Below are 72,089 nucleotides of genomic sequence, written 5' to 3' on the forward strand. Positions count from 1 at the left end.
CCCCATCTTCTCTGTCCATTTTCTCCTGTCGCCACACATGTCGCCGCCATTTTTGGGAAAATTCGATTCGTGCATCCGAAGTTTGCTAATCTTCGGATTCGTCGCGAATAGAATTTTTCCAAATCTTCGGAATGAATTCCACTTCGTCATGTTCGATTCGCTCATCTCTAATGATTATATATGTCACTTTTGCACGTAATATTCCCTATAAGGATATACACGTATGACAGTATTAATTACTTATTGATCACTTTGGTTTTATACCTGTAGGGGTATATTGTGTTTGATTTATTGCACCACGCATTTATTGATTATATATACTTATTTTGCATTTAGCGCTGCACTGTTTATTTTATACCCTCCCACCTCCACGTCCCGCCGCAACCCCCGCAACTTAGTATCTGTCCCCCTGCTCCCTAAAATCTTCCCCCCGTTTTCATGTGCACTCCTTAACGCCCGATCGGTGTGCAACAAGCTTACCGCCATCCACGACCTCTTTGTTTCTCGTTCCCTCAACCTCCTGGCGATTACGGAAACCTGGATCAAGGCCACTGACTCTACCTCCCCTGCTGCACTCTCCTACGGAGGTCTTACCTGGACCCATTCACCCAGGCCTAACGGTCGTAAAGGTGGTGGGGTTGGTCTGCTCCTGTCACCGCAGAGCACCTTCCGAGTCCTCCCAAACCCCCCCTCCCTATCCTTCTCCTCCTTCGAGGCCCACTGCGTCCGACTATTCTCCCCAACCCCCCTGAAGATTGCTGTGATATACCGGCCTCCTGGATCCATACCCTGCTTCCTGGATGACTTTTCCTCCTGGCTACCCTTCTTCCTCTCCTCTGAGCTACCCACCATCATCCTTGGGGATTTCAACATCCCTGTCAACCTCGACAACCCGGACACATCCCATCTCCTCCACTTAACCTCCTCCTTTGCACTTGCACAGTGCATACAATCCACCACCCACTCCGACTGTAATATCCTTGATCTTGTCTTCTCCAACCGCTGCGCTCCCCACAACCTCACTAACACCCCCTTCCCTCTCTCTGACCACAACCTGATTACCTTCTCTATCTCCTCGTCCTCCAACGCCTACCCCTCCAAATGTCACACTACTACCAGCCGTAACCTCCGCAACCTTAACCCTGCCCCCCTCCACTCTGCAGCTGATCAACTCCATGACAGCATCCTCCCCCTGTCCTGCCCTGACTTGGCTATGACTGCCTACAACAACGCGCTGTCAACAGCCCTTGACTCACTAGCGCCTTTAACCACACGCAACATCAGACCCCGACCGCTCCAGCCCTGGCAGACTGATCACACCAAATCCCTCAAACGACACAGTCGTGCCCTGGAGCGACTATGGCGCAAAACAAAATCCCAACAAGCCTTCACCCGCTACAAATCTGCCTTCCACACCTACACCTCCTCCCTCCACGCAGCCAAACAAGCCTACTTCCTGACCCTCATCAAGACCCTCTCCTCCAATCCTCGCTGACACTTCTCCACCTTCAACTCTCTACTCTCTCCACCCCCACCTCCACCCAGCACCTCACTCACCGCCCTTGAGATTGCCAATCACTTCAAAAACAAGATTGACACAATTCGCAAGGACATCGCCACAACTCAAACGCCCGCCCAACACGTCCCCTCTCACACAGCTACCCCGTCGTCCCCCTTCCCCCTCGACATAACCTGCAGGGACTTTGTCGCTGCTCAAACGCCCTCCAACCCCGTTCCCCCTCACTCAACTACCCCCTTATCACCCCTCTCCCACGGCCCCCCCACTGCTCTGACTTCCACTTCCACCCCACCCTACATTCCTCATACTGAAGCTCCCCCAACACTCCACACCTTTGACCTTACTACCATCGAGGAAGTCTCCAAGATCCTCTGTGATGCCCGCCTCACCACCTGCCCCCTCGACCCTATCCCCTCACAACTCCTACGACCTCCCTCCCCCTCCATCCTATGCTCCCTCACCCACATCTTCAATCTCTCCCTCTCCTCAGGCACTTTCCCCTCCCCTCTGAAACATGCACAGATCACCCCCATACTTAAAAAGCCCTCCCTGGACCCCAATGACCCGAACAACCTCAGACCCATCTCCCTGCTCCCATTTACATCTAAACTCCTCGAGCGCCTCGTCTACCCCCGCCTATGCTCTCACCTCAACGACAACCACCTCCTCGATTCCCTACAGTCCGGCTTCCGTCCCCTACACTCCACCGAAACCGCCTTACTCAAACTCTCCAACGACCTGCTAACCGCCAAAGCTAATGGCCACTATTCAGTGCTCCTACTCCTCGACCTCTCTGCGGCCTTCGACACAGTCAACCACCCCCTCCTCTTCAAAAAACTACACTCCCTCGGCCTCAGAGATTCTGCTCTCTCCTGGCTCTCATCCTACCTGTCACAACGCTTCTTCAGCGTTACCTATAATGCTACCACCTCCCCCTCTCTCCCCCTCTCTGTTGGGGTCCCTCAAGGCTCTGTCCTCGGGCCCCTTCTCTTCTCCATCAAAACCTCCTCCCTTGGCCAACTCATACACTCTCACGGCTTCAACTACCACCTCTATGCCGACGACACACAAATCTATCTCTCAACCCCCCACCTCACCCCCTCGGTCTCTGCCCGAATCACACATCTACTGAGCGACATATCAGACTGGATGTCGCTCCACTTCCTTAAACTGAACCTCTCCAAAACCGAGTTTCTTGTCTTCCCCCGAGCCCGGACACCACCCCTTATTGACTTCGCCATCACATCCAACAACGCCGCCATCAAACCCGCCCTGCAGGCCAGAGTACTTGGTGTCATTCTGGACTCCAACCTATCCTTCCAGCCCCAAGTCCAATCTTTAACAAACATGTGCAGACTCCACCTCCACAACATCGCCAAAATATGCGCGTTCCTAACCCCAGAAAACACTAAACAGCTCATCCACTCCCTCATCATATCACGACTCGACTGCTGCAACTCCCTCACTGGCCTGCCTCACCACTGGCTATCCCCGCTTCAGTCGATCCTGAATACGGCTGCCAAACTCATTCACCTTTCCAACCGCTCCGTTTTCGCCACCCCCCTCTGTCAATCCCTCCACTGGCTCCCGATTGCGCAACGGATCAAATTCAAAATTCTAACACTGATGTACAAAGCTGTCCACCATACTGCCCCGAACTACATCACTGACCTAATATCCAAGTACCGCCCAACACGCACACTCCGCTCCTCACAAGACCTCCTTCTCTCTAGTTCGCTGGTCTCCTCTTCCCATGCCCGCCTCCAGGACTTCTCCAGGGTGTCACCCATCCTCTGGAACTCCCTGCCCCAATCCATCAGATTATCACCTACTCTCCTCTCCTTTAGGCGCACCCTGAAAACCCATCTCTTCAGGGAAGCCTACCCCACCCCCTGCTAACTTGCCGACCTCCTCCACTCTTCCTACCACTCCATCCCCCACAGCTATCTCCTCATGTACCACTATCCCCTCCCTCCTAGATTGTAATGTACCGCGCTGAGCGAACTATTGGCGCTTTATAAATACTGTATAATAATAATTTGTGGTTATAATAGTTTCTCTGAAATATCTCTGGTGGTGGTTGTCACACAGGATGGACTTTGTTCATTTACAGTACATAGGGGATTGATGAGACTAGTAGTTTACACAAGAAATATAAAGATGTTTGTACTGTCCTTTCAGCTCACAGAAAGTTACACACAATGAGATTAATAAGTATATGCTGTGCTTGCTAAATATGTTCAGAAAAAAAAAAACTAATTACATCACTGGTAAGCTGCAATATAGTAAATATTTTTGGTTTAGATATGATGGCTTAAACTTAGGTTATTGCAGTCAGATCAATAGGAAAAAGTAATTCTAAAGGTTCATTTTTTTTTAAATAACAAACATGTTATACTTACCTGCTGTTTGCAGTGGTTTTGCACAGATCCTCCTCTTCTCAGGTCCCACGCAGGCTTTCCTGCCCCTCCCTCCTGTCGGCTGCCCCCACAGCAAGCAGCTTGCTATTGGGGCACCCGCTGCTCCGTGTGTCCATTCCCAAACAGGGCCGTGGCTTGGCCCTCTCTCTCCTCAATGGCTCCCACTTGCTGTTTCAGCCAATGAGGAGGCAGAGACCCGGTACAGCCAAGGCTGTTGTGCACATCGCTGGATCTCGATAGGGCTCAGGGAAGTATTGAAGGGGCTGGGGGCACTCTGCACACAGAAGGTTTTTTACTGTCATGCATTCTTCATGCAAAACCTTGAGCCTTTACAACCACTTTAAATAAGCCTTCTAGTGTTATAAGCAGCTAAATATGATTAAAAAAATGTAATATATGTATTCATAAGACTTGGTAAAAATATAGAACATTTCCAGAGAAGCACAATGTTATAAAACATGTGGGTTATGTTAGCAGTGTAACCTGGGGCTAAGGTAGTTCTCTCCTTGACGTGTGAACAGTGACACTAGGTCTGATCAGTAACATTCTTATGTTATAAATTGCATGCCTTGTACATTCCCATGCACTGAAGAGTGTTGGGAAATTTACACCTGACTGACATGAAGTTGCTACCAAACAAGTTAAAAATGTAAGTCAGTCCTGGCCAATTAGAACAGCCCTGGAGTTTTTGCATCATATTACTGTTTGCAATCGCTGATAATTTGGCCTACTTTGTCATTTGCTCCCACCCCTCATCTATAAAGCCAGCTGTAAGTGAAGATTTCTGCATTTTTGGGTTTTGGTCTGATAAGGTATTCATCTCATATTCAGGAGCACACCCGATACTTGCACAAATGAAGATATACTTTATCATTGCGTTGGCTGTTCTTATCGAGTATGCAGGTAAGTTGCTGCAAATTGCAATTAATAGGTCAGTACTAAACAATTCCTACACTAGTACTGTATTTTTGAATATTACAGCTTGACTTTCTGTATCTGTACAGATAATTTAGTTTCAGTATATCCCTCACCCATACAGAATCATTTTAATATTTAATATAAACTTGTGTATTTCCAGCTTTGCTGAAACTGTGCAGAATGTATTGAATTTCTCCCTATTAAAGCACCACTACAGCTATAGAATCTTGAACTAATTGGCACTCTTTTGTTCCCATGATCCAATTCAGTAGTTACAGCAGTGGGTCTCTTCTTTATGTAAATTGGGTGCAAGAGGTGGATGCAATGGGCACACTAGGCCTGTGCTATAGGTGGCAAAGTAAAGAGGGGCCTTTCCCTGTGTAATTATCAAGCAGAATGTTTCCATTATCAGAGGAAAATGCAGTCCTCTACCTAAAGGTAATTTTACATGGATTTATACTATTACACATCGTCACAATATTCTAAGACAGGGATCAGTCATTTGCTAAAAAATATTCTGTGTAAAAGAGGTGATATTAGCAGAGGGATGTTGCTTTGGCCACATAAGGTTGTGTGCCTACAGACTGTAATGTAATGGTTATGTAGTGATGCAAATGACCAGCGATACTCTCACTCATTATTTGTATTGCCAACATTTCCTCAGTTCCTTTATGTTTGAACTCCAGCCGATGGGATGTTTTACTAAAAGAGCACCTGGCAAAGTAAATGTTCCCTTATCATAGCGAATAAATGGAAACTGCATTCACCCCAACCATCCTTCTCTGTGTAAGGAAAACCTGGTATTTTCCTTCCTTTACACATGATTGGGTATTCAGTTTGCTTTATTCACTAAGCTACATGAACATCACTTCTCTAAGTAGACATTCTCTATAAATGGCCACAAAAGAACTGTTTTTGAAATAAGGGGTGGGGGGGGGGTAGTCCTCCAGTGGGCAAGCACTAGTCTGGATCTTTCAGGTTTATTAAGGTTTTCTTATTATTCTGTTAACTTTTACCTTTCAGAATAAGGCCAGCACTGAATACTTTAGGCATTTTTGAGCTCTATTACTTAACTCATGAAGAAATGCTTAAAGTGGAAGTTCAGTCAAAATCTAACTATACTTAAATCTACTCCCACCTCGATTGTAAGCCTATTCTATTCTATTCTATTCTATTCTAAGGAAAGATGTGCATTTATTTATTTATTTATTTATTACAGGTATTTATACAGCGCTGTCAATTTACACAGCACTTTACATATCTATTGTACATTCACATTGGTCTCTGACCTCAAGGAGCTTACAAACTAAGGTCCCTAACTCACATTCATACACATACTAGGGGCAATTTTAGACAGGAGCCAATTAAACTACCAGCATGCCTTTGGCGTGTGGGAGGAAACTGGAATACCCAGAGAAAAATCATGCAGGCACAAGGAGAACATGCAAACTCCAGGCAGGTACTTACCTATTCTGAGGGTCCAGTCACATGATCGGGTCCTAGCACCAGCTTCGATGTAGAGGAGAGGCAGCTGAGAACAAATGCCTCATAGAAAGCCTATGGGTGACGTTAACACCCAGGCTCGGCAGCTGTTTTGTGACCTTCTTCACTGAGGTCGATACTGAGACTCGATCATGTTAGGGGCCCGGAGTAACTTCAGCATAAGTAGTATACAGATCTATCCTTTACAGGGTACATAGAATAGGCTTAGAATGAGAGTGGGAGTAGATTTAAGTATAGCTAGTGTGTGACTGAGCTTCCACTTTAAGCTGACCATACACTGATTTCAGCTGGTTCCTGATGAAGCATCAAAATTCAATCAGTGGATGGCCCTTTCAGCCTCCTCCTGCCTGACATCCCTCGATTGAAAAATTGAAGGAGCTGGGCAAAAAATTGACAGCTGAACAGCAACTGCATCCACCCAGATGCAGCTGCTGCCCAAATATTTTGACAGCTGGTGGAACTGGCTGTCAAAGTACTACAGCGACAGCAGGGGCTTCATTCATGTGTGGATGGAGAGATCTGTCAGATGTTTTTTGTTCAGCCTGCAGGTCGGCTTTAGAGTATGGAAGAAAGTGTGGGAGATATTTTGTGCACACAAAAGTCCTGAAAGGCAGATTGTACACAGATCACATTCCAATTTTAAATAAACTGCGATTGACTATAGTTTTGACATAAATACAAGATAACATGAAAAAATACAATGCCAGTTGTTTCTTTGTGTTATTTGCATATACAGCCACAAATATACAAAGTGTGTGTGTATCAGTGTATATATGTACTTATATATGTATAGTTTATTGTATACATCACTTTACAATACAGCCTTTGACTCTTCCTTCTTTTTTTCCCTTTTCTAGGTGCTCAGTGCATAAATCTTACAGACCGTAAGTGTACTACATGTTTTACAAAGACAGGAGAACTGCATGATAAGCCTTAACATTAAATGAATCAATATTACATACAGTATTACACAGCTTTATAGATGATGAAATCTGACTGCTGTTCATAGCCAGACTGTGAAGAATCAGCATCATCACTTATTCATCAACTCAGTCACTTAAGGGTTAAAGTACAAATACTCAACACAAACACAATAATATTTCTGCTGAAAAATCACATCTCCTCCACTCTGGAGATCACTAGATTGCTACACCTTCTCTCCAGATGTCTCAAATATACATATGAAAAAAACAGCATTTTCACATCAGCATTCATTGTTTATCACAATTCATATTTCAGTTCCAACGATTAGCGATCCCGAAGGTCTGGATCACACCTATACTTTTATTGGTGCTTTTTGCAGGAACACACTACAGTCCATTCAACATGGTTTCCTATAGGACACGTTCACATCCATGAGTTTTTCAGTTACTGCATTTTTGGAAAGGGTCAGGTTCAATAGACTCCAATGGAGACACTGCTGAAAAGTATGTAGTGCATTGTTTTTTATTCCAAAAACAATTTTATTTAGAAAAGAGGCACAATGATAACACATACAGGTTACATTTGGATCATGGAAAAACTCAGTAAATGTCAGTATCTTCTGACGGGATATACATCTGAAGTACACATAGTTTCATCACATAACAATGCTGAAAGCAAGAATACACAAAAAACATAATCCAAACAAAAACTGACATGAAGAGAACATAACAATTGGGTACATAAATCAGCCAATCATATAGTCCCTCTAATTACAGAATGCAATGCAATACACAGTGAGAGGATGGTGATAGCAGTGGATAGTTGTATGTACACCCCTGGAGGTGGAGGCTGAAGAACTGTAGTTGTACCTGTGGGTCTGCTGGTAATCGAAGTTCACCAAAACTCAGAGAAATGGGAAGGTAATGGAGTGTAGGATTGAAAGAGTGAGGAAAAAGAGGGGGAGAGGAAAAAAAAGGGGGGGGGGGTGGTAGGGAGAAAAAGGGATTCAGCTGCAACTGCTCCGGGTCAAATTGTTCATGATAATCAGAGTAACAGTCAGAGGTCATGTATATCAATCTAGGTTAGCATGTGTAGTAGTCCAAGATATAGGTCAGTCCCAGCAATGTCTGGGCCGTATTATTCGTTCTCAGTTAAGTGGGGTGTAAATTATATGCATGACAATGTAGTGTATTGTTGATGCATTTTTTATTTATTTTGTGTTCTTTAATCTGCCCAACAACAAATTGGCAAAAAAAGCACAAAAAATTTATAAAAACGCATCAAAATGCGTGTGCAAAACCGCAAAACACACCCCAAAAAGTACTGCGGAAACAGATCAAAAGCAAACTGCATAGGTGTGAACCAAGCCTTACACAACCAAATCAAGCAGTGTCATAACCCAGAAAAGGAACAACCATAAATCAATGCTAAAGCCTAAGTCACCGGTCACACCGCTGTGATTTAAAATCGCGTGATTTGTGTGTAATTTCATTGGGATTTCAGGTGCAATTTCTGAAGACTTTATTGATACTTGTGCATATTTTCAACGACTTCTTGCAATTTGCAGTGTGATTTCCATTATGTTCTATGTATGTGCAATTGCAACAAACTGCAGAAAAAGTAATGCAAGAACTACTTTAGAAATCGAACTGCAGCAAATCGCACATGTTAAGACATTGTTAAGACACTCACATTCACATTCATAAGATGCAGTTTCAGGTGTGATTTAATGTCGCAAATCGCACCGGTGTGACCGAGCACTTAAGCTAGATCTACACTGATCAAAATTTGGACTGTTCAGCAGAACTGGCCAAGTATTGATCAGTGTGTGGCTGTTTCTACTCAACAAAATTCCAAGGAACATGTTGAAAAATGTTTTATTGATCAACAGCTACAACCAATCAGCTGCAGATCTGTGTATTCGGACAGTGGTGGGTGCTGCTATCTCAACACAATGTCCGAGCAGGGAGGATTGCTCCGTCCATCCATTTGTGTACATGGAAGAATATGTTTTTTTTTGTTTTTGTTTTTTTCATTCAGTCCATTAGCTGACTGAAAAAAAAATAAAAAAATGCATGGCCAGCTTTTAAAACATTTGACACAACGTCTCCTTTGCATTACAAATATGTACACATAAATTTATTTTGCTTCTTTTTGTCCAAAGGGATACAGTGTATAATTTCTTTAACATATGCACCAATCCTGCATGTCACAAGTGCACTGTCTATAAGAGTACATTCAGACAGCTGAAGAGCAGTGGTCAGGGTCAGCCGCCAACAAGAATCAGTAGATTTTCCAGCGGTTGTAAACACTGCCTGCACACACTGGATGTGAACAGCTGCAGCTGTCAGATTTTGACTTTGTACAAATCAATGTCTGTTGCCTCTGCTGTTCACATGTTACCTCTCATCTGAGGGGGTGGGAAGGGGTTAAAGCACAAATAGGATTAGGATCAGTGTCCAGGGGCTTAAAGTGATGCTGTCAGAACACGATCCCGGGTAAAGAATTACATGCCTGTAATAAAATTGGCTCTGCCTTTCTGGCAGCCCAATTTTTAAAGAAAGAATTAAAACTTCTGTAAGTTAATTTTAGGGTATAGGTTATGTATTAAGTTGAGGGTGAGGGTCAGGTATAGGTGTCCGTTTATGACACAGAGAATAGCTGCGATTCAGAGGATCGCAGCTATTCTCTGGTCATTCACAGTTTATGACACCCAGGAGAACATGTTCAGCCCTTCACTGGAGATCTGTGTTCTCCCTCCAGATTCTCCAGCCCAGAGCTGGAGAATCGGAGGGACCGCAAACTAAGCAGAGATAATTTACCTCTGTTTAGTAAACTGATCTTTTACTGTAATCTCACGAGATTATAGTAAAATCAGCTGTTTTCCAGTGTTTGTAGACCGTTCTCCCTTTGTTTGGAGAACTGATCTACATATGCTTCATAAACAGCATTCACAGGAGAACTGTGTTCTCTGAGAATGCCTGAGAACTGAGCAGCGATCATTTACCGCTGGTTCATAAACGGACACCTAAGTGTGAATCCAAGTGCTAGGGATATGTGAAAGGCGATATCAGTGAAATGAAAGTGTATGTACATCCAAAAAAATAAAAATGTGGTCTATGTAAAATAGACAGTGTTATAAATTTAAAGAGGTTCTTCAGTCTGAAAAAAATGAAAAGTCAGCAGCTACAAATTGTGTTGCTGCTGACTTTTCATAAAAGGACACTTACCTGTCCATGGATCCAGCTGGTTCTTTGATGGTCTTTGGGTCCTCAGTGCCGGCTTGTTTACTGTGGGAAGACAGCTGTAACTCCTTGCAGCTTCACAGCCAGCTCCCCACTGTGTGTGTGCAAATCGTGCTTTGCTTTGTGAATGGTCCCGCAGTCTCCTTGGACCTGTGATGTGTCCCAGGAGGTTGCGGACGGTGGGGGGAGGTGAATTTCTGTTGGGATTGCCTAGGCAATTCCAGCAGAAGTGGGAGCGTGTACCTGACAAAACTTGGTACCGCTCCCAAAAAAACCCAAAAACTCTGAAATAGGTAGGAGGACATAAAGTGGAACTTCCCTTTTTAGGTCAAGTTCTGCTTTGAAGTTCATTCTCAGCTCTCTGATCTCCACACCAAAGTGTCTGCACAAAGTTTTGGGTGCCTAAAAGTGATGGAATATACTGTATATATATATAGTGTGGTTACTTTTTTGACACCCAGACCAAGTCTGGCATCATTGTTGTTGTCAGTTTCCTGGACAATAACTCTAGGACTCATTTTTCTTATTGACAGCGGGTCTGACAGCCAGGAACACACATAATTACACATTCCTAGTTCTCAGTTGGGAGCGTTCTCATGGTAAAGGGACATTTTACATTAGGACTTATAAAGTCATTGCAATCACCAAAGGAATTAATACGATTGTTGAACAAAAGATTTTTCTACTGTTTACAAAAGTTTATGGGCAGTTTTATAAATACTGTTGCCGGTTGTAGTGATATTGCAGATGTTTTTGTGCCATGTGATCTGATCTGTAAATTGTCTAATTATAAAAGCTCCTGGTTTCTAACATCTTTCTGTTCTCTTCTCAGCCAAGTACCAGAATATGACTTATTGTGACTCTGCTCCATGTTATGGGGACTGTTATCCTGATAATGGATGTTCATGTAATGATGGCATTATGTCCTGTGTTCCAAATAAAAATACAGTCTGCCCTGATCATACCTCCTGCTGTCCAGCAGGCCTATACTACAGCACTAATCGATCCTGTTGCACACGTAAGTATTTTCATATCAGTTTAAAGTGTACTTTCTGAGTCTGATCATTGTAGGATGTCATTTTATACAGATTTTTTTCCTGCTGTGTCTTCTGCAGCTACTCCTCTCTGTGTGGATGGATGTGCCACAGATGAAGAATGCAACTCAGGAGTGTGTCAATGTAATAACGCCACATACCATAATCTGAGTAAGACTTTGTTCATTTTCTTTCCTTTGCAATGTCATCCCAGTCATTTCCCCATACAGAGAATGCACAGTATGTGTTTGGTGGGCATATTAGGAGTTTGTTCTTGCAGTGTATACATTGGGAGTCACATTCCCTAAGACATTGACAATATTACATGCTTTGCTCTGTCATGTGTTTGTTATTTTATTATATATGGAAGACGTGTAGATTAGTCATTAGATGGAGCACTTAGTGGCTTCGTACTATTATGGGATTGTAGCCGGCATGTCTGAAATGAATGAAATCAACACAAACAGCATTGGAGGTTAATTGGCCGCGGCCTCTTTATTACTGCTATAAATATGTGACCCCTTACATCATGTTATCAATAACCATTTATACTTACTATCAATAACATCAACCATTGACAACAACCCAGACACTACGACTCGGGGTGAAAATATATCCAAAGACAATGAAATCAACTGTCCTCCTTTGTAGAAAGGTGACCAAACCACGTAATAATATGTCCGCAAGGGGGGAGGGGAGCTGTCACACAGGGGTCTAAGGACTGGCTCAGAGCCCCTCACGGAGACTCCTTTTTATAGGGGGTTAAACCCCATCTGAAAGGTTCCAAAAGGTCAGCTGACCCTAGGTTAAAGGTCATGTGACCTTCCAGAATGTTCTCTATGGTCAGCTGACCTCTCCTATCTCCGGGCAGATCGCACCTGTGCCACCTGACAGGGAATGTTGCTGGGCAGATTTCCCACAGCTGGACCAGGTGTAATCTGACCCCCCCCCCCCGGTGCCTGAGGAGAAAGAAGGGGAAGGGGGGCCTTGAAACTGCCCCACCTCAGCTGTCACAATCCCATGAGTGCAGGGGGGGGGGCTTGAAACCGGCTCCCCCTTACTTCCATTTTCTGTTTAACCGCCTCCCTCCCCCCATAAAAGGTAATTTCGGGCACAAGGTGGATCTCTCGTTCTGAGAGGACGTCATATGACGTCCTCCCACTCTGTCCCTGAGACACAGCGGATCACCAATCAACGGAAAGAGCTGAAGACGACGGCTCTGTTATGTGATCAGCTGTGTCCTATCACAGCTGATTGCATGTAAATAAGGAAATGCCGGTGTGACGGAAGCGTAGGCAGAACAGAACACACAGAGAAGATGGGGAACCCACAAAGCCTTATTGAAACAACAAAATGACAGACACTCAATGAGGAAATGGCAGGGAGGGTGATGTGCGCGCAAACTAGGGACGATTCCAGGTACGGAGGGTCTTCTCCGGCAGGGTGGCTTGTGCGGTCTTCCCCCCCTTTGGACTGGGGTCTTCGGAAGCAGGTGAACAATCTTCGCCCTAGGCTTGCGGGGTCCCAGGCAGAGCCTGATCACGAGGGTTCCACCTCAGCTGAGCTCCCTCCGTGACTGCACAGCGAATTGGAGTCTTGGACAACAGGTGGGCAACCTACCCCTGGGCAGGGGTCTCGGGCAACAGGCAGGCAATCTCCTCCCTAGGCTTGGGGGGTCCCAGGCAGAGTGTCAGGGACCATCGCGACGCATGGGTCTACACATGCGTAGGCATCTGTCAAGACTTACAGGTAGCAGGGCACTAGGACCCAGGTGCATCCGTCGTCTTGACAGTACTAGGCAGGCACTGGGACCTAGGCGGCGACTGTCAGGTGCAGGGCGGGCTACTTACGCCATCCCTGCACAGATGCTTGTTGCTGAATGGTCTTTTGTATCCTGTTACCTGTGTGTGAGTACTTCTGATTTGGATTGTCTGACCCCTTGGCTTGCCTGACTCTGCTCCTGGATGGTCCCTTATAGATCTGATCTTTTGGTATTGACCCTGCGTGTGACCCGACTATCCTTTGCATATCGTCTTGTACCTCACCGATCCGCTAGTTACCGACCCAGCTTGTTTGACTCTGACTTTGCTCATCCGTCCATTCATCCCTCAAGGATCCCTGGGCTCCCTCACATCAGACTCTTAACCCGCTGGAGCCCTTGGCAGACTCCTCTACCTCCGGTAGAGATACCTAGCAGCTGCGACCTGGTCCCGGAGCGCTCCAAGTCCATCCCCACCATCAGGGGCCCTGGTGAACAAGTACTCCGGTACTTAGACTCCGCACTCTGGGGAGGCTCTATCAGGGGACTGATAGAGGTACTGTCAGGTGGTCCGTACAGTACCATTCGGCCATGACTGAGTCTGGAGGGGGGCCTTCTCCCATAGAAGAGATTTGTCGACATTTGTCCGCCCTAACCCAGGCAGTAACTGCCCTCCAGGACAAATGCTCCCGGTTAGAAAATCGGTTTGACACCATGACCATGTCTGAGGCTCCTCCTCAGAGCCAGGCCTCAACTGTTAGCCCTGAGGTAGCCTCTGGATCTCCCATAGGGGCTGCGGCTGCAGCTTCACCAGCCGAACCTCGTGTTCCCATGCCTGAACGTTTTCGGGGAGATCGTGCACGGTTTAGGTCCTTCAAAAACGCATGTCTGCTGTATTTTGACCTGCAACCTCGTACCTTCACCACTGAGTCAGTTAAAGTAGGATTTGTGATTTCCCTACTACAAGACGAACCCCAGGACTGGTCCCATAGATTAAGGGAAACGCAGGACCCCCAGTTACAGACCATAAACGCATTTTTAGAGGCCATGTCTGTCCTCTATGACGACCCCCAGCGGGTGGCTTCAGCTGAATCCACCCTCTACTCCCTCCGACAGGGTCGTCGAGCTGCGGAGGAATATGCCTCCGAGTTCAGGCGATGGATGGGGGACACGTGTTGGAACGACGCTGCCCTGCGTCACCAATTCCCGGTCAGACTCTCAGAGGCGCTAAAGGATGAGTTAGCCCGGGTTGGCCTCCCAGAGTCCTTGGAAGATCTGATCGCCCTGGCGATCCAAATCGATCGCAGGTTGCGGGAACGCCGGTCTGAGAGGTCAGGCCAAGGTCAAGGAGTCACATGGGCACCTCCCAGGGGCACAGGTCATCTCGCCCCTACCGATGTTCCATCAGCCATTCCTGTGGATACTTCAGAGCCCATGCAACTGGGATTGGCTCGGCAGGCCCTCACCCCAGAGGAGCGCCAGAGAAGACGCACCAGGAACCTCTGTTTCTACTGTAACGGACCGCCTGACAGTACCTCTATCAGTCCCCTGATAGAGCCTCCCCAGAGTGCGGAGTCTAAGTACCGGAGCACTTGTTCACCAGGGCCCCTGATGGTGGGGATGGACTTGGAGCGCTCCGGGACCAGGTCGCAGCTGCTAGGTATCTCTACCAGAGGTAGAGGAGTCTGCCAAGGGCTCCAGCGGGTTAAGAGTCTGATGTGAGGGAGCCCAGGGATCCCTGAAGGATGGATGGACGGATGAGCAAAGTCAGAGTCAAACAAGCTAGGTCGGTAACTAGCGAATCAGTGAGGTACAAGACGATATGCAAAGGATAGTCGGGTCACACGCAGGGTCAATACCAAAAGATCAGATCTATAAGGGAACATCCAGGAGCAGAGTCAGGCAAGCCAAGGGGTCAGGACAGGAGAAGGCAACAAGGTCAGACAATCCAAATCAGAAGTACTCACACACAGGTAACAGGATACAAAAGACCATTCGGCAACAAGCATCTGTGCAGGGCTGGCCTAAGTAGCCCGCCCTGCACCTGACAGTCGCCGCCTAGGTCCCAGTGCCTGCCTAGTACTGTCAAGACGACGGATGCGCCTGGGTCCTAGTGCCCTGCTACCTGTAAGTCTTGACAGATGCCTACGCATGTGTAGACCCATGCGTCGCGATGGTCCCTGACACAGAGTCTGGTCATATGGGTCCCACCTCAGCTGAGCTCCCTCCGTGATTACACAGTGGATTGGAGACTCGGGCAACAGGTGGGCAACCTACCCCTGTGCAGGGGTCTCGGGGACTCAACGGGACTCTAGCTGTGGAGTCTGGCCTAGCACAGCTCCCACCCAGCTTTCTGGGATATCAGGTTCACGGGGACTCAACGGGACTTTAGGTGTGGAGTCTGGCCTCAGCACAGCTCCCACCCAGCTTCCTAGGGACAACAGGCTCACGGGGACTCAACGGGTAGCGATGGCTCAAGCACTCAGGGGCATCACAGGTAGCTATACTCCAGGCACGCCATGGGGCAGTTCAAGTAAGGGTAGTCTAGGCATGTAGTAGGGCAGTTCATGACCCAGGTGGTCTGTGCGCACAACAGGGACAGCTCAGGACACGGGTAGTCAGTGCACACAGCGGGGACAGTTCAAAACACGGGTAGTCGGTGCACACAGCAGGGACAGTTCAAAACATAGGTGGCCGGTGCACACAGCAGGGACAGTTCAAAACAGAGGTGGTTGGTGCACACAGCAGGGACGGTTCAAAACATGGGTGGCTGGTGCACACAGCAGGGACAGTTAAAAACACGGGTGGTTGGTGCACACAACAGGGACAGTTTAGGACACGGGTAGTCTGTGCGCACAACAGAGACAGTTCAGGACACGGGTAGTCTATGCACACAACAGGGACAGGGAGGTGGGTGACTTGTGGACGCTTGGCAGCAGGCAGCTTCCAGGGACCCTCACAGCAGCCGGCTCCTCCAGTGGCCTAGCGATCAGCAGCAGGGGCCCTCACGGAGGCCGGCTCCTCCAGGGGCCCAGCGATCAGAAGGCAGGGGCCCTCACAGCGACCAGCTTCTCCAGGGTCCCAGCGACCAGCAGGCAGGGGCCCTCACAGCGGCCAGCTTCTCTAGGGGCCCAGCGATCAGCAGCAGGGGCGCTCACAGCGGCCAGCTTCTCCAGGGGCCAATCGATCAGAAGGCAGGGGCCCTTACAGCGGCCGGCTTCTCCAGGGCTCAGTGACCAGCAGGCAGGGGCCCTCACAGCTGCCAGGAACAGCAGCGGGGGTAGCATTGCCACAGGGTCTGACCTTGGAAGAGGAAGAGGAGGCTCATGCAGAGCTGCGGAGACTTCCACCCTGGGACATTCAGCGGAGGGAGCAAGATGATTCCAGCAGTGTGCACAGGAACAAAGAAAAAGGCTGCTTCCTGTGCCAGTCTATTTAAAAACCATGTGGGACGCTGCCGGGTTGCCTCGGCCCAGCACCATTCAGGGAAACTTACAAGGACAGAGGAATGTGCAAGGGGGGAGGGAGGGGTGGAGGGATATGGCTGAGTCACAGCAGGCAAAGGGGGGTGGGGGAAGCATGGGCACTCCGTGACAGCCGGTTATTGGCATTCCTCTCCTCACAAGCTGTCACGCTGACAGCTCCTGAGGAGAGGAGAGACGGTAATCGGCATTCCTCAGAGGGGACATGTACAGGGCACTGATGATCAGTGTAGCCCCAGCAGTGCCACCTCACAGTGCCCATCAATGCCACATAAATGCCACATATCAGTGCCTACCAGTGCACATCAATGCCACATATCAGTACCACCTCTTAGTGCCAGTCAGTGCCACCTATCAGTGCCCATCAGTGCAGCCTATCAGTGCCCATCACTGCAGCCTCATTAGTGCACATCAGTGAAGGAGAAAAATCACTTATTTACAAAACTTTATAACAGAAACTAAGAAAACTTTTTTTTTCAGAAATTTCAGTTGTTTTTGGTTTGTTTAGTAAAAAATAAAAAACCCAGAGGTGACTAAATACCACCAAAAGAAAGCTCTATTTGTCTCAAAAAAAGGATAAAACTTTCATGTGGGTACAGTGTTGCATGACCGCACAATTGTTATTCAAAGTGCAACAGTGCTGAAAGCTGGAAATTGCCCTGGACAGGAAGGTGGTATAAGTGCCCTGTAGGCTAGTGGTTAAAGTACACATGCCATGAAAATATTATGGGGACTGACCAGGGGCAGACTGACAACTCATGGGGCCCCCCGGGCAATAGGGGATCATGGGGCCCCTGTGTCCTTGCCCAAACTCAAAAAAGCCTATGAAAAAGGTACCAGGGGCATCTCATGGGGCCTCCTACTGACCCCGGGCCCTCGGGCAGTGCCCGAGTTTCCTAATGGTCAGTCCGCCCCTGGGACTGACATTAGTGACCACTTTCACAATGCTAGTTTCTGAATCACTGACCTGGAACAAGAATGCAGCAAATTACAATTGGAGAAAAGTCGGAGATCCTGATACCTATACAGTATTGGTTCCTGGTTGGTGACTGAAGCCAAAGCATCAGTGTGACAGCCAGAAACCAGCATGTTTAGGCAGAGGAGCTCAGCAATGACAACCCACATACCCCTTAACAATTGTGAATTAGGATATCAGACACACAGGAGAGCATTGGTTTCAATAATGTGAGAAGGATCCGTAAAGAACAACCATTTTGTAGCACTGCAAATATTAAAGAAGAGTCAGTAATGTAATGAGAATATATGTCTGGGCATACATTACAATATCAGCATATACTGGTAGGATTAGTTACATCAGGCTGCTCACTTTTACATTGACAAACTAGAACATCCTTTTAAAGTCGATGACATTATGCCTAACTGAATGATTAGTTTGCTAAAGAAAAATGTAACCTAAATAATTTACATATGAAACCTTTTGAAATCCTTGTGGCATCTCAGTGATGCGGATCTCCTGCAACCTCTTTGCAGCAATTTTATTCTATATGCATGTACTTCAGTGATGACTGCATTTCACAAGGTGGCTCTGCTTATGGTGACAGCAGTGGTCTGTACCTGCATAATGTGTGTTGAAATGCTTCTTGTAATTTCCATCAGAAGCCCATATGGCAGGATGACAATGCAGCATCATGACTGTTGTCACCCTATAATCAGCAGAATAGCAGTATAAGATGAAAAGCCGGAAACTCGTTCTCCCGATAAAAGTACTTTATTCATAAAGGGTACAGTGTGCAAGTTACAGCAACTTACGCGTTTCGCTAAAACTCCTTATTCATAGCCATCATCGGCAGTGCCTGAACCAGGACTTTTATGGCAGGAACACCAAATGTTATGTTAATGAAAGCGGCAGATATGAGAGTATTACAAATTACTTTGAAATCACATGGCATTTTAGTAATTGGGTTGTATCCAATTTAAATCCAAACTCCATGCAGATGTAAAGTACACAAATTAACAAGCCATTTGTGTTCGGGATCGGCACGTTTCTCCTTCTTTATTACCAGATAATTTTTCCGCATTGAGCACTGTGATACTTTGACTGACAATTATTAAGTCATGCAACACTGTGTCCAAATGAATTTTATATGATATTTATGAGACAGATATTGGGGAATTCAGAATAGCCCCAATGACACATTTCTGGCTGTAGTTCCCTTAAGAATTCGGATTATATTCGGATAATACATTGCTTGTTTAATAATTTTTTTATACTGGTAAAAAAAGGTAAAATATACAGCCTGACTGAATTACAGTAATAAATAACGAGGGTTCAGCTCTCAATATCTCTCTTCCAGACTCACCATGGACTCTTTAAAGTGTTACTAAACCCCCAAGAGTAAAATTAATCTATATATGTATATATATATAGCATGCTTGTTATACTCACTATGGAACCTAAGGGGTTAATCCTCCACATTGTGTAAAAAGGCTGTTTGATCCTGTCTTTCCTGATCCTCCCCTTCTTCTACTGTCCCCAATCCATCTGCTCATAGTACAGAGCTCTAGGAGGTACTCTGCGCATGTTCAGTTTGATGTGTATTGCTAGAAAAAACTATTTTCTTGGGAGAGTGCGTGTGATCAGTACAGGGAAAATTGGCACTGTCCAGACAGAGGGTCAGGGGTCATGCATCCTTATAGGACAGTCAGAAGAGAATGAAAACTCCTCCTACAAACTTTAACCAGTGCTCTGCTGGACACTGATAGAAGTCACAAGACTGCTATGTACTGCTGGTGAGAAAAGGTATTTAGCAGTTTATATTTACTAAAATAATTGCATTTCCATGTTGTATGTACTGTGGGAGACCAGATATAGTGAATGCAGGGTCCTGGGTTTAGTAACACTTTCAAATGTTGAGCTTTAGGAATTCTTTCTGTTTGTTGTTTGTTAGGGAACTGGGCCATATGGCTAAAAGTGTCTGTAAGCAGTAACAAATAGTAAGAGGAGTAGATCAATGTACATGTGTAAAAGAACAGTTCTTGTATGCATTGTCCACTGATTGATTTATATGTACTCTTTTGTTGAATTTTCCCAGCACGTAATGATTTTCACCCTACGGTTGACTGTAAGGACAATGCAATAACAGTCACAATGAAGAAATGTGAGCTAGAAGCACTTGGTTACGACCCTTCCAAAGTTCATGTGAGGAATGCATCAGAGGAGTGCAATTTCTATGTTAATGACAACGTCAATGGCTTCAGAGTGACATATTTTATGGCCCAAGCAACATCCAATTGGTGTGGAAACACATTGACGGTAACACACTATTCATTTATTCATTCATTCATTTTAGCAGCTCTTTCGGCTTGTATGTATTCTTTACAACAGGAAATATATGGAAAACGTCACTCTTAGCATTTTGCTTCAGATTTTCCTGGAAAGATTGCCTAAAGCCCAACTCCAGCCAAAATGTTTCATTTCAGTTAGAGCCAGTTCACACCTGATTCACACAGGGCCTCAGTCTGTGTTCCTGTGCCATTCCTCTGTTACTCAGTGCAGTGTGATTTTCAGCTCATTAATTTGAATGGACTGAACTTACACTGGATCGCACCAAAAGTAATGCATGTACCACTCCAAACGCACTGCACTGGATCGCATAACACTGCGATACCATTTGATGTGGTGCAGGTAAACGCACTGTGTTTGGGATCTGCGTTTGGGATGTCATTAGGATTATATGGACACTCACAGCAGAATGCATTTTGAATGCGGTGTGGGAAAAGCACATGAAACATGGGTTTCCCATACGGCATTTAGGTGTTAACGTGCCCTTAGGCCTGCGTTTTTCAGTGCATTTTCAGTTCTGTGGAAATGCACTATAGTCCACTTAACATGGTTTCCTATGGGTCACGTTCACATCTGTGCATTTTCTACAGGTGGGTTTTTTGGAAAGGATCAGGGACATTTTTTTTCCCGCAGCAGTTGTGTTTGTTTACATAGACTTCAATGGAAACGCAGCAAAAGTGTATCAAAAACACAGCGCTTGCATTTTTGATGCGTTTCTGTTTCTCCTACAAGACAACAGACACCTGCCAAAACCACAGCATGCAAAACCCATCAAAAACGCATTAAAAACACGTCAAGAACGCGTGTGAAAAAAATCTGCATAGGTGTGTACCAGGTCTCAAGATTGAACAGGGAAGAGTTAGGGACCCTGTCAGTTTTTTTTTGCTGCCTATGTCTTGGTTGGAGAGATTTCTTTTGTAGGCATCACAGTGCTAAGAAGTGAGAGAAAATCTTTCAATGGGGTCACTGAGAGAAATCTTACCTCTTCCTCATTCTATAAAGGAAATTGGGCTAGTGGTAAACTTTAAGGGACATCTGTACTTTTAGTACATTTATAATTAAAATGCGGATCCCCTCTCCCCCAGAAAGCTCCTTGAGACCTGGTTCACACCAATGCGTTTTTTTAGTGCTTTTTGCAGAAACGCATTACAGTCCATTTAACATGGTTTCCTATGGGACATGTTCCCATCTATGCTTTTTTGAGCTACTGTATTTTTGGGAAGGGTCAGGGACTTTTTTAATTGCAAAACGTAGCATTTTGGTTCAATAGACTTCAATGGAGATGCTGCAGAAAACGCATGTAGTGCATATTTTGATGCGTTTTGCATATTTCATCTGCCCAGTAACAAGTTGGCCTGCCAAAAAATGCAAAACACATCAAAACTATTGCAAAAAGCACTGCAAAATGGACAAAACGCAAACTACATTGGTGTGAACCAGGTCTAATTTTTTCACTTACCAATCTATGATTCATGAAGATCTTATCTTTGGGGCCACTGGGTGCTACATAGTCTCTTCACAAACCTCCTCTCCCCCTCCCCCCCAGCAGGTCCATGCAAGGCAGAAGACTTTCCATTTTTTGCTAGGGGAAGCCTGTTCATTGTTGGGCTCAACGATTGACAGGCTTCATTTCCATTAGGCAGAGTGAAGTGACCCCTCTATATTTCAAAGCTGTTTTTTATTGCTAATTACTTGACAGTGACAGAACGAATTTATGAAGTAAAAGGTCTAACTTGTTTCTGTTTGCTTACAACACTTTGACGGTATTCCCTTCTTTCCACAGTATAATGAATTATATGTCAATATTTCCAACACCATGTACATTGGAGTCCTGGATACAGAAATCATCAGATTCAATAATATCAGCTTTAACTTTACCTGTGTGTATAATCGGGATATGATAACAAGCCTGAAACTGCCTGGAAATATAACCTATCAGTAAGAAATAATATCACACTAACTATATCAGCATTTTGCTTATAAAGACACTAACATAATGTTTAGTTTTCCTTCATTAACCTCTCATTTCCATTAATGGGTTTATGATATTTATAACATTTTAACATGAATACTATTTATACTGTATATGGCTTAGATGGATCCAGGAGCATGATGTCTTGTACTATATGGTGTTAGTACAGGCCTAGCCTTAGAGTTTTTTATCATGTTCAAGTGTATGCTAAGTAATCAGTAAATGCATAGCTCCCAACTGTCCTTGATTTTGAGGAACTGTCCCTGAACAAAGTCCATTTGCCCCTCCTTCTTCCTCATTTGTCCCTTATTTTGGCCTGATCTATATAGTTGTATATAAAATTCACTATTTATCTATCAAAGAGTGTTTTACAGTGTAAAACCTTTCAGCCAATTTCTAAGTTGCTGAATTTGTATATTTCAAAAGCCAATATAAATGAATAGTAGTGGTAAAAAAAAGCACTTGTGGGTTTAACCAATCATTCTCCTTTAATGGGGGCATGGCAGGGGGTGTATCCTATGTCTACATACTTTTGCTAATAGGTGTCCCTCGTTCCCATCTCAGAAAGATGGAAGGTATGATAAATATAATACACTAAGGGATTTACACTCTCCCACCACTTTATTAGGTACACCTGCTCAATTGCTTTGTAACACAAATTGCTAATCAGCCAATCACATGGCAGCAACTCCATGCATTTAGGTATCTAGACGTGGTGAATATGACTTGCTGAAGTTCAAACCAAGCTTTAGAATGGGGAAGAAAGGGGATTTAAGTGACTTTGAACGTGGCATGGTTGTTAGTGCCAGATGGGCTGGTCTGAGTATTTCAAAAACTGCTGATCTAGTGGGATGTTCATGCACAACCATCTCTAGGGTTTACAGAGAATGGTCCAAAAAAAAGAAAATATCCAGTGAGCGGTAGTTCTGTGGATGAAAATGCCATTTTTATGTCAGAGGTCAGAGGAGAATGGGCAGACTGGTTGCTGTGACAGTCAGATGGTAGGGTCAGAATTTGGCATAAACAACATGAATGCATGGATCAATCCTGCCTTGTATCAACAGTTCAGGCTGGTGGTGGTGGTGTAATGGTGTGGGGAGAGGTTCTCTTGGCACTAGCAAGGTGTACCTAATAAAGTGGTCGGTGAGTGTATTATCCATCACAGGGATCACAGTTCTCTCCCTGACGATGCTTTCATCTGCTTTTCTCTCCAGAATGTCATCTTTGTTCAGGCATCACCCAGGGTCAGCACTTACTCCCTGGCTTGGGATAATACAATCAGAAAATGATGTGTCATAATCAGCAGAAGACTGTTGGCTGGGTTAGGGGGCTTGGACACTCGTAGTGTAGGATCAAAGGAAAGCATAGGCATGACCATAACTGAAAGCCAAAAGATAATCAAAGCAGATGCGGTTCTGGGATTTGAAAAATGTGCAGCTCCTCTTTTTTCCCTAGAAATGCTGGGATGGATCAGAGCAGTTTTGTGACTGTCATGTGACTGCATTGGCCATTCAGGACCCCTCTGATGCATCCCTAGGTAAAGAAGATGAAGAACAGTGCATTTTTCAAACACCCAGATTGTTGCACCAGGCTACATTGATGGTGAAACTGAATCACCCACAGAGGTCAGTGCAGCGGGGACCAGGGTAGGGGGGAGGGTGTAGGGTGTTAGTTCACCTTTTCATTTTTTCTGTAAAGGTGAACTTACATTTTAAGGGCACTGACAACATTTGTATTGTTCTCTGTGACCCCAGTGATGAGATTTCCCTATACGTCCTGTCCTGGTGATAGGGTGTCACAGGAACAAAATGCAGAACAAAAACATTCTGGGGAAGGTTAGAATCTGTGTCAGATTTTATTGCTGTTTATTGCAGAGTGACAGAAAGTGAGGGGGAATCTCTCAATAAGTTATGCTCACTGCATTTTGTTTATTTTGGTGTTTTTATGGAGGACACACATCTGGTTATGTGCATAAATAACTGTTCTTACCTCTTAAACTTGATATATACTGTGTAATACAAATACTACACCTGGTATATACAGTATACAATATATTTACAGTACACAGTATACGGTATATACACGGTCTATACACATATCTACAGTATATATATATATATATATATATATATATATATATACAAGCACAAAACACACTACATACGTTCAAACCAGATCATTTACTGCCACGCCAGCTTCACAATTCTGCAATGTGGTGTTTGGCCACAGTGCAGTACCCAAGGTTTTCGTGTTATTAACAGTGCGGATTGGCCACAGAAACCAGCTTAAGCTTTTTCTTGCTTTGTGTTACTAAAACCACAACAGTAAAATCAGTCTGTATGTACATTAAAGCATGTTTGTTATACTCACTGTGGAACCTAAGGGGGTTAATCCTCCACATTGTGTAAAAAGGCTGTTTGATCCTGGCTTCTTTGATTCTCCCCTTCTTCTACTGTCCCCAATCCATCTGCTGATAGTACAGAGCTCTAGGAGACACTCTGCACATGCTCAGTTTGGTGTGTATTGCTAGAGAGTTTTTTTGCATGTGATCAGCACAGGGCCAATCAGCACTGTCTAGACAGAGGGTCAGGGGTCATGCAGCCTCATAGGACAGAGCACAATGAAAATTCCTCCTCAATATTTAACCAGTGCTCTGCTGAATACTGATAGAAGTCACAAGACTGCTCTAACTGCTGATGAGAAAAGGTATTTAGTGGTTTCTATTTACTAAAATAATTGCATTTCCATGTTCTGTGTACTGTGGGAGACCAGATATAGTGAATGCAGGGTCCTGGGTTTAGTTACACTTTAATGCATTAAAATGTAATGATTTTTTAGGCAGACATGGCATTTTAAGACTATTGCTGCTTCTTAGGAAATAAATTGTGATTTAACTTGTTACTAGTGTTGTTATCTAAAAATGTGTTTTGTTTTCTCAGAACGGTATACCTGTCTGGAGCCAATGGAACTGGAATGTATCCCGTTACCATGGCTGCTTATAAAGATTCAACATTTACAATACCATATCAAAATGAAGAAGAAGTGACTATTGGAACAATGATCTATGTGGGAATATTTGTGACAGGAGCTGATGGAAAGATATATGTTCTCCGGATAGAGACGTGTTTTGCAAGTCCAACAGATAATCGTAGTGATGTAAATAGTGTTTATCTTATAAAAAATGGGTAAGTCTGCATTTCTTATACAGCCTTAGAGATGAAAGAAAATGTAAAGACCTAGAACTTCACATAGCACAGAGTGCGAAATACAAAAGAAGCGCAGTTATAACTTAGGAATGAAATAACCTTGCAAACATCTTCCTGATTTAGCTGCAATCAGTATAAGTGTCCTTAGTGGCCTTAGTGTCCTAGACCAGTGTTATCTCCTCTACCCTGATGGCCCGTACACACGATAAGAAAACTGTATGAACATTCCTGCATGAGGAACAATTGGCTGACTATCTGATCGTTAGTATAGTGCTTTCGAAATCCGACTTTTCAGGAGACAAGTTAGAACATTTTTATAGGCCACTTTTTGTTTAACCACCTCCCGCCCGCCATTTAGTACAATGACGGGCCCAAGGTGGTTCTCTCGTTCTGGGAGGACGTCATATGACGTCCTCCCACTCTAACCGCACATGCGTGGCTCTGGGAGCGCACAGCACGGCGATCGGCGGTGCGCTGTGTCCCTCGGAGACAGTGGATCACCGATCAACGGAAAGAGCCGAAGATGTCGGCTCGGTCATGTAATCAGCTGTGTCCAATCACAGCTGATCACATGTAAATAGGGAAATGCCGATTATCGGCATTTCTCTCCTCACAAGCTGACAACTCGAGAGGAGAGGAGAGGAGAGACGGTACTCGGCATCCCTCAGAGGGGACATGTACACTGATCATCAGGGCACTGATGATCAGTGTGCCCTGATGATCTGTGTAGCCCCAGCAGTGCCACCTGTCAGTGTCCATCAGTACCAGCTGTCAGTGCTCATCAATGCCACCTGGCAGTGCCCATCAGCGCCACATCAATGCCACATATCAGTGCCTACCGGTGCACATCAATGCCACATATCAGTGCCCATATGAGCTGCCTTTCAGTGTCACCCATCAGTGTCCATCAGTACCAGCTGTCAGTGCTCATCAATGCCACCTGGCAGTGCCCATCAGTGCCACATCAATGCCACATATCAGTGCCTACCAGTGCACATCAATGCCACATATCAGTGCCCATATGAGCTGCCTTTCAGTGTCACCCATCAGTGCCAGTCAGTGCCGCCTATCAGTGCCAGTCAGTGCCGACTATCAGTGTGCATCAGTGCTGCCTATCAGTGCCCATCAGTGCTGCCTATCAGTACCGCCTAACAGTGCCAGTCAGTGCCACCTATCAGTGCCATATATCAGTGCTGCCTTTCAGTGCCCATCAGTGATGCCTGTCAATGCCCATCACTGCCACCTACTAGTGCCTCCTCATCAATGCCCATCAGTGCCACCTATCAGTGTCCATCAGTGCAGCCTATCAGTGCCCATCACTGCAGCCTCATTAGCGCACATTAGTGAAGGAGAAAAATCCCTTATTTACAAAATTTTATAACAAAAACTAAGAAAAACATTTTTTTTTCAACATTTTTAGTGGTTTTTGGTTTGTTTAAGAAAAAATAAAAAAAACCCAGAGGTGATTAAATACCACCAAAAGAAAGCTCTATCTGTCTCAAAATAATTATAAAAATTTCATATGGGTACAGTGTTGCATAACCGCGCAATTATCATTCAAAATATGACAACACTGAAAGCTGAAAACTGGCCTGGGCAGAAAGGGGGTATAAGTGCCCTGTATGCTAGTGAATAATGTGTACAGTAAATTTATGGAAATAATCGAATAGAAAGAATGTGCATGATCAGAAGCATAGAATGTCCTTACACTTCCCCTTCTACTATACTAGCATATAGCTATGTTTGCCTACGTTCGCTTTTATTGGAAGATAATTTTTTTGCATGTCAACACCATTCCAGCTACATCATGATATGTACTTTCGTTGAAAATTGGACGATCTTTGGTCTGATTTTCTCATAGTGTGTACTAGGCTTTAGAAGCAACATTTTACAGAAAATCTTTGTGGAACCTCAATGTGACTTATTCTACATTGCAGCTTCAGAAAGACATATATTCCTAAAATCAATAATTTTTGGTCAACCCGGGTGGTCCTGTTCTATCTCCAGTGAAAATGGGACTTTGTATGTGTCAGCCACCAGGAGGATAAATCTGTAATATCGCGAGCAACAGTATTAGAAAATATATATATATTTTTATTGGTTCATCATTAAAAAACAAAGTCACACTTCACATTTTAAAACCAAATGATCTTTGAAGATGATATCAGCATGTGGTTACATTCACATAGCAGTAAGATGCACAATAAGCGTATAGGATCAACGCGTTTCACTGCATTTGCTTCCTCAGGATCCACGCTTTAGATGACCCACTATAACAATAAAAATTGTTATATATCATCTTCAAAGATCATTTGGTTTAAAAATGTGAAGTGTGACTTTGTTTTTTAATGATGAACCAATAAAAGTATATACATTTTTTATTACTGTTATTCAATGTGATATTACAGATCTATCCTGGTGGCTGACACATACAAAGACCCAGTTTGACCGGATATAACTGTACCTTCCAGTTTTCTGTTTTCTGTTCTAGACATGTGCTGGGATGGTGCCACGCCGGGGGTACATATATTAAATTCCAGACCCATCTTCCATCTTATAGATACAATAATGTTTGCCCTTCACTGCAGCACTGTTTAAGCATGTCCCCATTATTGTGTTGTGGTGTCATCCATTCTAAATTAATTCTACACTTGCAGAGGCAATTGCATTTCAGCATACTGCATGTACAGTAACACACTGGTGCATTGTGTTGCCAGAAAAAAGACCAGGTCCAATTTTATGTGGACTGAGGTGCGTTGGCAGCCCATTGAAAATAAATGGACTTCCTTAATGCAACATGTGCTAATATGCCGGTAGTAACACCTTGACAAAGTCATCCACGGCCAATATGGCAAACTGTGACCAATCCCCTCCTGGTGTGCGCACTTCATCGTTTTCTTCAGCTAAGAACCCACTCTTAGCTGCCGCAGCTGCTATCTTACCATACATTTGCAGTTCCCCAGTCTGCTAATGAGATTTCACATGGGCCTGGAAGTGCGCTGTCATGTTGTGGGACCTGTTCTGTTATTCTCCGTCGGTCTCCTTATACTGATTATGAATAGTGTCAGACCAGCCAGAGGCAAAACACAAGCCAGGGCTCCAAAGGCATTGCTAGGATTGTGAAAGACTTGAGGTACTGGACAGTTCAGCTAGAGGCAAGGTGTGGTGCACCTATGCAAGGAACTGACGGTGGGGCCACCTTGTACTAACAGAGGGAAGGGTTTAAAGGGGTATAGTTAAATGGGGCCTCAGCCTGTATGCTATACTATATATATAGTACCCTAATAAAGCGCCCCATGATTGCATATTTCCTTTAAGTCAAATGTGGCAAACGCTATCAAAGGCAAAGAAATGAAATGGTTCAATAAGATCATTGCTGATTTCCTTGAGGTGATTGTAGCTGTATTAGTTCACTTGTGACAAACAATTGAGTACTGTCCGTGATACTTTTTTATTTCACTAACAAACAATTTTCAGGACAAGCTGCTTGGACCCTGAAGTAGGGGACATACCCTGAAAGGTTGTCCTGAAAATTGTATGTTAGTGCAAATAAAAAAAATATCACGGACAGTACTCAATTGTATCATTGCTGATTTACAATCAAGGCAAAAATCAAAGCCTAATTATGAAAAGTAATATTTCATTTTCCTAAGTCATGCTAAAACCTGCCAGTTTGGTCAGCAGTGTAACCAAAAAATTCTTGTATGTTTTTTCTTCTTTACAGCTGCCCCCAGGGACCTGTTTCCACAACTGTGTTACAAGATAGAAATGCATTAGAGGCAGCTTTCAGCATAAGCTCCTTTCAGTTTCAAAATCAGGCCAATGTATACCTTTTCTGTGATGTACGTTTGTGTGACAACACCACTGAAACATGTTCTGGGGTAAGTGATAAATACCTTTTCTCTGAAAAGAGGCTGAGATTATTTGGCAGCAATGAAGCATTTCTCAAGGTGTCCATAGGCATTACATGACAGTTTAGATTGTCTACTGGCTAGGAGCAACATACCATACACTGTGGTTGATTTGCCTTCCCATTGAGGTACCATTCATGTTAAGAAATCCAGCAGTTGCCACCTATGACTGTGGGTTGTCAGATCTTCACTAGCTGTGAAGATGACTATTACTGTCCATGGACACCTGAAAGTGATTTTTTCATGACAGAAGTACAGGGTTGCCATTGCTGGCCTCCTTCTGAAAACTGTAGCTGCCTGGCTATATCTGATTAAAGCAGTATTGAACCCAAACCAAAAATGTAATATATTGCAGCTTACCAATGATTAGATGTGTTGGCTGCATTAGTTTCCTTTTTTATGTTTTTTCCCCCTCTATTTTCACCTGGTGATCTGTCCAGTAACACACCTCCTGTATTAGAGTGCCCCCACTCTGGATGAAGGAGCACAAGGGGCAACTTTGGACAGCAGCATTCTCGGTCTCGGGGAAGGGAAGTGTTAGATGTACTAGCAGTTTTAAATACACAAATCAAGCCATACTCTGAGTAATACTTTATAAGCAGTTACAGCAAACAGTTTTGTTCCTTTTGGGATAAAGGCTTTACATGAATAAATTAAATCTGATCATTGTAAGCACCCTTGCCAGTGGAAGATGTTTTGTCTCATCCCTGTAACTGATACTTCTGTGGGAGCAATTGTTCTTTTGAAAAACAACAGACTTACTGGCTATACAGAATGTGGATCCTGTAATTGCAAAAAGGGAAAGGGACCTGTCTGGGTTCAATGAGCAGGAGTCTGCTTCTAGTCAGCAAACTTTAACTTTAACTTATAGAGTCTATATAGTAAGCCAACAAAACACTGCTTTTAATGTCTCTTGCACACAGCAATTAAAGAATATGAAAACCCAACATTTCATATTCCTGATATGTGCCTGTTGTACCATGTACTTGTATGAAAAAGTATCCAGTCCCTCTGCTTTCCTATTAAAAACTGACCAAACTAGGTATGAGAGCAAAGCATGGTCAGTTCACTAGATGTGCTGGGATCTCAGCCTGCTCTCCTCCAATGATCAGACTTATCCTGACACGCTGTCCCCTGCACAGCCACTCACTGGGAAGATCATTGTGCTGCTGTTTCTCCTCCACCAGATATTATGCAGCTGAGAACAGAGGGAATGTGATCACTTATTTTAGAAAAAGGGGGAAAACATGTAGCGGAGGAAATTAATCCTATCTGTGACTGCTGTAATCTGCTGACTTGTATTTCCTCTGAACCCTGACACTTGCACAGTGAGGGATTTCAGCCCCTCCCTTCTCCACTCAGACTGCAATAGAGAGAGAGCCAATCAGAAGAGCCATTAAAGGAGCCAATGACAGGGACTTTCTCAAGCAGGAGGTTTAGCTGCAAAGCATTGTGGAATATGCAGTCTTGAACAGAAACAGCCTGATAGGCTTATAAAGAAATAGAATTTCAAAGGCCATTGTGCTTAGTGAGAGTAGAGTGAAGGACTCCATCTTGCTTTTTCCTGAGGGGATGCAGTCTGCATGTGGCAGGGAACAGTCTGGACCTAGCAGAGAAGTGCTTAGGGTCAGTTCACAGCATGCTGAGTTATCTGCATCAATCGGGGGAACATCCAAACTGAGAGATGTAGACCTACAATATAGAAGCACTCATCCTGAGGTGACCAGAGGAGCCTGTCATTTCCAGGACGATCGTTTGGGCCTTTGTCACAGGATCTAGTGAGAGGGATTTTTCCCACTGACAGATGACAGGAACACTGCACACAGACAGAGGCATTACACTTTGCCCATACTCACCAGGCACTGGGTTGTGTAGATGGCCATGCTAAACAGACACAGTTATACAAATACTGCCACGGGATTACAATTCTACTTTACCATAGGAGTTTAACCTCCCTGGCGGTATTCCCAAGTGTAGCTCGGGGTAAGGTTTCAGTACCACAAGCGGTAACCCCGAGCTACACTCGGGAATACCATGCGACGTTGCTCCACGATCCCTGTATCACTTACCTTGTCCTGCGCTCCCACGATGTCCCTCCTGCAGTGTCCCCAGCAATGTAATCCGGCAGATGCCGGCATCTGTCATCTGGGTTCTGTCCCCTGTGAGCGTCGGGACGTACGGGGGACGGAACGGCGGGAAATTCAAAAATGACAAAAAGTGACATTCACTAAAATCACTAAAATCACATAGTATTCCATTACTGTATCAAACCATTTCACATACATTTTGTCCTGAGTGCTTTGTCCTGTGCCCTGCCTGCATTTTTACTGTTCTTTCTGCCTGGAAACTGAGAAATGTCCATGGTGTCCAAAAAGCGTCACTTTAGGTCAAAAGCGGTTTTAGACCAGCTAGAGAACAGCGATAGTAAATCAGAACCACTTGCAGAATTGAGTGATAATGATTTGTGGGGAAATTCGTCATCAGACACTGAAAACGATTTTGCGACTTTGCTCAGTGATGTGCGAACTTGGCGCTATATTTCAAATTTCAGTGTTTTTGGTTTGATTATATTATTAAATTAAATTTATTATTATTTTATTAATTTTTTTATGATTATTTATTAAATTATAATTTATGATTTAGTGTTTCAAATTTTATCATACCCGGGATGTTTACTAGACTCTTGTTCGGACAGATTTCAGTGAGTTATTCCTAGAAATTACAGCCCTACAATAAAAAAATACATATTTCCGTGCAAAATAATGGTACCGCTTTCAGCACCAAAAATCTGAAATAATCATACCGCCAGGGAGGTTAAGTGCACCAATGAAAGTGGCTAGCTGAAGATCCCAAGATTCATCCTGTTACCAAGAGACTGAAGTTACTGGTGCCATATGGGCAAGCGCATGCGTATTCAGGTCTCTATAATATATGGTGTGTGAGGGAATAGCTTTACCTTAGAAAGTAGCTATTAAGCATCAGTTGGGTACAGTGTTTTCCTATTGGGGTCATGGTGTCGGGGGTTAGAAGGGAGAAGTCTGACACAACAGAGAGTCATTCTTCTGCTCTCCTCCTGCTTGGACATCATAGAGCCAAATTTATGTAAAGGGGTTTAGACCCACTTTGAGGTTGCCATTTAAGTGTTTGCCTCTGCTCTTGGGGTTATTCACGGTTGGAATCCTCTGAAAGCAGCCTGAGTGTAAAAGTGAGTTATATTGCTTTCGGTCACAGTATTTGCTGTTCTCTTGATTCACCTAACGTATACCTGTTGTTAATGTTTATTACTTCCCATAGAGGTCATACAGTAAAGCTGATCTCTGTGTTTTATTATAAAGTGTGTGCTTTTCATTGGTCCTTGCGCTTACACTACTGCCAGGTGTGTCAGTTGGGGCTGAGACCATTCTTGGGGTTGAGAGGCAGAGTGGCGGAGCGAACAAACTTAAGCAGCCCCTTCGGGGGTATCGCTACAAAGATATTTATGTTTTTTTGTATCTATACACAAATGTGTTACATGTTCCCACTGCTGCAGCTTCTCCTCTTTTCGCCGCCTCTAGTGACAGCAAACCAGGGATCTTCTCCCTGAACTTGCTGTCACAGGTTTTAAAAAAACACGGCCCTGTGTGGATCTGTTCTGTGATTGGGGTGATGGAATTCTATGAATGGGAGAACTACAAGTACTGATAATCTTTGTGGCTGTCGGCTTGTAGTTCTCAATGAATTACCAGGGCGCTGTTGAGTGCATTAGGCAGTTCATTGCTTCATCCTGTCATTGTGTAAATGCCTGTATGTATGAAGTAAGAGCAGACATCTAACACTGACAGCCTGCAGCAGTCCTGCATTGCATCCGTGATCTACTGGTCGCTGGTGAAATGCTTTGCAGGCTCCTAGTAAAAACATAATCAATACACTTTTTTTTCTGCAAAAAAAAGGGCATTTTAATATTTTTTACAAAGGTGATCTTATCCTTTAAACTGAATGGGTTGTTTTACAAGGTGAGGGTTTACAATCACTTTACGTACATTATATGGGCATACAGTGTAAAATACATCTTTTGTTGTGGTGCTCAAGAGCCACAGCTGCAGCGTATTTTTGCCTACAGGAATGCATTACAAAACCTGCCATGTGCGTAGCTGCCGGCACACGCATGTACTCACACACACGTATGGATGTATTTTTCCAGACTTAAAATGTAATGTTTTGAAAATCCTGCCTATATACATGTGTGAATAGATGCTGGTGCTAGCAGTTACTTGTGCCATGCTATTTTTATATAATAAAAATCTAGAATCTCTGTGTGATTTCCTATGATCAGACAAGTCAGCCAATCTAACAGCTTATGTTTTTTTTTGCTTTCCACAGTGCGGTGCTTCTAGATCCTACAACACAGCTACTAATGAAGTCAAGATAGGCCTAAACTTGGCAGGTATGGCACAATAATTATCATATACATATGTACAGAAATGTTTTCTATTTGTTTTGATCATTTTTATCATAAGACATAGTCTTTTAGTGCCCGATCACACCAGTGTGATTTCAGGTGAATGTGAATGTCAGTGTCTTAACATGTGCGTTTTGCTGCAGCGCAATTTCTAAAGTAGTTCTTGCATTACTTTTTCTGCAGTTTTGTCACGATTTCACATACATAGAATATAATGGAAATCACACTGCATATTGCAAGAAATCATTGAAAATCTTCACAAGTAGCAATAAAGTCTTCAGAAATCGCACTAAAATTGCACACAAATTGCGCAATTTAAATTGCAGCGGTGTGACGGGTGACTTAATTTATGAATCCTATTTTTATATTCTCTGCACATAATTAGGTGGTTGTCAGCAAGAGTGAAAATAACATCTGTAGTAAATTGACCCCACAGTGTCTTCACCAATGTCCATCTTTCAGCACTCAATAGTTGTTGGTGTCAATGAGTTCTTATTAAGAATTTTAGTTACGTTGCTTCAGCAACCTATCGCAATCAGACTTGCTCTACAGGTTTGAATCAGTTTGGGGCTGTAGGAAAATAATTCCACTTCTTATGTTACATTCACACCTCTGTGTGTTTGATGCGGTATGTTTTAAGCACAATTTACTTGCGCTTTGATGCGTTTGATATGTGTTACCATTCATTCCAATGGAAGGTGCATATTTCTCAGGAAACCACAACATGCAGCAAAAAGGACTTTTCTTTGCACTCCCTACCCACACAGTAGTAAAAAGCATAGGCACAAATGTGTCCCTTATAAGAAGACATTGATACGCAAAGCCCAGAGAAGTTTCCACTGTTCATGCTTGTACAAGCTAATGCATTGGTCTTAGTATTTAGCGTTCTTCATCTTTGTCTTTCTTTATGTGTGATTCATCACCATTGTCTGTCTCATTTCTCCATGTGGTAGACATATTACACATCCTGACTACAGGTAATTTACACTGGAATGCAGTGCAGGAAATCCACGTTCTTGGCACACATTGTGGGTGTGTGATCTGCTGCTGGTGTCAATATAACCCTAATGACATCCTATATGTGGAATGTTTGCCTGCAGCAGATTGCATGGTACCGCAGTACCATATGATATGGTACAGTGTGTTTTTGAAAAGTAGTGTATGCACTACTTTTGGCTCGATCCAGTGCGATCACAACAGATTGAGTCTCACAAGAATCACACAGGAACGAGGACTGTGGTCCTGTGCAATTCAGGCATGAACCGGCCCTAAATAAGACATTTTTGCTCTTGATGGTATGAACCTGTGTTTTGTTCAAACACCCAATTAAGCTGCAAGGGTGGTATCCAAAAATATTGAGGACTTTTCCACAGTGTTGTAGTCCAATTGCAAAAGTATTCACACCCTAAATAGAGTAATACACCTTCCCTGTTTATGAGAATAATACAGTTTTTGTCTGTTGCCCTTAAAGTGGTTCTAAAGGCTAATAGTTTTGATCTTAATGCATTCTGTGCTTTAAAAAAAAAACCATTACCTGCCCCCCCCCCCTTCCGTTCCTGAACACTTACCTGCCTCCTCTCACGATCCAGCACTGTCCTATCTGCATATCTTCTCCCTTCACTTTCTCTTCTCACAGGAGACTCAGGCAGCAGAGGGAGCTATTGGCTCCTGCTGTTGCCAGCCAAATCCTGTCAGGAGGGAGTGGGGGGGGGGGGGAGCCATGCTGTGTGAGTCTATTTAACTCCATTGACTTTGTCTGAATTAGTATACAACTTATTGGTTTTGACATTGAAAAATATTAATAATTTCTTTAGCATTCTATTAATTACTGTTTTGTATTTGATGCAGGTAATTTTGACTATGTGGGAAGTGCTGGAAAACATACAGGTAAGATTTACAGATGATGAAGATATATACTATAATATACTGTAGAATAATTAGCTGATAGTTTAGAAGTCTGGAAAAGCTGTCCCTGCAGCTCCTCTTCAGCAAAGAATCCTTTAGTAAATATAGTGATGTTGCCCAATTTAGTTAAGTATCATCTAAATTCTCAGATAAAATGATAGAAGGGGTATTGCTGGGCAGTGGATCTACTTTTATTCCATGAATCCTTTTTCAGTCCTTGCATTGTGGTTATCATTTTAATATGAAATATCTTGCTATTCCATGCATATAAAACCAACTTAAAGATCAATAGTTGCTGTCATTATGCATTTGCTAGGTCATGGCTTCTCAACTAGGGTTCCTCAGGAGGTTGCTAGGGGTTCCTTGAGCAATGAGCAATTTCTGTCTCCCAGATACGTTCCTACTGACACCATTGATCATTTTAGCTATCTGTAAGGGGGTAATTCGTCCCAGTGACCACAAGCATAAGGAGCTTTCTTCTCACTGACCATCACACTAATGTATCATGAGTTATAGATATAGTAATTTGTAGCTGAGGGTCACTGAGCTACAAAATCTTTTTAAGGTTTCCTCTGCATTGAAAAGGTTGAGAAAGGCTGATATGGAGTCTGTATTTATTAAAGCAAATGAAAAAGAGCAGGGGAAAGGTTAAGAAAGGCTGGGTTAGGTGTGCGCTTTTCCTTGTTTAGTCGGGAAGGACCAGCAAAATCATTACATGCAGTTATATTGGCTGAGGAGGCCAAACTGTTTCATATATTAGTCCAATTGCAATATTCCCAATGCACACGTTCCTGAAGATGGCTGTTCAGTGTTGGTGGGTGTTGCAGTGACTACCGGCTAGGAACCGTAGACACTCAATGTAAAAAAATGTAAAATGCTTTCCAATTTACCCAATTAAAATAAAACCTTCAAAGAAAACCAGAAAAAAATGTTGTAATCTAGATGTTGTAGTCTGTTGGTGATCTCCTGAAGATTCAATTTTTTTGGCTACCATGCTAATCCTCTGACTCCACAGAGCCAGTCAGTCAGTGAGGCACAACAAGTATGTTTCAACACAATATTAAAGCCAGAGAATTGGCAGGGCTGCCAGAAACTAGCATTTTCAGATGGAGGGCAGCATTATTAGCTCCTATTTTTCTGTCATTGTCAATGCCATTCCATAGAGGTATAAGTAATTGGTAATAGCCCAAGCAGTGTGTGTACCTTCCCAGTCGGCTGTTTTGAATCCTGTTTGGGGAATGGTGGACACTGAGAAATCATTGGATTTTACTTTGATAGAGATCTGTTCTTGGAAACACATTGATTTTGTTATGACTGTGACCAAACAAGGACATGAGGGGAAATTTCGCAATGGGGACACCTGTTCTGGTGACAACTTCTAGGGGACTTTTCCTCACTTTTTCTCACTGCTCTAAATAATGATTAAGTGGATGAACCCCTACCAATAGGTCTAAAGTACAAATATATATTTATGCAAAAATTCCCCCAGCCCCCTCTATATTCCCCTTATAAATACAATCTGATATGTTACACACAAGCTACCCAAGCTAGTTTGTATTTACCTCTTCCAGAGGCCCCTGCGCTATCTGCTTCCTGGCCAGTGAAATCTAGTGGCGGGCTGCCTGTGTTTGCCCACTAATGTCCCATAGACTTTGCTGCTCCTGCAGCATGGGTGCAGCCTATTCAAGTCTATGGGACCTAGTGTACATAGTGTTTCCTACAGTCTTCAAAAAATAAGATAAAGATTATAGTATGGTTGTGTTGTATTCTCTCCAATAAAGAAGTCATGTATGAATACTAAAGAGACATACAGTTTTAGACTTGAAAGTATTTTGCATGTTTTTAGTACCTTGAAACTATTTTTTTTTCTTCTAGCTGCATCCTGGGCTCTGCTGGCTGGAATTCAACTAGCTTTTGTGTTTATCAAGTTCTTCTAAGAAGATCTGAAATCACCTCTTTGTGGTCAGCCATGGCATATATACTTGTGATATCTTATATTAGTGCTGCACATATATCTCAATATACTGTACGCAATCTACAGAGTGCATCAAAAACATGTAACTTAAATATATACTTGCATATATATATATATATACTTGCAAATATACTTGAATAAATCTTAAGGCAAATAAACCTGATTATTTATTTTCTGTATTGGACAGAGATATCAGACTCTGCATTGTATTTATGCTTCTTGTATTCTATGTCTTTCTTTAAAGCGGAACTTCACTCTCTCGGTCATTTGATTATTTGTAATCCTTATGATGCTTGCATTAGTAAATAAATGGAAGGCATACTATATCTATTTGGTCTAAACTTTTGTTTTTACATTTCTTCAGTTACTGTAGTTCCTGGTTTCCATGCCTAGGCAAATTATGTCATATATCCCAGGTGTCGTCACTAGGGGAAGAGGGGAGGAGAGGTTTTCTCAGCTAAGCACACCCTTCTGCCTGCATGAGTTAAGAGCAGATGGATTCTAGGAAATAAATGCTACATGAATCATGTGCCCTTACTCAAGATGGCCACAGCCAGACATTCTACGGGGTGCTTTTCAAATTGATTTTGCAGCAAAATAAAGCATGGAGACATGGATGGATTGGGGGGAGGGGGTGAGATTGCTTTGAATATTAAATTTCAATATTAAACTTTGAATATTATTGAATATTACCTGAAGACTGGGAGGTTCTTACAAATTCAGTTCCTAAAATTCCAACTCTATGATGTAGTGTTATAATTAGAGATGAGCGAAGAAATGAAAAATTCGATTCGACTGATTCGGCGAATTCGTGGACAATATTCGATTCGAGTCGAATAAATTTGCTGTGAATTTAACTTAAAAAAGGGTGTTTCTAGGCTTCAGAGAGACTTAATATTAGTGCAGAACACTGTACCTTTAATTTAAATGCCCTTGGAGTCTGCTGGGGAAGAGAAATAATACTGTCAGTCAGTATGACATGCAGATGAGTGCCGTCGATCTTAGAATCACCGCACACTTCACTCATTTGGCCAGTCACGGGGCCAAAACCAGTGTTTGGAGCCACAGTGTGGCGGTGGAGCCAGCAGCAATGGGAGGCCATACAGCAACCTATGACAAAATGGAAACCAGCAGGAGTGTGAGGAGACCTGAAAGTGGCACATGGCAGAGTGGGAGCAATGGGAGGCGGTACAGGGACCCAGGTCACACTGTGGGCCCAGCAGCAGCGTGACCAGGCGGTACGGGGGCCCATGGCCGATTTGGGGCCTGGCGGCACCTATGGGAGGCCTGTAATCTGCCAGCAACCTATGACAAAATGGACAACCGCAGGAGTGTGAGGAGATTTCAAAGTGGCACATGGCAGAGTGGAAGCAATGGGAGGCCGTACAGGGACCCAGGTCACACTGTGGGACCAGCAGCAGCGTGACCAGGCGGTACGGGGGCCCATGGCCGATATGGGGCCTGGCGGCACCTATGGAAGGCCGCTAATCTGCCAGCAACCTATGACAAAATGGAAAACCGCAGGAGTGTGAGGAGACCTCAAAGTGGCACATGGCAGAGTGGAAGCAATGGGAGGCCGTACAGGGACCCAGGTCACACTGTGGGCTCAGCAGCAGCGTGACCAGGAGGTACGGGGGCCCATGGCCGATATGGGGCCTGGCGGCACCTATGGAAGGCTGCTAATCTGCCAGCAACCTATGACAAAATGGAAAACCGCAGGAGTGTAAGGAGACCTCAAAGTGGCACATGGCAGAGTGGAAGCAATGGGAGGCCGTACAGGGACCCAGGTCACACTGTGGGACCAGCAGCAGCGTGACCAGGAGGTACGGGGGCCCATGGCCGATATGGGGCCTGGCGGCACCTATGGAAGGCCGCTAATCTGCCAGCAACCTATGACAAAATGGAAAACCGCAGGAGTGTAAGGAGACCTCAAAGTGGCACATGGCAGAGTGGAAGCAATGAGAGGCCGTACAGGGACCCAGGTCACACTGTGGGACCAGCAGCAGCGTGACCAGGCGGTACGGGGGCCCATGGCCGATATGGGGACTGGCGGCACCTATGGAAGGCCGCTAATCTGCCAGCAACCTATGACAAAATGGAAAACCGCAGGAGTGTAAGGAGACCTCAAAGTGGCACATGGCAGAGTGGAAGCAATGGGAGGCCGTATAGGGACCCAGGTCACACTGTGGGCTCAGCAGCAGCGTGACCAGGAGGTACGGGGGCCCATGGCCGATATGGGGCCTGGCGGCACCTATGGAAGGCCGCTAATCTGCCAGCAACCTATGACAAAATGGAAAACCGCAGGAGTGTAAGGAGACCTCAAAGTGGCACATGGCAGAGTGGAAGCAATGGGAGGCCGTACAGGGACCCAGGTCACACTGTGGGACCAGCAGCAGCGTGACCAGGCGGTACGGGGGCCCATGGCCGATATGGGGACTGGCGGCACCTATGGAAGGCCGCTAATCTGCCAGCACCCTATGACAAAATGGAAAACCGCAGGAGTGTAAGGAGACCTCAAAGTGGCACATGGCAGAGTGGAAGCAATGGGAGGCCGTACAGGGACCCAGGTCACACTGTGGGACCAGCAGCAGCGTGACCAGGCGGTACGGGGGCCCATGGCCGATATGGGGACTGGCGGCACCTATGGAAGGCCGCTAATCTGCCAGCACCCTATGACAAAATGGAACCCTGGGCTGGGGCAGGCAGAACCGCCGTATCTTTATCACGTTTTTCCCAGGCCACCGAATGGCGACGCTGAATATGCTGATGCAACGCTGTAGTCCCAACATGGGCCCCCTGGCCACGCTTGACTTTCTGGCCACATAGTCGACATTAGGCTACGTTTACTTCCTCGGGCGGCTTGACGAAAACTTGCCACACCGCCGAGTAGGAAACTTTGCACCCGCTACTCCTCACTGGCTGACTGCTACTTCCTCCGTGCACATCGGCACCACTACTGGCTGTGGTGGTAGGCTGCAGTGGAGCTGCTGCTCTACTCCGTGGCCGTTTGCCTCCACTGACACAGCTGCGACCCTGCTGACTCCTGGCAGCAGCAATGGGAGGCCGTACAGGGACCCAGGTCACACTGTGGGACCAGCAGCAGCGTGACCAGGCGGTACGGGGGCCCATGGCCGATATGGGGCCTGGCGGCACCAATGGAAGGCCTGTAATCTGCCAGCAACCTATGACAAAATGGACAACCGCAGGAGTGTGAGGAGATTTCAAAGTGGCACATGGCAGAGTGGAAGCAATGGGAGGCCGTACAGGGACCCAGGTCACACTGTGGGACCAGCAGCAGCGTGACCAGGCGGTACGGGGGCCCATGGCCGATATGGGGCCTGGCGGCACCAATGGAAGGCCTGTAATCTGCCAGCAACCTATGACAAAATGGACAACCGCAGGAGTGTGAGGAGATTTCAAAGTGGCACATGGCAGAGTGGAAGCAATGGGAGGCCGTACAGGGACCCATGAGACACTCTGGACCTGGCAGCAGCATGAAGAGGCGGTACAGGGGCCCATGGCAGATTACGGGCCTGGCAGCAGCAATGGGAGGCCCGTAATCTGCCAGCACCCTATGTCAAAAAATTAAACACACCAGCAGTGTGAGGAGACCTGAAAGTGGCACATGGCAGAGTGTGGCGATGGAGACAGCAGCAATGGGAGGCCGTACAGGGACCCATGAGAGACTCTGGACCTAGCAGCAGCATGAGGAGGCGGTATATAGGGGCCCATGGCAGATTAGGGGCCTGGCAGCAGCTATAGGAGGCCCGTTATCTGGCAGCATCCTATGTCCAAAAATTCAACACACCAGCAGTGTGAAGAGACCTGAATGTGGCACATGGCAGAGTGTGGCGATGGAGACAGCAGCAATGGGAGGCCGTACAGGGACCCATGAGAGACTCTGGACCTAGCAGCAGCATGAGGAGGCGGTATATAGGGGCCCATGGCAGATTAGGGGCCTGGCAGCAGCTATAGGAGGCCCGTTATCTGGCAGCACCCTATGTCAAAAAATTAAACACACCAGCAGTGTGAGGAGACCCGAAAGTGGCACATGGCAGAGTGTGGCGATGGAGACAGCAGCAATGGGAGGCCGTACAGGGACCCATGAGAGACTCTGGACCTAGCAGCAGCATGAGGAGGCGGTATATAGGGGCCCATGGCAGATTAGGGGCCTGGCAGCAGCTATAGGAGGCCCGTTATCTGGCAGCACCCTATGTCAAAAAATTAAACACACCAGCAGTGTGAGGAGACCTGAAAGTGGCACATGGCAGAGTGTGGCGATGGAGACAGCAGCAATGGGAGGCCGTACAGGGACCCATGAGAGACTCTGGACCTAGCAGCAGCATGAGGAGGCGGTATATAGGGGCCCATGGCAGATTAGGGGCCTGGCAGCAGCTATAGGAGGCCCGTTATCTGGCAGCACCCTATGTCCAAAAATTCAACACACCAGCAGTGTGAAGAGACCTGAATGTGGCACATGGCAGAGTGTGGCGATGGAGACAGCAGCAATGGGAGGCCGTACAGGGACCCATGAGAGACTCTGGACCTAGCAGCAGCATGAGGAGGCGGTATATAGGGGCCCATGGCAGATTAGGGGCCTGGCAGCAGCTATAGGAGGCCCGTTATCTGGCAGCACCCTATGTCAAAAAATTCAACACACCAGCAGTGTGAGGAGACCTGAAAGTGGCACATGGCAGAGTGTGGCGATGGAGACAGCAGCAATGGGAGGCCGTACAGGGACCCATGAGAGACTCTGGACCTAGCAGCAGCATGAGGAGGCGGTATATAGGGGCCCATGGCAGATTAGGGGCCTGGCAGCAGCTATAGGAGGCCCGTTATCTGGCAGCATCCTATGTCCAAAAATTCAACACACCAGCAGTGTGAAGAGACCTGAATGTGGCACATGGCAGAGTGTGGCGATGGAGACAGCAGCAATGGGAGGCCGTACAGGGACCCATGAGAGACTCTGGACCTAGCAGCAGCATGAGGAGGCGGTATATAGGGGCCCATGGCAGATTAGGGGCCTGGCAGCAGCTATAGGAGGCCCGTTATCTGGCAGCACCCTATGTCAAAAAATTAAACACACCAGCAGTGTGAGGAGACCCGAAAGTGGCACATGGCAGAGTGTGGCGATGGAGACAGCAGCAATGGGAGGCCGTACAGGGACCCATGAGAGACTCTGGACCTAGCAGCAGCATGAGGAGGCGGTATATAGGGGCCCATGGCAGATTAGGGGCCTGGCAGCAGCTATAGGAGGCCCGTTATCTGGCAGCACCCTATGTCAAAAAATTAAACACACCAGCAGTGTGAGGAGACCTGAAAGTGGCACATGGCAGAGTGTGGCGATGGAGACAGCAGCAATGGGAGGCCGTACAGGGACCCATGAGAGACTCTGGACCTAGCAGCAGCATGAGGAGGCGGTATATAGGGGCCCATGGCAGATTAGGGGCCTGGCAGCAGCTATAGGAGGCCCGTTATCTGGCAGCACCCTATGTCCAAAAATTCAACACACCAGCAGTGTGAAGAGACCTGAATGTGGCACATGGCAGAGTGTGGCGATGGAGACAGCAGCAATGGGAGGCCGTACAGGGACCCATGAGAGACTATGGACCTAGCAGCAGCATGAGGAGGCGGTATATAGGGGCCCATGGCAGATTAGGGGCCTGGCAGCAGCTATAGGAGGCCCGTTATCTGGCAGCACCCTATGTCAAAAAATTCAACACACCAGCAGTGTGAGGAGACCTGAAAGTGGCACATGGCAGAGTGTGGCGATGGAGACAGCAGCAATGGGAGGCCGTACAGGGACCCATGAGAGACTCTGGACCTAGCAGCAGCATGAGGAGGCGGTATATAGGGGCCCATGGCAGATTAGGGGCCTGGCAGCAGCTATAGGAGGCCCGTTATCTGGCAGCACCCTATGTCCAAAAATTCAACACACCAGCAGTGTGAAGAGACCTGAATGTGGCACATGGCAGAGTGTGGCGATGGAGACAGCAGCAATGGGAGGCCGTACAGGGACCCATGAGAGACTCTGGACCTAGCAGCAGCATGAGGAGGCGGTATATAGGGGCCCATGGCAGATTAGGGGCCTGGCAGCAGCTATAGGAGGCCCGTTATCTGGCAGCACCCTATGTCCAAAAATTCAACACACCAGCAGTGTGAAGAGACCTGAATGTGGCACATGGCAGAGTGTGGCGATGGAGACAGCAGCAATGGGAGGCCGTACAGGGACCCATGAGAGACTCTGGACCTAGCAGCAGCATGAGGAGGCGGTATATAGGGGCCCATGGCAGATTAGGGGCCTGGCAGCAGCTATAGGAGGCCCGTTATCTGGCAGCACCCTATGTCAAAAAATTAAACACACCAGCAGTGTGAAGAGACCTGAATGTGGCACATGGCAGAGTGTGGCGATGGAGACAGCAGCAATGGGAGGCCGTACAGGGACCCATGAGAGACTCTGGACCTAGCAGCAGCATGAGGAGGCGGTATATAGGGGCCCATGGCAGATTAGGGGCCTGGCAGCAGCTATAGGAGGCCCGTTATCTGGCAGCACCCTATGTCCAAAAATTAAACACACCAGCAGTGTGAGGAGACCTGAAAGTGGCACATGGCAGAGTGTGGCGATGGAGACAGCAGCAATGGGAGGCCGTACAGGGACCCATGAGAGACTCTGGACCTAGCAGCAGCATGAGGAGGCGGTATATAGGGGCCCATGGCAGATTAGGGGCCTGGCAGCAGCTATAGGAGGCCCGTTATCTGGCAGCACCCTATGTCCAAAAATTCAACACACCAGCAGTGTGAAGAGACCTGAATGTGGCACATGGCAGAGTGTGGCGATGGAGACAGCAGCAATGGGAGGCCGTACAGGGACCCATGAGAGACTCTGGACCTAGCAGCAGCATGAGGAGGCGGTATATAGGGGCCCATGGCAGATTAGGGGCCTGGCAGCAGCTATAGGAGGCCCATAATCGGCCAGCACCCTATGTCAAAAAATTAAACACACCAGCAGTGTGAAGAGACCTGAATGTGGCACATGGCAGAGTGTGGCGATGGAGACAGCAGCAATGGGAGGCCGTACAGGGACCCATGAGAGACTCTGGACCTAGCAGCAGCATGAGGAGGCGGTATATAGGGGCCCATGGCAGATTAGGGGCCTGGCAGCAGCTATAGGAGGCCCGTTATCTGGCAGCACCCTATGTCCAAAAATTCAACACACCAGCAGTGTGAAGAGACCTGAATGTGGCACATGGCAGAGTGTGGCGATGGAGACAGCAGCAATGGGAGGCCGTACAGGGACCCATGAGAGACTCTGGACCTAGCAGCAGCATGAGGAGGCGGTATATAGGGGCCCATGGCAGATTAGGGGCCTGGCAGCAGCTATAGGAGGCCCGTTATCTGGCAGCACCCTATGTCAAAAAATTCAACACACCAGCAGTGTGAGGAGACCTGAAAGTGGCACATGTTTGAGGCATGATTCATGGCGGATTTAGTCAGTTGTGTCAGGAACTGGTGGTTTGAAATCCAGACTAATCCACGCCTGATTCATTTTCACAAACGTGAGTCTCTCCACACTTTGGGTGGACAGTCGTGTCCTCCGCGGAGTTACAATACCTCCTGCCGCACTAAACACGCGCTCCGATGCCACGCTACTGGCCGGGCATGACAGCCTTTCAAGGGCAAATTCAGCTAGTTGGGGCCAAAGGTCAAGTTTCGTTGCCCAGTAGTCAAGGGGATTGTCTACCTCGGTTGGCAGGGTGCTGTCCAAGTAGGCCCAAGCCTGTTGTTTGAGCTCCTGCTCCAGGTCCACCTGATGCTGCTGCTGCGGCTGGTTAGTAGTTTCCTCACTGCGCTGGTGAAGAAAGCTACTCATCATCGACTGCAGACTGAGGCAGCCGCTGCTGGTGGAGCTGCCACTGCTCCTACCACCCCACCCCTCCCCTGCTGCCATGCCAGCGGAACGCGAGCGCACAGGGCCCACAGTGTCTGAGGATGGACGTTGGCGCACAAAGGCAGAGACCAACTGACTACACAGGTGGTTTTTATAGTACGTAATTTTGGCCTCCCTCTCAGCAGGTGTGAAAAAGGCCACCATTTTGGACCGGTAGCGAGGGTCCAACAAGGTGGACAGCCAAAAGTCATCCCTCTGTCTGATGGTTATTATTCGGCTGTCGCTACGCAAGCAACCGAGCATGCTATGGGCCATTTGTGCCAAGGAATGCGAGGGACTCCCTGCCTCCATCTCCACAGCATACTGCCACGGTGCGTCTGGGTCCTCTGTCTCCTCCTCCTCCTCCTCTACCAGATGCTCCTGCTCCTCCACTCCTGTCCGCTGAGTGGAAAAACCACCCATTTCACTCAATAATTCCTGAGCACAAATGTCCTCCTCTACCTCCTCCTCTTCTTCCTGTCCTGCCACCACAGGGGTCATGTGGCGTTGAGATCTGTGCGCCACGTCTACCGCACCCTGACCAGCCATTGTTAACAGCATTTGTTCCAGGACGTGCAACAGAGGAATGACGTCGTTCATCCCATAGTCCTGCCGACTCACGAATAGCGTGGCCTCCTCAAAGGGCCTGAGCAAGCGGCAGGTGTCACGCATGAGCTGCCAATGGCTGACATCTAAGTTACACAGGGGAGTACCTTTATCCGCTTGTAACATCAGGAAATCGGTGATGGCCTTTCGCTGCTCGTAAAGGCGGTCTAACATGTGTAGGGTTGAATTCCACCTTGTTGCAACGTCGCAGATCAGGCGATGCTGTGGAATTCCGTTCTGCCGCTGCAGCTCAATGAGGGTGTTCTTTGCGGTGTAGGAATGGCTGAAATGCATGCACAGTTTACGTGACATTTTAAGGATGTCTTGCAGTGGGATGGTGGATTTTAGGAACCGCTTGACAACCAGATTGAACACGTGAGCCATGCATGGCGCATGGCACAACCTTCCTTGACGCAGAGCAGACACCATGTTCTTTCCGTTGTCGGTCAACATGGTTCCGATTTTCAGTTTGCGCGGAGACAGCCATCTGTCGATTTCTCTGTTCATTACACTCAGCAGTTCCTCCCCTGTGTGACTACGTTCGCCAAGGCATACCAGGTGCAGCACAGCGTGACACCGTTGCGCCCTGCACATGTGATATGCCGGTCGGGTAATGGGACTTGGCACGGGGGTGGCGGCTGAGGACACGGCGGAAAAAGAGGTGGTAGAGGCGGACATGTTTGCTGGACCAAGGACGTGCAAACGTGGAGGCAAAAGCGTCGTGACCTGTCCAAGTTGCTGGTGCGGCTGTGCCGGCACCACGTTCACCCAGTGGGCCGTAAATGACATGTACTGTCCCTGACCGTAGTTACAGCTCCACACGTCGGCGCTGCCGTGCACTTTGGCAGAGACCGACATGCTCAAAGACTGGCCCACCATCTCTTCTACATGTGAATGCAGGGCTGGCACTGCCTTTTGGGCAAAGAAATGACGGCTTGGCACTCTCCACCGCAGCGCGGCACAAGCCATCATTTCTCGGAAAGGTGCTGAGTCCACCAGTTGGAAAGGGAGGGACTGCAGCACCAGCAACTTGGACAGGAGGACGTTCAGCTTTTGCACCGTCGGGTGCGTGCTCGCAAACTGTTGTCTCTTGGAAACGGATTCCAAGAAAGACTGTTGACGGAATCCGAGAAGAGGAGTAGCAGGAGAAGGAGCATCTGAACGAGCGGAAGATGCCAACGAGCGACAACTCCCCTCAGCAGAGGTGTTGGAGCCTTGACTGGCTGATAGAGGGTGATTGACGACGTCGGGTGACGGAGCAAGTAACGGAGCGGGTGATGGAGCGGGGGCTGGGGCAGGCAGAACCGCCGTATCTTTATCACGGTTTTCCCAGGCCAACGAATGGTGACGCTGCATATGCTGACGCAACGCTGTAGTCCCAACATGGGCCCCCTGGCCACGCTTGCATTTCTGGCCACATAGTCGACATACGGCTATGTTTACTTCCTCGGGCGGCTTGACGAAAAATTGCCACACCACCGAGTAGGAAACTTTGCCCCCGCTACTCCTCACTGGCTGACTGCTACTTCCTCCGTGCGCACCGGCACCACTACTGGCCGTGGTGGTAGGCTGCAGTGGAGCTGGTGCTCTACTCCGTGGACGTTTGGCTCCACTGACACTGATGCGACCCTGCTGCCTCCTGGGCAATCCACCGACTGTTTCGCTGGCTGCCAAGCTGGCACCCTCTTCTCCTGATGATGCGGAAGAAATTGCCTGATGACGACGAGGCAGCCAAGTGCGATCAACCTCCTCATCATCAAGTACGGTCTCCGTCTCACTACCAGCCCCCTCGGCTGCGTCTGGGTCAGGAGACAGACCTGTCTCTAGACCGGCTACAGAGCCACTCTCCTCGCCAGTACTTCTTCGCCTGGCTGCTGAAAAGGCCGATGTCTCCCCCCGTTCCTGACCGCCCTCTGTTAGCTCTTCCTCACTTTACAGTGGGGCTGAGCCCACAGCATGCGATACTTCGCTTGGTGAGGGAACAGCAAAGGACAGGGGCAGGTAGAGGACATGTGATTTCAGTGGGCTTGCTCCCGGGCCATGCCAACTAACGGTTGTGTCTGACGTACCCACCGACCGTTGGCTGTAGGTGTCAGAGGTGACCTGGGAAGAGGAAGACGACCGAGCCAACCAATCAATGACGGCAGGGTTGTCGGTGGAGACACGACCGCTGGATGACACCGGGAGCACTGGCCTCTGGCTGCGAATAGTGCTGCCTCGACCCCTTCCTCTGCTGCCACGTCTGCTCGCTCCTAAAAAATTGCCTCCTCTGCCACTCCTCTGCATGTTGTCTGACATACTCTTTAATTCAACGATTATGTGTCCCTGAGTAACAATTCTGTGTCCCTGAGTAACAATTCTGTGTTTGTGCGAGTAACAATTCTGTGGCCCTAAGTAACAGTTCTGTGGCCCTGAGTAACAATTCTGTGTCTGTGCGAGTAACAATTCTGTGTCTGTGCGAGTAACAATTCTGTGGCCCTCAGTAACAGTTCTGTGGCCCTGAGTAAAAATTTATGTGTTTGTGCAAGTAACGGTTCTGTGGCCCTAAGTAACAGTTCTGTGGCCCTCAGTAACAGTTCTGTGTCTGTGCGAGTAACAATTCTGTGTCTGTGTGAGTAACAATTCTGTGGCCCTAAGTAACAGTTCTGTGGCCTTCAGTAACAATTCTGTGTCTGTGCGAGTAACAATTCTGTGTCTGTGCGAGTAACAATTCTGTGGCCCTAAGTAAAGTTTCTGTGGCCCTAAGTAACAATTCTCTGGCACTCAGTAACAATTCTGTCTGTCCCTGAGTAACAATTCTCTGGCACTCAGTAACAATTCTGTCTGTCCCTGAGTAACAATTCTCTGGCACTCAGTAACAATTCTGTCTGTCCCTGAGTAACAATTCTCTGGCACTCAGTAACAATTCTGTCTGTCCCTGAGTAACAATTCTGTCTGTCCCTGAGTATGAATTCTGTGGCCCTAACTAGCGTTTCTTTGTCCCTAAGTAACAGTTCTGTGGCCCTGAGTAACAATTCTGTGTCTGTGCGAGTAACAATTCTGTGGCCCTCAGTAACAGTTCTGTGGCCCTCAGTAACAGTTCTGTGTCTGTGCGAGTAACAATTCTGTGTCTGTGCGAGTAACAATTCTGTGGCCCTAAGTAACAGTTCTGTGGCCTTCAGTAACAATTCTGTGTCTGTGCGAGTAACAATTCTGTGTCTGTGCGAGTAACAATTCTGTGGCCCTAAGTAAAGTTTCTGTGGCCCTAAGTAACAATTCTCTGGCACTCAGTAACAATTCTGTCTGTCCCTGAGTAACAATTCTCTGGCACTCAGTAACAATTCTGTCTGTCCCTGAGTAAAAATTCTGTGGCCCTAAGTAAAGTTTCTGTGGCCCTGAGTAACAATTCTCTGGCACTCAGTAACAATTCTGTCTGTCCCTGAGTAACAATTCTCTGGCACTCAGTAACAATTCTGTCTGTCCCTGAGTAAAAATTCTGTGGCCCTAAGTAAAGTTTCTGTGGCCCTAAGTAACAATTCTCTGGCACTCAGTAACAATTCTGTCTGTCCCTGAGTAACAATTCTCTGGCACTCAGTAACAATTCTGTCTGTCCCTGAGTAACAATTCTGTGGCCCTAAGTAAAGTTTCTGTGGCCCTAAGTAACAATTCTCTGGCACTCAGTAACAATTCTGTCTGTCCCTGAGTAACAATTCTCTGGCACGCAGTAACAATTCTGTCTGTCCCTGAGTAAAAATTCTGTGGCCCTAATAACGTTTCTGTGGCCCTAAGTAACAATTCTCTGGCACTGAGTAACAATTCTGTCTGTCCCTGAGTATGAATTCTGTGGCCCTAACTAGCGTTTCTTTGTCCCTAAATAACGATTCTGTGGCCCTCATTAACAAGTCTGTGTCCCTGAGTAATGGTTCTCTGTCCCTAAGTAACTTTTCTCTGTCCCCAAGTATCGTTTCTGTGGCCCTAACTCTGTCCCTGTCCCTAGTACAGAGCGGTCTGCCTCTGTTCAATGACTGCAGGCAAATGAAGAATTCCAAAATGGCCGCTATTTATAGCTCGACCATTACACAGTGCTGGCTGGCTGGCTGCTGATTGGCTGATGCGATCACATGTCGTTGAGGAATGCATTATGGGTCAGCGCGCCTTGTCTGCGTGCCTTCCCAGGCATCCCCGCTCCGTCGCCGCACATGTCAGCCGCCATTTTCTGAAAAATTTCGATTCGCGCGTCCGAATTAGGCTATTTTTCGGATTCGGCACGAATCGAAATTTTTCCGATATTCGACTCGAATTCCACTTCGGATACTTCGATTCGCTCATCTCTAGTTATAATATGCAGTTGAATCAGGTGTCTACAAACAGAGACAGTATAATAAAGTATATGTATATATTTTCACTAAATATTTTCATTACACAGAGTCAATGACATCACCCCCTCCCTTCAGTTTCTAATATAGAGCAGGGTTTCTCAACTAGGGCTCCATGGATTGAACCCTAGGGTTCCTCCAAAGGTTGCTAGGGGTTCCTTGAGCAATGAGCAATTTCTGTTTACCAGATAAGTTCCCACTGACACCATTGATCTTTTTAGCAATCTGTACGGGGTAATGCTTCCCAATGACCACAAGTGTAAGGAACATTCTTCCCACTGACCATCACACTAATGTCCCATGAGTTGTAGATATAGTCATTTTTAGCGGGGGTTTCTTGAGACCAGACAATTATTTCAAGTGTTCCTCTGTGTTGAAAAGGTTGAGAAAGGCTGATATATAGTCCGATTTACTAAAACAAATGAAAAACAGCAGGGATACATCCTAAAGTATGTTGGCATCACATATACTCCTGCACACAAGATTCATATTCATGATTGTACATTGATGTTGAATGTGTATGGTGTGGCTGCAGTAAGTTGTGCATGTTCAATATACTGTACAAGTAATAGATGCATCTCTGACTTCTGTTCATATAATGTGTGCTACATCTTACCTTTTAAATCAGTTCAAACTAAATCAACCAAATCCACATTGCGCTAAAACACCAAAAACGGTATTCTTTACTGTTGTGAGAAAGAGGCAGCCTATAAAACCAACTTAAAAGATCAATAATTGCTGTCATTATGCATTGGCTAGGTCAGGGTTTCTCAATTAGGGTTCCTCCAAAGATTACTAGGGGTTCCTTGAGCAATGAGCAATTTCTGTCTCCCAGATAAATTCCCACTGACATCATTGATCTTTTTTGCTATCTGTAAGGGGGTAATTCATCCCAGTGACCACAAGTGTAAGGAGATTTCTTCTCACTGACCATCACACTAATGTATCATGAGTTATAGATATAGTAAAAATTTGTAGCTGAAGTTCCCTGAGACCGGAAAATCTTTTTAAGGTTTCCTCTGCATTGAAAAGGTTGAGAAATGCTGATATGGAGTCTGTATTTACTAAAGCCAATGAAAAACAGCAGGGGAAAGTTTAAGAAAGGCTGGGCTAGGCGTACACTTTTCCTTGATGTTTAGTCACGAAGGACCAGCAAAATAATTTTCATGGTCGCACAATTATATTGGATGAGGAGGCCAAACTGTTTCATATATTAGTCCAATTGCAATATTCCCAATGCACACGTTCCTGAAGATGGCTGTTCGGTGTTGGTAGGTGCTGCAGTGACCACCGGCTAGGAACCGTAGACACTCAATGTGAAGAAACGTAAAATGCTTTCCAATTCACCCAATTAAAATGAAAAAACTTTGATGAAAACCAAAGAGAAATGTTGTAGTCTAGTAGTTATAGTCTACAAAACTTCAAAGAAAACCAAAGAAAAATGTTGTAATCTAGATGTTGTAGTCTATTGGTAACCTCCTGAAAATTCTACTTTTTTGTTTGGCTACCATGTTGATCCTCTGACTTCGCAGAGCCAGTCAGTCAGTGACCTTTAAATAAGTTAAAACTAAATCAACCAAATCCACGTGCTCTAAACATCAAAAACGGTATTATTTACTGTTGTGAGAAGAGGCAGCATATGTACAGGAATTTATCATTGGAATTTAAAATCAGCACCATCATGTGAAATTTTGTATGCAGTCCATGTTTGCAGTTTTTTTTTTTAATTTTGGAAAGTATAGAGAATGTTTAAATCCTCTGTCCATTTTTATTTGTTTTATTTTTTTTTTTTGCTGTCTGTGTTCCTGCTGTGTATATTCTCTCTGTCAATGTGTCCTTGTGGCCACCACTATCAGAAAGAGAAAAAGTGATGAGAAATCAAAGATTTTACAGTTGTTATCAAGACAGAAGATGAGGGTAAATTTTCAAAACAGGGACATTATTCTGTTGACAGTGTAATTCCGCGGACAGATGTGGATCACTGGTACTGTGACAGATTTAGATCACTGGTACTGTGAAAGGGTGATGTGTGTGCAATGTGCTTGTATGTAACTCGCAGATCAGTTCTGCTTCTCTTCACTCGCGGGCTCTGTGTGAGGAGAGGCAGAGCTTTGTTGACATCACATGACGGCTGTGATTGGACACAGCCATCATGTGATCAGAAGGGCCAATCAGAGGGCCCTTCTTCAGAGCGGTGTTGCGCTGTGTCCAAGAGACACAGACACACCGGGATCATGCAGCTGTGCGGCCACGAGGCCGCGCATGCATGCACATGTTCTGAAGGACGTTCCTGAACGTCCACTCAAAATGGCGAAGCTCCCACCTGGCCACTACACATGTAAATGGCTCACACAGGCCCCCCTGTGTTAGTACAGCCACAGCAACATACCCATACGTTGATAAGCGGTTAAGCAAAGAATCACGGGTCAAAAATTTTTTAACGTTTGGGAGTGTTTCCAATATACCCAGCGGTATCAAACCTTTGTCCAAACCCTACCAATTGGTACCCAACAGTCTGTAATAAAGCGTTTGCAATATACCCAGCGGTATGAAACTAGATTGCTACGTATTTAGTTACCCTCCAATTGATTCTGTATCTTCCACTTAAATGGAAATATCTGTTAAAATCAGGTAGTTAAGGCCTCTCCCATTTCCATCTCCACCTATTAATTTTTAAAAGAGCGCTGTCCATCCTGGTGCTTAGTGTGACTTCTTTCTAGACCCTGTTCTATAGTTTACTTTTAAACCACTTTTTAACCACCTCCCCCCCGCCATATAGTCCAATGACGGGCACAAGGCGGTTCTCTCGTTCTGAGAGGACGTCATATGACATCCTCCCATTCTCACCGCGCATGCACGGCTCAGGGAGTGCGCAGTGCGGCAATCGGTGGTGCGCTGTGTCCCTTGGACACAGCGGATCACCGATCACGGAATGAGCTGAAGATGTCGGCTCGGTCATGTGATCAGCTGTGTCTAATCACAGCTGACCACATATAAACACGGAAATGCCAGTTATCAGCATTTGTCTTCTCTTGAGCTGTCACTCTGACAGCACGAGAGGAGAGAAGAGGAGAGCCGGTAATCAGCTTTCCGCAGAGGGGACATGTACACTGAGCATCAGGGCACTGATGATCAGTGTGCCCCGATGATCAGTGTAGCCCAAGCAGTGCCACCTGTCAAAGTCCATCAGTGCCAGCTGTCAGTGTCGATCAGTACCACGTGCCAGTGCCTATCAGTGCCACATCAATGCCACATATCAGTGCATACCAGTGCACATCAATGCCACATATCAGTGCTCATCTGAGCTGCCTTTCAGTGTCATCCATCAGTGCCAGTCAGTGCCACCTATCAATGCCAATCAGTGCCACCTATCAGTGCTGCCAATCAGTGCAACCTATCAGTGCCAGTCAGTGCTGCCCATCAGTGCCAGTCAGTGCCGCCTATCAGTGTGCATCAGTGCCACCTATCAGTGCCAGTCAGTCCCGCCTAACAGTGCCAGTCAGTGCCGCCTAACAGTGCCATATATCAGTGCCATATATCAGTGCCATGTATCAGTGCTGCCTTTCAGTGCCCATCAGTGATGCCTGTCACTGCCTATCAGTGCCACCTACCAGTGCCTCCTCATCAGTGCCCATCAGTGCCACTTATCAGTGTCCATCAGTGCAGCCTATCAGTGCCCATCACTGCAGCCTCATTAGCGCACATCAGTGAATAATATATATTACATAATTTTATAACAAAAACTAAAAAAGGGTTTTTTTTCAAAATTTTCAGTGGTTTTTGGTTTGTTTAAGAAAAAATTAAAAACCCCGAGGTGATTAAATACCACCAAAAGAAAGCTCTATCTGTCACAAAAAAGTGATAAAAATTTCATATGGTACAGTGTTGCATGACTGCATTGTCATTCAAACTGTGACAGCGCTGAAAGCTGTAAGTTGGCCTGGGCAGGAAGGGGGTATAAGTGCCCTGTAGGCTAGTGGTTAAAGAACTGTACACAGGTATTGTCATTTTAAATTCTTTCTTCGACCAAATGTTAATGTTGTTGACATTGTTAAATGTGTTCTCACCTAAAATATAAATAAAGGAAAAAATTTAAAAATAAAAATAGAACATAAGGAGCAACGACCTAGTAGACAATGAGAAAGATTTAATCAACTTTTAAAAATATTGCATTCACAAACAAAGAATTAGGCTAGGTTCACACCTATGCAAGTTACATTTGACGCATTTCTGCATTGTGTTTTACGGTTTTGCACCTGCATTTTTGCCACCTTTTCCATACGTTTTTTTGGGGGGGGTTAATTTTTTCTTGTTGCTAAGCAAATTTAAAATTCAAAACGCATAAAAAAATGCAGCAAGAACGCAATACATGCTTTCCTGCAGCATTTCCATTGAAGTCTACAGAACCAAAAATGCAACTTTTTGCGTAAAAAAAAAAAAGTCCCTGACCCTTTCCAAATAATGCACCTAGTGAAAATGCAGAAATGTGAACATGTCCCATAGGAAATCATGTTAAATGGACTGTAGTGCATTTTTGCAAAATGCAAAACGCAGCAGTAAATGCTTAGGTGTGAACCTAGGCTTAGTATGAAAGAAAAATATCAGCACAGTCTCCACTAACAAGCAAGGAGAACCTGACTGAAGCTGATAGACATCATACATCACAACTTAGCAACAACTATAAAATATAAAATCCTTTGTTAGGACCATGTACCATCTCTATTCTGGGGAAGCTACACCATGCCTGTATGGACTCCCTAAGATACACAAGGATGTTGCCCCTCTAAGACTGATTGATGGCAGTATCAATTCTGTCACATATAACATTGGTAAATATCTTTCTACTATTAGGCCTCATTCACACGGATATACCTAACAGTACACAGAGTTTGGCTCTGAAAAAGAGTCCCTGAAAAAGAGTCCTCGAAACGCGTTAGCCTGTTGGAAGTCCAGGGTTCCATTTATGGACTTATATGCAGTGTGGATTGGACACCGCTGTTTAGTGTGATGTGCCTTTGTCCTGTATGTCAATTGTGAGTACGATACTTACTTTTTATCCTTTTAATAAATATTTTTTATGATAATGCACTAGGCTAGTGCGCCCTCTGTTTGTTTTCTTTGTATCCAGTACACAGTGTCTGCATGTGGGGATACATACCTGCACCCACACGGCTGTCAAACTAGGACCAGCGACTGTGTCTGTGCAGCCACTGCATCCCAATAAACATGAATAGGACTGCCTGCATACGGAGGCATGGAACATCTGTACATCCCATGCTGGCAATGACAGCTCTTCGCACAGATGTACAGATAGCTGCTCTGTGTTAATCAGGCATTACCCCTGGTTCACACCAGTGCATTTTTTAGTGCTTTTTGCAGAAACGCACTACAGTCCATTTAACATGATTTATTATGGGACATATTCACATCTATGCTTTTTTGAGCTGCTGTGTTTTTAGAAAGGGTCAGGGACTATTTTTTTTAAATGTAAAATGCAGTATTTTTGCTACAATAGAGTTCAATGGAGAAGCTGCTGAAACGCACTTAGTGTGTTTTTACCTCGTTTTGCATTTTGCATTTTTTCTTCTGCCTAGCAACAAAAAAATGTCCACTTGAACAAAAAAGAAAGCTGAAAAAAACACAAGTAAATTACAAGAGGTTACTAAGGAAGGTGACTGCCTCCTTATTAGAATTGATTTAGAGGGTCCCTTTACCTCTGTTCCCCATAAACAGGGTAAATATGCGGTTTCAATTATCCAGCATTCTGTACATGGCAAGAGGCACAGAATAACAAATTACCCCATTTTGGACTTTGTGTTACATGGAAAAATATATTTGACTTGGACATTGAGATCTAAAGGAAACCTGCATACACACAGACCGGTCTCTGCGTTTTGACACCACTCACTGGAACACAAACTGGGGGTTATTAGGACTCATATTGGGCTGAGATGGTAACAACAAACAGAGAGGGAGGAATTTATCATTGTATTTGCATCAGAATTCTGGTTCAGTATACGTGGGCACACTGGCTGTCAACTATTTATCATTTGCAGAAGTTTTCATGTGCAGGTGTTGGAATACATTGTTCATTTTGATCTGACATTGATTTGACAGCTGATCCACGAAGTAAAATGTAACTATTTGTGCAACATTTGCACCCTATTTGTTTTTGTTTTTTTGTTATTGCAAAACATAAGAAAAAATAAATATTTTTATACAAACTCATCTACAATTTATTACAATTTTTCCACACCCCTTTCCCTTTCCCCCATCACCTCACACTGGACCTCCCTTTTTTCTTTTTCTTATTCTTCCTCTAGTGTTCCTTCCTCACATCCACATCTTTCCTCTGACCTCTTTCCACCATCTCCCTCCTTCTCCGTCATCAGTTCAGCGAACCTCTGTGTAAGTTTAAACCCACTCCATCCTTTCCAAATTTTCCTGAATGTACCCATTTTATCTTCTCCACTATAGTATAATTCCTCCTTTTTCTGTATATTTTCCACCCTCCTTAACCAGTCCCTTAACTTGAGCGTTTCTTGGACCTTCCAGAACTTGCTTAACTGTTAGGTCAGTGTTATGGAATAGGCACACCCATGGGTCTTTACTTATTTTTTCCCCTGTAATTTCTCCTATTTGTTGGACAACATCTCACCAAAATTCCTGTATTTTGGGACACTCCCACCCTACAGTATATGTATCATTGTGCCCTCCTTCCCACATCCCCTCCAGCACAGCGGTGAGTTCCCTGGATGTAACTTATGAGCTCTACTGGGTGTAATATACCATTTTTTTATTAATTTTATAATTCATCTTGACTGTATTCATGTCACTCACCTCATGTGCAATTGCAAAAAAAAAATTTCTCTACTGATCACCCAACTGTGTTTGCAACTCTTTCTCCCATCTACTCATAAACAGTGGTACTACCGATTCAGCCATAGCAGGCAGTGTCCTATCGTGAAGTGCAATGTTTTTGTGTTCCTTTTAAATTCAATACCTGTTCTATTGAATATAAATTCTTAACCTTTCTCACTGGTTGTGGGAGTGAAACAATGAAATGTCTGTTGAAGATACCGCCACTTGTCCATCCTCCAAAACATTTTTTTTTTCGGTTTCAACTCCTGTAGCTTCCCTTCCTTCATAATATCCTTTATCCGTGTATTCCCATCTATTATCCAAGTTCCTGTGATAGTGCTCATCCCTGGTGGGAAATAGTTTTTTCCTGCCAATGCAATTAATGGAGAGTTATACTTCCATCCATTTTGTTTGTACATCACATCCCATATCCTAAATACATTCTTAATGAAAGTGCTCATAGTTTCAGAAAACCCTCGGTATTGTGGAACCCAAATAACTTTATCCAGTTGTACTTCACTCAATGTCATTTCAATCCCAACCCAACTTTCCCATTGTGAGTTATACACCCAATTCATTATCCGTGACAATATTACTGCATAGTAGTATCTTTTAATCTCCGGCATATTTAAACCCCCATTTATTTTATCTTTAGATAATATCTCATAATTCACTTTTTTTATTCATCCATACATATCTCATTATCATTCTTTTTAATACCCTAAGAAAATCTTGCGGCAAATTAATTGTAATCATTAGGAATTTATACAGGATTTTAGGGAGTATCACCATTTAACCATATTAATTGACCTATCCAGGACAAACTACCTTTTGATATTTTCTTAAACTCCTCTTTTATTTCATTCAATAATGGTATATAGTTTGCTTGATATTGAAATACTCTTAATTGACGGAGTTAGCTTTACTCCTAGATATTTTAGCTCTTTACCTTGCCATTTAAAAGGAAATGTTTCTTGTAGTACTGTTCTATCCACTTTCGGCATATTAATATCTAGTATCTCCGATTTTGTTAGATTAATTTTAAAGTTTGATAGCTCTCCGTACCATTTTAAAGTTTGTATTAAATCTGGCAACGTTGTTCTAGTGTTAATCACATAAAATAGCATATCGTCTGCAAAAGCCATCACTTTATGTTCCACCTCTCCTATCTGAATCCCTTTTATATCAATGCTTTTCCTTATCGATGCTAGCAGTGGTTCCAAAGTTAACACAAACAGCAGGGGTGAGAGTGGGCAGCCCTGCCTCATCCCATTGTACATTTCGAATGATTCCGACAACGTACCATTAATCTTTACTACTGCTGATTATTATTATTATTATACAGGATTTATATAGTGCCAACAGTTTGCTCAGCGCTTTACAATATAAAAGGAGACAATACAGCAGCAATACAGTTCAATACAAGAGGGTTAGGAGGGCCCTGCTCCTAGGAGCTTACAATCTAAGCCGATGGGTGATTGTACAAGGATTTTATCCATTAAAATATTTTGGGTCCAAGCCCTATTGCCTCTAGGGTACTCATCATAAATCCCCAATCTACCCTATCAAAAGCTTTTTCAGCATCTATCAACATGAGTACCACTGGGGAATTCTCTTTCTTGCTTTTTTGTAGGAGTAATAGCAACTTCAATCAATTATCTCTTCCTTCCCTCCCCGGTATAAACCCCACCTGGTCTAAGTGTATCAGTTCCATCATTAAGTCCTTCAGCCTATTGGCAATGATTTTAGCATATAGTTTCATATCTACATTTAGTAATGAGATTGGTCTGTAGCTGGCACATTGGGACAGGTCTTTGCCTTCTTTTGGTAATATTGTAATATGTGCCATCAACGACTCTTTCCTCATTTGGCCTAACCATTTTTGGCACTAATAGTTCTTTAAATTTCCTATAATATCTCACTGTGAATCCATCTGGTCCCGGGCTCTTTCCTGCTGCTGTACTCTTTAATGCCACTTTTACTTCCTCTTGTGTTATCAGCCTCTATAGCATTGCCCTTCTTTCTTTATCTAATCTGGGTAACCCAGCTTCCTTTAAATATGCCTGAATCTTTTTATTTCTCTCTTCCTCCAGGTCTTTCTTTTTAGATTGAACTGCATATAAGGAACTATAATATTTTTGAAATACACTAGCAATTGTTTTAGTTGGGTACACTAGTTCTCCTGTTTCATTTCTAATTTTCTTTATATAGTTTATTGAATTCTTTCTCTCACTAACCTTGCCAGAAATTTTCCCGGTCTATTTCCCCATTGATATCTTTCTCTAAGTACCCTATTGAAGGCCTTATTTGTTTCTTGTTCTAATACATTACTTAATTCTTCTCTCTTTATAAGAATCTTATGTTGTATATCTATTTCTATTCTCTTTTTATGAGATTGCTCTAGTGTAGATAATTCCTCTTTTAGCCTTTTTCTCCTTTCTGACCTCTTTTTCTTTTTGCCGCTCCTATAGTGATCAGGATGCCCCTTCTATACACCTTATGTGTCTCCCATATTGTAGCTGCTGAGACTTCCTCCGTTTCATTCGTTAAAAAAATTGTTCTATCTCCTCTTGTATCCTTGTTTCTGTCTCTTGATTTTGAATGAGTATCTCATTTAATTTCCATGCATACATTTTATTCTGTGCCCCACTCACTTTCAATCTCATCATAACGGGAGCATGATCAGATAAAGATACAACTTCTATGTTGGAATCCATAACCGACTCTAATAATCCGTGTTCTACCATTATGTAATCCAACCTAGAATATGTCACGTGTGCAGGGGAATAGAATGTGTAGTCTCTCATTCCAGCATGCTTAATTCTCCATACATCCACCAACTGATGTATGGAACAACTTTTTTGATAGTTCTTAAGCCTCTACCTCCATCCCTCTGCCAACACGATGATGTATCAATCTGGGGGTTATGCAAACATTGAAATCTCCTGCTACAAGCAGTACCCCTTTCTTAAAATCCATCAGTTCCCTTAGGACAAGTACATTGTTGGGTTCTTATTTGGGCAATACATATTAGCCAGAGTACATTCCATTTCATACAGTTTCCCCCTTAAGAAAAAAAAAAAAACAACCCTCTGGATCAGCCTTCCTATCTCTTATTAGAAATCTAACATTTTTGCTATTCCTGTTGCTACTCCTTTAGCCCGTTTTATTGGGGAATCAGCATAATACCAAACCAGATAATTTCTTGATCTTAACATAATTCTTGAATCCTGGGCTCTCTTGTAAAAAGACTATATCAGCTGAGTATTGATAAATTTCCTTAAGAATCTTATATGTCTTTTTATCGGAGAGTTCAGGCCCTTTACATTATATGTCATAAAATTTACAACGTTCCTATCAACCATCCTGTACTTTTTCTCTCCTCCCAATATCCTTCTTTCTCCCATCTGCTCCTTGTAACTGGAGGTCATGGTATACTACCTTTGAAACACTAAAAGGTTTCCCTGAAGATCCATTCTCCTCTCCCCTCCCATCCCACTCCCTCCCCGTCCTCCCTCCCCTTTCATAGTTTGGAATTTCTTCACCATATTCCAAACCTCCCATCCCTCCTCTCCCCACTGTTGATTCTTCCTCCCCCCCACATGCCCTATAAACCCTTTGGCCTATTTCTAGCCCTGGAATCAGATGTGGTTCAATTCCCACTTGCCGATTGCTCTTCGAGAGTGGGTCTCAGAGCATGTTCACCTAACAGAACCCCCATCTCCTTTTTGTAGATCTGTAAAATCAGTCACTATTACTCCCCCTAATACCTCGCCATTTATATTAAAGGAAAAAAAACCTTTTTACTCAATTTTATCTTAGCATGCCCTACCTACCCCCCCCCCCCCCCCATCGCCCGATATCCCTATGCTCATTCCTTATCTCACTCTCTTATTTTTGGGAACTAATTGCCACCTCTCTTTCTCTAACTCTATGCGCTCCTTTGCCCCTTTGGACCATCCTCGTATTTCCATCATCTGCAAATCCAGTCTTTCACAGAAGTCATGCATATCTTCCAGAAATCTTAGTTTTACAGGGTGGCCATCTTTCCAGCAAAAAAAGGGAGGGTGTGAAAAGGAATTCACACAAAAATCAGTTACATTATGGACAGAAAGCGATACCCAAAGATTACTCAAAAATTATGCTTTATTGCAAACAATGTACATATTAGAAATTTAGGTAAATACCCCAGTTAGCCATCACAACAAGATGAGACAATGCAAAAAAGTATGACCTAAAACCAAAAATTATTAAAAGCAAGACGTCATGATGGGTCATGAATACAGTAGTGCTAAAGATGTAGTGACACTAGGTCTAATACATATACAGCACAGACACATAGGTAACACCACCATGTAGGGGATGTAATCAAAAATTGTCACCATAATAGGCTATACATCAAAAATGCAATAGTGTAAACATTGGTACCAGTATAGTATAGATTAACCACTAGCCTACAGGTCACTTATACCTCCTTCCTGCCCAGGCCAATTTCAAGCTCTCTGCACTGTCACACTTTGAATGACAATTGCGCGGTCATGCAACACTGTGCCAATATGAAATTTTTATCATTTTTTCGTGACAGATAGAGCTTTATATTGGTAGTATTTAATCACCTCAGGTTTTTTATTTTTTCTTAAACAAACCAAAAACCAATGAAAATTTTGAAAAAAAAGTTTTTTCTTAGTTTTTGTTATAAAATTTTTATAATAAGTGATTTTTCTCCTTCACTGATGTGCGCTAATGAGGCTGTAGTGATGGGCACTGATAAGATGCACTGATGGACACTGATGGGGGCACTGATTGGCACTAATGAGGAGGCACTGGTAGGGGGCACTGATGGGCATTGACAGGCATCACTGATGGGCACTGAAAGGCAGCACTGATATATAGCACTGATATATGACACTGATAGGTGGCACTGATAGGCGTCAATGACTGGCACTGATAAGCGGCACTGACTGGCACTGATAAGCGGCACTAAACTGGCACTGATAGGTGGCACTGATTGGCAGCACTGATATGTGGCACTGATTGGCATTGATAGGTGGCACTGACTGGCACTGATGGGTGACACTGAAGGGCAGCTCAGATGGGCACTGATTTGTGGCATTGATGTGCACTGGTGTGCACTGATATGTGGCATTGTGGCACTGTGGCACTGATGAGCATTGTCACATGGAACTGTTCAGCTGGCACTGATGGACTCTGACAGGTGGCACTTCTGGGGCCACACTGATTATCAGGGCACACTGATCATCAATGCCCTGATGATCAGTGTACATGTCCCCTCCGCGGAAAGCCGATTTCCGGCTCTCCTCTCCTCACGAGCTGTCAGCATGACAGCTCGAGAGGAGAGAAATGCTGATAACCGGCATTTCCCTGTTTACATGTGATCAGCTGTGATTGGACACAGCTAATCACATGACCGAGCCGACATCTTCGGCTCTTTCCATGATCGGTGATCCGCTGTGTCCGAGGGACACAGCGCACCGCCGATCTCCGCGCTGCGCGCTCAGAATGAGAGAACCACCTTGCGCCCGTCATAGTACTATATGGCGGGCAGGAGGTGGTTAAGGAACCCGAGTAATTACTAATAGTATGTTAGTGAAAAAGTCCAACTCAGGGCAAGGATCCAAGAGACATATGTAGCACAAAAATTAGATTGCTTGTAAAGCACCAAACCCTGATGCTATAGTGTGTTATCACACACTTTTGTACAAAAATTATGAAATACAAATATATGGCACTTTCAACAGGGATGAGTGGTTGTTAACTGATGGATAAACAGTCATGTACAGAGAACTAAATGACAATTTCTCCCTATGACATCCGTCATCTGTAGTTGAAATGGCAGGGCCCTGACAATATAGGGATTGTTCACCACCAACATGCGGACTAGACGTCTCCCTTATTATATATCTGTCGTGTAGATTGTAGGAGTATCCATGCTGTACAATGAAAACAGGGTGTTATACACCTTTCAAGAAGTGTAGCATGATGTCCCCATCCACCCGTTCAATGAGTAAAGGACGATGCATAATCTCTTTCATAATTGGATTCAAGCCCGAAGTCCCGGAGGCAGCCGCCAGCATCGGGACTGTGGATAAACGGGCTCCGCTTACATCCCGGTACACGTGCAGCTTGATGAACACCCAGCGCGAGCGTGTGTATCCGTGTCCCCTGCAGGACTGGGTGTATGGCACCAATTCGTCTGACCGGTAATACAGCATGGATACTCCTACAATCTACCGGTCAGACGCATTGGTGCCATACACCCAGTCCTGCAGGGGACACGGATACACACTCTTGCGCTGGGCGTTCATCAAGCTGCACGTGTACCAGGTCTGGTATAGGTTTTGAGGGGAACACCCATGCCAAAATTAAGAAAAGATCCACGCCAGACCCTTATCTGAGCCTGCAGCCCAGCAGGTCAGGAAAGGGGGGGCTGAGCGAGCGCCCCCCCTCCTGAACCATACCAAGCCATGTGCCCTCAACACAGGGGGGTGCCTTGGGTGGTTCTCCCAAAGCACCTTGTCCCCATGTTGATGGGGACAAGGGCCTCTTCCTCACAACCATGGCTTGTTGTGGGGGTCTGCGGACAGGGGGCTTATTGGAATCTGGAAGCCCTCTTTAGCAAGGGGGCCCCCAGATCCTGATCCCCCCCTATGTGAATGAGTATGGGGTACATGGTGCCGCTATCCATTCACAAAAAAAAAGTGTAGTGTGAAAAAAGACAGGAGACAGTCTTTGTAACATAAATATATAAATATGCAGCGCTAATAATTAGAATAAAATCAAATAAATAAAAGATTGCACAATATCATATTACAGTAACTGAGTCCATTAGTAGTGGTACAGTAAAGTGTTTATGTTCATAAATCTGCAATAGAGGAAAATCTGTGACTCTTGTGCTCGTGAAGATGGACAAACTTTGCACTAACCAGATAGCGCAATTAATGCACATGGAGCAAATAAGACCTGCTCCTCGTGCTCTGGATGTGTAATACCATAAGGAGAGGTGTCATCAGCGTGTAGGCCACTAGGTGTCATCCATCTAGGTGTACCCTCTAGTCTTCAAATATGCCAATCACAGCCACCAGGGGGAGGGTCACACACCAATCCAGGTCGCAGAGAACCTTCAAAAACGGGCTCCCAAGGAAATGACGAGCCCAGAGAAAGCTTCCAATAGTGCAGTAGGTCTTTAATTCACAAAAATCCAGCATATACAGATTAAAACACAAATTTACATCCGGATCCAATATGGCCACCGGGTGTCATTCAGGATGGCCTTGCGGTGTATGCACAGTAGTCAGGGGCACCTCGCTAACGCGTTTTGTGTCCATACACTTCCTCAGAGGGAGTGTGCCCATGGTGAGAAGAAACTATACATATATTAATCGGCGCGCATGCGCAGTAGTGCGCGACCGCGTCATCATCCGCGGTTCGTGCATGCTCAATTGTGATTAGCGGCGGCCATCTCATAGCAGCTTAATCTATAGAGAAAAAGGCCAATCGCGCATGCAGAGTGAGTGCTCGCGGTGGCCATTTTGTTGGTGCCCAAATGTGCATACACCAGCAGGTCTCCATAACACAGGTTAAGAAGAACAATACATGAAACAATACATGAAATACATCAATCTCTCCTTCGCTTATTGCAATGCCTTTCCTCATTAACAATACATGTAATAGTGATGAGCTAGTGAGATAGAAATAAAATAATATGTAGAATATTCATAATTGTAATTTTATAGGCTTATAGATAGTGCCATCTAGTGGTTTATTATGGGACTGATCTTACAATCCATCCACTCTGTATAAATTAATATACACTGGATATATTTTTTAAATATAAAAATTATATATAGCAAGTACTAGGTTTATTTCATTGTGTATTCTTATAAACATAATAATGATATAAAAGCCATAAGAAATCACCTAGAGGCACCAAATGTGGATATTATAAATTAATAATATATAAAATTAGTAACTTAATTTATTCAGGACGAAGTGAGTGAAATTAGAGTGAAATTAGCCAATAGAATCAGTATTGAATAAATCACCCATAAATTAATAAAATTAAAAGAATTTCAATAGAGTGAAATCCAATAAAATCTAATGAAATAAAATAAATAAAAATCAGTAAGATTACAAATCAGTAAAATTAAATTAAAATTTAAAATTTAAATTTTAAAATTCAAATTGGAATGCCTCACTAAATAAATAGCCCAACTTAATAAAACCATACGTCAGAGTAATATACACTTCAACTAGTATCTATAAAGCAATTGATATCTAGCTCCACGTTCAGACCATGTGGTGCTTGGGTGTGTAACAGTCCTTTATTAAAAGAAGGAAAATAAAAGAATGTCCCCTGAAGTAGATCCAACGTCAATCACGATGCCCGCTGCCGTTACCCAAAAAAAAAAAAAAAAAAAGATGGCTCCACTCCCGACGCTGGCTCCCGCCATCTGCCTGCTCCACTGGCTTGACAGTTCTTAAATATGTAAGGGGTGGGGGCACCCAGTGACATCATGCATGGGGCCCCACCTCCTTGTGACATCATTGACCCAGCATGCTCTGGTTGATGACGCCACAAGGGGCGGGGTCACATACATGTGTCCCCAGGTGGTCCCGCCCCGGAGTACCAAGAGAGGTTTTTTTTCTTGGGAGAGTGCATGTGATCAGCACAGGGCTAATCAGCATTGTCCAAACAGAGATCAAGGGTTCTGCATCCTCCAAGAGCAAAATTAAAATTCCTACTACAAGCTTTATCCAAGACTGCTCTAACTGCAGATGAGAAAAGGTATTTAGCAGTTTATATTCACTAAAAGAATTGCATTTACATGTTCTGGAAAAGCTCAGAAGAATCCTTAACAAACATCACAGCCCTGTGTCCTAAAAGCCCAGCAATACACTGAGACAGAAGCTTGGAGATCCTAAAGAACCAAAAGCCAAACACAAGCAAAGTAACTTGGAATATGTATTGCAGTGCAGTGAGGAATGCAAAGGCCTGTTGAACTTTGGGGGGATAAAACAACATCTCAACAAATGAATGGACCAACACAGGAGAGCAAATTCTACAGGTCTTCCAAGCAGTCTTCCTAACCCCAAAGGAAATAGAATTTTTTTCAGTGACAGTGAGAGGCACATTATGTAGAGAGGAGACAACTGGTCCGCAAGAGGAGTGAAAGAGGCATCTCTGCCAAACTGGAACAGCCACCTATAAACAGTTTAGGGTGCCTTCAAAACCATTCGTCTTCCACATATAATGGTATTTTGCTAAAATATAATTATATCTCTACCCCTGTGAATGAACAACACTTCACATCTTTAGACTTCTTGACACCAAGACTAGGATTATGAACGATGGAAGGGTTGTTCCCCAACATTCACATAAAGTTCATGGATAATCAACATCTAAAGATTTCATGATTATTAGATGAAGATGTCTGTGCTACCTGTGGGATGCTGGGGTAACAGCCTGACACTCACTGTAGCTGTGAAAGTGGCTTGGAAAAGCTCCAAAATACCTTCAACATTACAGAACAAGTCCAGCTGAATTTGACTGATGTGTGTGATAGTGCTGGACCATTAGAAGTGAGACTTGGTTTTGATGCATATTCAATTAAGTGTATCCTCCTAATTCCAAGGATCTGGTCTGCGATGGAGGTATAGTGTATGAAGACCCTGTTCTGGTCCTAGGCTGCTACCTCTTTGTTTGTGACAAAGTGAGTGCTCAGCAGACAGTAATCTGGGGTGAGTACTGAGGAGAACCTAATAACAACGTACTCACTTAAAGGTCTTTTTGAAACTATTATTGATTCATAGCATTAAATACAGCTAACATGTGTTGTTGGTGCCTGTCGCCCCGCCTGGGGGCCCGATGCCTGTCGCCGCGCCGGGGGCCCGATGCCTGTCGCCCCTCCTGGGGGCCTGATGCCTGTCGCCACTCCTGGGGGCCCGGCGCCCGCCGCTCCGCCTGGGGGCCCGATGCCTGTCGCCTCGCCTGGGGGCCCGATGCCCGTCGCCCCTCCTGAGGGCCCGGCGCCCGTCGCTCCGCCTGGGGGCCCGATGCCTGTCGCCCCGCCTGGGGGCCCGATGCCTGTCGCCCCGCCTGGGGGCCCGGTGCCTGTCGCCCCGCCAGGGGGGCCGGTGCCTGTCGCCCCGCTCGGGGGCCCGGTGCCTGCTGCTCCGCCTGGTGGCCCGGTGCCTGCTGCTCCGCCTGGTGGCCCGGTGCCTGCTGCTCCGCCTGGTAATCCGATGTGCCTCTGCCCGGAGTCCAGCCCAATGTGCCTCTGCCCGGAGTCCAGCCCGATGTGCCTCTGCCCGGAGTCCAGCCCGATGTGCCTCTGCCCAGAGTCCAGCCCGATGTGCCTCTGCCCGGTGTGCCTCTGCCCGATGTGCCTCTGCCCGGTGTGCCCCTGCCCGGTGTGCCGCTGCCCGGAGTCCTGCCCGGTGTGCCGCTGCCCGGAGTCCTGCCCGGTGCGCCAGTCTTTGATATCCTGCCAGTTACCAGACCCGGGCGGTGGAACATTTTGCCCAGCTAGGACTGTTTGGAGCGTCCTGAGGCCGCTCCTTGAGGGGGGGTACTGTCAGGAATGGACTGGCCAGCAATGGTGGGACTCACCTGCCTTATGAGCTGCAGTACCAGGACTGGCCAGCGGGTGCTCCCAGCAATCAGAGACTCAACCTTGCAGCCAGCTAAACACCTGGAACTGATTATACTGGTGTATTTAAGGGATGGCCAGACCTGCAGACTCTGCCTTGGTGTGTGTTTTTCCTGGGCCCTGTATCCTGTTCCTGCATCCTGTTCCTGTTCCTGTTCCTGTCTTGTCGCTGACCCTGCCTGATCTGACCTCTGCTGACTTCTCCTGCTCTGACCCCGGCTCGTTCCTGACCATCCCTCTGCCTGACCCTCTGTACCACTCTGCCCGCTACCTGCTGAACCTGGCTTGTGACCCCGACCATTCTCCGCTTGCTCCCCCTGTACCTACCTGCCCGATTGATATTGACCCGGCCTGCCTGACGACGCTTGCATTGTATGTACTGTTATCTGTGGGTGGTTTGGTTCGGTTCGTTTTGCACTGTGTTATGTTTTAGTATTGCACTGCGTTTATGTTTGTATTGTTAGTGTTAATAAATTACATTGTTTCTAACATAGTCTGAAGTCTGCGTTCCCCTGCGTCAGTCACACACCTCTGGTCATACCCGGAAGCCCTGACATGCCCTTCCCCACTCTCTCTCCCCCTTCCTCCCTCTCTCTCTTCACTCCCCCTCTCTCTCTTCTCCCCCCCTCTCTTTCTCTCTCTCTCTCTGTCTCTCTCTCTCCTCCTCTCTATCCTCCCCTTCACCCAACTCTCTCCCACCCCCTCTCTTTTCTCTCTCTCTCTCTCTCCCATATCTCTCTCTCCTCTCCCCCAATCTCTCTCCTCTCTCTCTCCCTTCCCCCCTTCCTCACCCCCCCTCTCTCTCTTCCCCATCTTTCTCTTTCCCCCCCTCTCTCTTCCCTCTCTTCCCGCTCCCCCCTCTCACTCTCCCTTTCCCCCTATCTCTCTCCCCCTCTCTTTTCTCTGTCTCTCCCCCTCTCTTCTCTTCCCCCTCCCCCTCTCTCTTTACATTGTACACAGATCTCTCTCTCTCTCTCTCTCTCTCTCTCTCTCTCCCCCTCCCTCTCTCCTCTCTCTCCCCCCCTCTCCCCCCCCCTCTTTACATTGTACACAGATCTGACCCAAAAATGTGTCCTGCATTTACTGTAGTTTTCGCTTCATAAGAAACACTTGGGGGGAAATGTCTGTGCGTCTTAGGGAGCGGCCTTCCCAGTATTCCCACCGCTGTTGTATGTCCGCAGTCTCTGGTCATCTCCTGTAGTTTGTCCGCAGTCTCTGGTCATCTCCTGTAGTTTGTCCGCAGTCTCTGGTCATCTCCTGTACTATGTCCGCAGTCTCTGGTCATGTCCTGTAGTATGTCCGCAGTCTGGTCATCTCCTGTACTATGTCCGCAGTCTCTGGTCATGTCCTGTAGTATGTCCGCAGTCTCTGGTCATCTCCTGTACTATGTCCGCAGTCTCTGGTCATCTCCTGTGCTATGTCCGCAGTCTCTGGTCATCTCCTGTAATGTGTCCGCAGTCTCTGGTCATCTCCTGTGCTATGTCCGCAGTCTCTGGTCATCTCCTGTACTATGTCCGCAGTCTCTGGTCATCTCCTGTAGTAAGTCAGCAGTCTCTGGTCATCTCCTGTACTATGTCCGCAGTCTCTGGTCATCTCCTGTACTATGTCTGCAGTCTCTGGTCATCTCCTGTAGTATGTCAGCAGTCTCTGGTCATCTCCTGTACTATGTCCGCAGTCTCTGGTCATCTCCTGTACTATGTCTGCAGTCTCTGGTCATCTCCTGTAGTATGTCAGCAGTCTCTGGTCATCTCCTGTACTATGTCCGCAGTCTCTGGTCATCTCCTGTACTATGTCCGCAGTCTCTGGTCATCTCCTGTAGTATGACAGCAGTCTCTGGTCATTTCCTGTACTATGTCTGCAGTCCATTGGTTCAGAATATTTTTTTTATTGTTTTCCTCCTCTAACACCTAGATGAGTCCTATGGAGCGAAAATTTTGGTAACCACTTCCCATCCGCTGTACATTTATGAACGTCCTCGGGCAGAAAGGGTGATATCTCTGTCATAGCTGCAACTGCAGCAATGATCAAGATAACATTCTCTAGTCCCAGCGATTTTGCACAAGATAAAAGTGATCTGGGGACTAACAAGCCGCTGGATTACTTTTACAGGCAGCATAAGTGGTCCCTCCCCCTCCTTCTACCGATACCTTTACTGGGGTCTCCCATGCAGTTGGGATGTGAGCAACGGCATCCAGCTCTAGGCAGACAGCGAGAGGAACAGATATTTTCCACCCACTGTGTGATGTCAGAAACAGGAAGCAACAAGGATTTCATCACTCCTTGTTTTTGCTCTTTGTTTACCTGGCCGTTAGCGGCCAGTGAAGCAACCGATCAGACATCAATGTCTGATCGTATGCATTGGGAGGCCAGAGGAGAGATTTGGGGTCTAATAGACCCCTAATCTCTCCATAAAGAGGACCTGTCATGTCCCATGCTATCAAAAGGGATGTTGTTCACCCCTTGTAATAGAAATAAAGTTGATTAAAAAAAAAAGTTAAAGGTACAGTGTTAAAAAAAAATAAAAAAATAATAAAATAGCAAAAAAAATTTAAAGCGCCCCCGTTCCCCCATGCTCACATGCAACACACACAAAGGTCACTCACGCATATATAAATGAATATGTGAGGTACTGCCATGAATGTCAGAGTGAAAGTAAAAATTCTAGTCCCAGACCTCCTGTGTAACTCTATTAATTTATGTAATTTGGCACCAAATGATTTACCATGGCTGGCGTGGGACAAATTCAGTTGGGGGGGGCGATCTATTTTAGTCTTGCCAGGGGGGGGGTGCCCAATTTTATTCTTGCCTAGGGCAGCACAAAACCAAAATACATCACTGGGCAATATTGCTAAGAAACATCCATTAGGGCCCTCTCCACCAAAAAATGTAAAACAACTATAGAATGATTATATAAGAAGTACATAATACATGCATGGACCAAATGGATAGAATGAATAATAATAAAAATAAGGTTCATATAAAAAGTAAGATAGAAATGGTGTTGCTAGATAAAGAATAAAATAGTCTGCTGATAGTATACAACAATAAACACTTAGAAAACACATAAAATAAAGTGAATGAAACAATATCCATATTTTCTAAAAATCATCCATACACATGCACTACCTAAAGCGGTAGTAAACCGCAGCAAAAAACCCCACAAAAATTGTGCCCTGGGCAGTTTAAGTCATAATGTGCTAGTATGAACCATATACTAGCACATTATGACAGACTTAACTGAAAACAAAGCCCTCCAGCGGTGCGCTGTCACAGCTGTAGGTGTCTTCATCTTCACCTATCTTCATTCTGTGTTCAGAGGCTTTGGCAGTATGAATGGCTGAGCCATGATGATGTCACTCCCCCACATGCGCACGGGAGTCACTCTTTACAGCACAGGGCTTTGAAGGAACGGCATGGGTATGTAGGACGATAGAAGACAAATGTAGCCACCCTTTACCAGGAAGTCAGATTACAGCAACAAAATAAAAAGGAATTTGGAGATTTGGAGGAGGCTGTGAGCAATAGAAGGTACTTTTTGAGATAAGAATACATACTTGAATAGGATGTATTTTTTTTTAACCAGAGTTGAGTGCCACTTTAAATTAAGAATATCTATGAATATAAACGGTGTATAAATATATTGTTTTTTGGATCTGTAGGAGGATCAAAAAAACTGAGATTGCTATACTGTCTGATTCAAAAAAATGATTAGTCTAGAACAGTGGTTCTTAACCTGGGTTCGATCGAACCCCAGGGGTTCGGTGAGTCAGTCTCGTGGGTTCGGCGGAGGTGACCCACACCCGACTCATATGATTTGTGATGACATGCCCCGCTTGTCCATCATTGGCTGCAGGTGGTCACGCAACATCGCTTAGCCCAGTGGTCGGCAAGCCTCTCGGGCGGCAGGGACTCTGCAGCGTCATCCAAAAAAAAAAACAGCCAGGGCAGCGTGCTCAAATGCAATGATTGGCCAGTCTCGCTGCCACTCACATCCTGATAGCCAGTGATTGGCTGTCAGGATGTGTGTAGGCGGGGCAGCGTGACGAACGTGAGAGGAGCTAGGCTCCTCTCACAGTCCGCCCTGAAGACCGGAACGGCGCGGGAATACGGCGAGAGGAACGCGCGGAGCAAAGGTAAGTGAATTGACACAGGGGG

At 45.3% G+C, this 72,089-nt stretch overlaps 1 protein-coding gene across 1 annotated transcript; it reads left to right on the forward strand.

Moving 5' to 3' along the window:
• The first annotated feature begins 4,707 nt into the window (after positions 1–4,707).
• LOC149442015 (uromodulin-like) lies at positions 4,708–37,841 on the forward strand. The gene is made up of 11 exons (XM_089656635.1): positions 4,708–4,842; positions 7,218–7,244; positions 11,362–11,547; positions 11,645–11,734; positions 19,858–20,078; positions 21,892–22,046; positions 25,020–25,265; positions 29,011–29,167; positions 33,557–33,620; positions 35,484–35,522; positions 37,416–37,841. The coding sequence occupies exons 1-11, from the start codon at positions 4,794–4,796 to the stop codon at positions 37,475–37,477; spliced, it is 1,296 nt and encodes a 431-aa protein (XP_089512761.1). The 5' UTR covers positions 4,708–4,793; the 3' UTR covers positions 37,478–37,841.
• Positions 37,842–72,089: the final 34,248 nt, after the last annotated feature.

Source organism: Staurois parvus, unplaced genomic scaffold (assembly GCF_062004578.1).
Source record: "Staurois parvus isolate SC_StPar_1 unplaced genomic scaffold, SC_StPar_1.0 ptg000922l, whole genome shotgun sequence".
NCBI lineage: Eukaryota > Metazoa > Chordata > Amphibia > Anura > Ranidae > Staurois > Staurois parvus.

Bases quoted from the DNA above. Each gene is read 5' to 3' on its own strand.
- LOC149442015 (XM_089656635.1), top strand. From the start codon at position 4,794: ATGAAGATATACTTTATCATTGCGTTGGCTGTTCTTATCGAGTATGCA. The intron at 11,735-19,857 runs GTAAGACTTTGT...GAATTTTCCCAG, and splicing joins CGCCACATACCATAATCTGA to CACGTAATGATTTTCACCCT. The intron at 22,047-25,019 runs GTAAGAAATAAT...TTGTTTTCTCAG, and splicing joins CCTGGAAATATAACCTATCA to AACGGTATACCTGTCTGGAG.